General features: G+C 45.3%; 2 protein-coding genes and 1 long non-coding RNA gene across 7 annotated transcripts in view; all 3 read right to left on the reverse strand.

Annotated features, from left to right (window-relative positions):
* Nucleotides 1-16,097: 16,097 nt before the first annotated feature.
* Nucleotides 16,098-28,790, reverse strand: LOC119375647 (kunitz-type serine protease inhibitor A). 5 transcript variants are annotated; one of them, XM_037645873.1, is made up of 5 exons: nt 28,693-28,790; nt 24,818-24,911; nt 22,870-22,994; nt 19,849-20,028; nt 16,098-16,272 (listed from the first exon to the last, which is right to left on the reverse strand). In XM_037645873.1, the coding sequence occupies exons 1-5, from the start codon at nt 28,748-28,750 to the stop codon at nt 16,148-16,150; spliced, it is 582 nt and encodes a 193-aa protein (XP_037501801.1). In that variant the 5' UTR covers nt 28,751-28,790; the 3' UTR covers nt 16,098-16,147. The 5 variants fall into 5 exon arrangements, with proteins under 5 accessions (XP_037501801.1, XP_037501800.1, XP_037501803.1 ...); XM_037645872.1 differs by having other exon boundaries at nt 22,870-23,052; XM_037645875.1 differs by having other exon boundaries at nt 24,818-25,030.
* Nucleotides 28,791-39,929: 11,139 nt separating this feature from the next.
* On the reverse strand, nt 39,930-58,448 carry LOC119373885 (collagen alpha-2(IX) chain-like). Its single transcript, XM_037643943.2, has 6 exons — nt 58,289-58,448; nt 57,548-57,583; nt 55,463-55,648; nt 49,809-49,991; nt 47,508-47,687; nt 39,930-40,624 (listed from the first exon to the last, which is right to left on the reverse strand). The coding sequence occupies exons 1-6, from the start codon at nt 58,338-58,340 to the stop codon at nt 40,020-40,022; spliced, it is 1,242 nt and encodes a 413-aa protein (XP_037499871.1). The 5' UTR covers nt 58,341-58,448; the 3' UTR covers nt 39,930-40,019.
* A 7,234-nt stretch (nt 58,449-65,682) lies between these two features.
* The window catches only part of LOC119374106 (uncharacterized), a 9,576-nt gene continuing 3,169 nt past the window's right edge, over nt 65,683-72,089 (reverse strand). Inside the window, exons 2-4 of the long non-coding RNA XR_005180093.2 lie at nt 71,577-71,783; nt 68,637-68,819; nt 65,683-65,797 (exon numbers count right to left, since the gene is read on the reverse strand). This is a non-coding gene — a long non-coding RNA (uncharacterized LOC119374106). The remainder of the gene's footprint in view (nt 65,798-68,636; nt 68,820-71,576; nt 71,784-72,089) is intronic.

Here is a 72,089-nt window from a genome sequence, read left to right on the forward strand (position 1 = left end):
GAAAAAATGTAGGCTAAATGTTCTTTTTTAGTCATTCACTAAAGACGTGAAACTTCCTATGAGTCGATGCACTCAGGCTCTAGAAAGTCCAGACTTGCGCCTTAGTCTCAGTCACATGGGATCGTCTAAGTGGGATTTTGCAGGTCAGTGCGAGTCTACCACAGAGCTCACTGTAACAGAGCTCGCAGTGACTGCGAGCTTTGTTATTGGCTCATTTAAGTAGCTTCTTGCATTTACATTATATTATCTCCTATAGTCATTATTTTCGCCTAATTACCGCTTTACCGCCGGAAGTTCGTTGATATTGAGTCTGAGTCAAGCCTGCTAAACATATTCGTCGAGAGTGTGAGAATGCGTGAATCTTAAGCAGAGATTTATATTTACTGAATGAACCGCATTTATTCGTTTACTTGGTCGACCGGCAAGAAGCACAGCTCAGTTGCGGCGCCAGAATGATATATGACGAGCCGCAAGTGCACAAATGACGATGGAGTACGGAAACACATGGCAGCAATATAAATATTTATTTTGCATAATGCCGCATGCAAGATACTCACTTCCTAATTGCAAAGCAACTTTGTCCCCTAACTCGGAACATTGAAATGAATATTCCTGTTGAAAGCCATTGTGTTCTTGCACTATTTTTAATATTTAGTTTAAGTACAGATACTAGGCTCTGCTCGAGAGAAACGTACACCCTAAGGCAAAATTACCCGAAAGAGGAGTAACAGAGCCCAATAGGCGAGCGCGATTAACGAATAGACCGTTGAGGACCAATCGCAGAGAGATGCATGCCGTGTGCAAACCAATTAGTCTCCAAAGGGATCAACCGCACGGAAGATACAGGCCGAGTGCAGAGATACGTTCCGTGTGCAAACCGTCCTCCTCGCTCTTCGGTCTGTCTTCCCACTTGTTTTCGTCGTGGTATGTTGGCGGTTGTGTCGCACCCGGAGAGTTCGACGATATAGGAAGTGCGCCGCGATGCCTTCGATATACACATATGCGTGGAAGAGCATGTGGTTCATCTTTAAACGTTTCGCCGTACCCATGAAATCTGAAGCTGGTCTCGACACGTCGTGACGCCGCGCTGCATATCTCCGGCGACGTCCCGGCACTGCGTCGCCACCGGCTGGAAATGGCGACCGAGAAGACAGTAGGCCTATCGGATCCATGATTTCAATGTTACTCTGGGCACAAATTGGCGCTATATTCTTCCACAAGTAAGTGATCGCTCTTTATTCTGCCGTATCTACCGCGTGCGTGAAACTGATCGCGATTGCCGGTAACGGACTCGATCGTGTTGTATATCGCTCGCACGAAATGTACCGCGAGGGCCGACTTGGGCGTTAGCTCGCCTGTGCTTTGTGACCGCCTGGATATTGGCCGCCATTGTCGTGGACCGCCCGGACGCTCGCTCAAAGGGGATGAGCTGCGAGCTCGCGATATTGGGAAGAGAGCTCGCCGCTGTTCTGCGATTCGTCCGAAGCGAATTGCGGTCGCCGGCAACGATCTCAGTTGCATGTCGCGCGCTTGAAATGCACCGACGTGGGTTGGCGGGTGCTTCAGCTATAGCGGCCTTTAGCTGCGCTTCGGAACACTGTGGAAATTGGTCGCCATTACCGTTGACTTCCTTGACGCTCGCTCGCAAGCAGAACGGTGGCCCCGCGTTAGCTCGCTGTACTGTTGCTCGCTCGACGAACCCTGTGGAAATTGGTCGCCATTACCGTCTGCTTCCTCGCGGCTTTTCCCTCAAGCAGCTGGTGCCGTTCGTGGCGGCGGGCCCGCGTGTGCTCGCTCTTCTGCTCGAGATTCGCTGGCGGCAGCGGCGGCTGACGGGCTTGCTCTAGCTGTACGACGCCGCTAGCAGAAAAGTCGCCGACTCGTTGGCGGCGCCGCGGCGTGATGGCTGAGGCTGTCGCACTTGAGCTGTTGCGCTATGTGGCTCGGAATGCGTCCGTCTGTGATGATGTATGACATCATGGTGAAATTTTTTTACTTGCCATAATTTAGACGTGTGTTTTTATTTCACCTGGCACGTATTTACCATGTGCGTGCATCTTCATCCTCTCTTTCACATGCGACTAACTATTTGCAATCTTTTTTGTGCTTTGCAGGATGCAGCCTTATCCACAACATGCAGAATGATGTGTGCGCTGGCGCGTGCAACACCAGTCATCTATTGCTTCCGTTGGGTCAGCTTCACAAAAAGAACTGTACGAGATATGACAACGCGGCTGGACATTTTACAGTGAAATAAATGAAAGAAAGCAGAAACCTCAAATGTATAAAGAAAAATAAAACGTTTCAGTGTCTCACTTTTGTTGCTCGTTGTCGCATTGACTGCGAAAGCAGTGATACACGCATGAATAAATATTTTTTCGCGTGTTCTTTTCCGCCCTATTTGTTGCTGACCGCTGAAAAAGACACTCGAAAAAAGTATTAGGCCTTGCGGATAGTAACTGCAGGAAATTGTTCCTGGGGATTAACGTATCATTTGAACTGGGGATAAAAGTTCATCCAAATGGAGCATTTGAGTGGTCCGACCGTTCATCCGGCGAGGTCCAACTTCTGGGAGTAACGGCTGCCCGGTAAGATGTAAATGTGGGGATTAAATGTCAGTCCATTGAGGTTATCTGTGGGGAATAACAGTTGACCGGTAAGGCGTAAATGTGAGGGCTAAATGTTAGTCCATTGAGGTGACCTGTCTATGGGTACTAAGGCTTATACCCGGCGCCGTTAGTCCTTAAAGGGATTGATGATTGTGGCAGCCCCATTAGTACCCAAAGGGACGAACCACACACCCTCATAACATCCTTTTGCCTTAGAGTGCAGCTATCTATACTTAGGACAGTTCGCTAATGGTGAAGAAGGCGACTATTAGGCTAGGTAAAGTCATAATAGAAAGGTCATAGCATGACAGCGTTTTGTTCATTTGTCCTGGTATTGTAATGCAATCTTTTTTTGGAATGCAGACCGAGAAAGCTGATAAAGGTTGCTTACATTCTCAGGAAGAATATACTTTTGACGTGATGAACACTGTGGAGCTCTAAATATTACTGCAGACATAAAGAAAACTGAGGCAAATGAATATAAGAGAAATGTGTTGCTTGGTATTTTTAGTACCCAAAAGAATATCTGCTGCAATTCAGAACTTTCTTCTACACAAACATTTACTACAATTATACCTTTTGCCATCAGTCGTTGGAGAATGGATGTTTGCGATTAAATTAATGAAGATGTTCTATAGTTCAAGTTACGCATTTTGTAAGAACTCACATTCACAAATTTCCGAGCACTTCTTTAGGGAGGTGAACTTGTTGACTCCCTCTACACGGTATCCAGCACTTATCGGCAGGCAGGTTTTACGCTGAGGGTCATAGTACCACAGTGGCGTTAGGGGTATGCAGTTGCTATTAAATGGTAGGGTCATGCAGTACGTAGGTCGATAAACTGCTGGCTTCTTCGATGGGAAACCCAATTTCGGAAGAGCTGCAAAGAGGCATTTCATTGATAGGTATTGCGCATAATGACACACGGTTTCATAGCTTCTGCGGCAATTACAGAGTGTTGCAAAGCCTCAAAAATATTTTGCCATTTGATAGCACCTCATTCGTAAAAATGCTTTTTTTAACGAGCTTCGAGTAACGTGTAGCGCTAAGGAACACGTAAGTTGTACAGTCTGAGTCGCACTTGTCTAGAGCAGCCAGTCGGCTGCTTCGGAACGTAAGATAAAACGTTGCGTATACTGCCATCTTACGCAACGCTAACATTTAAAGCAGTGACTTGCAATTTTCTTGGGACATATCTCTTAGTTGTCGGAGCTCTTAGACCTATGGTGTTTGTTTCTCAAGAAAAATATGTGAGGCAGTAGTCTTGATTCACGAGAATGGGCACGTTGTCTCGGCTGACTAAACAAAGAAGAGATGGAGAGCAATTGTAAGAACACACTAATAAAAACCTCCAGTGAACCACAAGAATAAGCGGTGGCTGGGTTACCTTCCGCGACACTTTACGGCAAAGCCATTGTACATAATGCAAGTGTTAGACGCCCGGGCATCACCTTCATAGCATATGTACCTCAGACCCGCCGCAATTTACCGTTCAATAAATAGGATGTATGACATCATGGTCATCGACCTTAACTACGGGATGCAACAGACGTGTGTTTCTGTTTCAAACATACAGAAGAAGGGTCTGTTTTAAATGTGCTCATCGGTAATTACAGCGGGTAAAAGGGTAGACCAAGCGGTACTTGAATCCCTCTACTGCCTTAAGCATGGAACTGTTTGCATTTTGTAGATATGACTTGCGGTCCACGTTCCATAACGTTGGTTTATTTATTTATTTTTGTACAGATGTATCTCTCATAACGGCATGTCACTGCATTGTTACGTATAGTACCCACCCATGGATTGCAGTAGGACAATTTAAGGTTTAGTAACGAATATATATATATATATATATACTGTCGTCTCCACCGCATTCAGTTCGAGCCATCTCTTACAAAAATAGATTTAGACCGTTTATATTCTGTCTAAACCCAATTTCAGACAGTCTATAGACTGTGTACATATATTTTTGTAAGGGATATTGGCGTAATTTTGTCTAGAACGCACAGATGAGAGCCAGTATCAGCTTTAGAGACCAGATTCGTCGCGACGTGATTTGCTATATCGAGCTATTGGGAATACCAGTCGCTTTACTAAAAAAATTGATGAGTCATTTGAATCCGTGAGTACCGTACATTTCCAAAATGACGTTGCTGATAAATACCACATCCTGGCACATATTTTAGGCCCACACATCGGTATTTTGTGGTCATTTTGGTTGCTTGAAGAATACGTACCTCTTAATGTTCCTTGGGATTCAGGAGGAGCAGAGTTGATAGTCTTTATAGTCACCACGCTATTTAGTCATTTCTTATAATTGGCAGTAGAACTGAGTTACACATGATGCAGTTAGTTATGAACTTACTACACGAATTGGCGAGAAAATTTAGTTTGGTAGAGATTGGGGCACCAACTTTATTGGCTTTGTTCAAATGCCGCACTAATCATTTGGTAACATAGAAGAAATATTTGCCATTTATTCTTGATAAATTTGGATGCCGATATTTTCGTGATCAAATGAAGCACCACATTGATTGACTCATTCAAAGTATGGCAACTGCCATGGTCATATTAGTGCGCTCTCAACCGAAGTGAGTTAAAACGGCCGAACAGGTGCAATAATTATGCTACAATAATTGAACACGAAAGCTAAGAGGTGAGACGCTTAAATACTATTAAGATAATGCACTTATTTTGGGTTATCACGGTCGTCAACGTGCTTGCTATAGCTTTTTTAAGATTAAAAGTTTTGTAACTGTGGGTTTCGACGTCACCACTATCTTGGGTACTCCATGCTCTTTAGTCACACTGCTTAAAAAGTGCAAGGCCTGTAATTAGGATCATAATCTTGCAATTATAGTAAGTCAGTTTCTTGAAAAAATTCTCAAAGGCATGAATGATCCTGATTTGATAGAAGGCCAACGACTTATAATTGCGCGAATGATGACTTACCGTACACATGGGAGATGAACACCAGAAGAACAATACTGCTGTAGAGGGGTCTCATTGCTATGGGAGAATATTTCTGAGCCTAGCGTTGAGACGTTTGCAAAGAAAAGTATTTTAAAATGGTTCGTAGCATTCAAAGGGACATCGCTTCATACATTTTGTTTTTGCGTGATAGCCTTGCAGCTTCGCTTTCGTGAAAAAAGCGTGTCTGCATTCAGAACAATGACGTGTACAGTGTAAAAAAAAAAACACTATTGTGACTGCACTGTTGCTTAGGAAAGTGCTGCAAAGGGAAGGAGGTATTTTTGAAAACGCAATTCAAAAGAATAGAACGTGTTTTCCGCTTTGAAGTCCTTGAAATGTCATTCTATTTACCGCTACATTGTAGAATTCTCTCTATCCTGCCTATGAAAGGCGCGTGTTCACCCTTACAACGCAATGACTGAATTTGCATCGCTACAATGCTCACATAGCGAACGAAGCGTCAGATAATGCCCATAGGTGATCTCCTTCTCGGAAATCAGTTCTGATGATTCCAGCAATGTGAAGGAAAGGTCAAAGAAGGAAAAATTATCGTTTATCCGTTTGCAGTACAAGGCTACAAAGAGATATATACGGATTTCTCGGAAACAAAAGCTTCCCTAGTTGCCGAGAAATTTGTCCTGGTCTGGTGGCTCAAACAAAAGACCAGTGCCTTTCAGGATGGTCACTCTACCAATTCAGCTAACCGGGGTGCCAGTATTTTACAGCTTGAAGACGTTATGATCACCAACTTAAAGCATATGGGCACTTGATATGTCAATACCCTTTGATTTGTTATATTCTAATATTTTCCCACTTATTCATTAACCACTCATTCATTAAGCATATTTACAATTCTTGTAAGGATTTCAACTTGGCAATGACGGTGCGTCACTTTCTTATCTGTTTTGAGATAACTCGCAATTAACGCAACAAAGAACACCCACACGTAGGCACATGTGGACAGACATCTGTTGCCCATAGTCAGGAAGGGACGAACGTGCACTAAGAAAATTGTTTTTGAATAATGAACTCGCTTCGCACGAACTTTATAGCTTGTAATTTTTCAGTTGCCACTGGTTTAATTTATCAACAGGCATACCACTGAATAAGCTATCTACGCAAATACTTCTTTCAAAATTTTTCAGATATCTTTTTTTTTTAGTAAACTCGCTCAGCGCTGGAGAATATTGTCTTTCGCACGAGCAAGGGAGGTTATCGCTAGATTCTCGCAAATAATTGACCACAACGCCTCCACGTTTTTTTTTTTCACTCATCATAAAATCTTATTACCATGCAGAGCAATTCAAGAGGCAATGAAATATTTGTAGATTCAAATGATTGTGCATCCATAGCATGGACATGAATGAAAACTCGAATGTGGATGGACACTCCTGCTTTCGCTGTGTGTATCCGCGTTTGTGTTGCCTACCTGTCACTGTTTTTCTACCCTTTTTTCTTCGACGTGAACGTGCTGCTCCGTCTCAGCGTCCCAGCTTCCTCGATTTCGCGCAGGGGGTTAACGCAGAAGCAAAACCACGCTACGACGCGGAAATCCTCGCCAGCTGCGCCTTTTTGTTTTAGGGGCGAAGCTCCTTAAGGCGGCACCCGTTCGTCCCTCGTAGTCGTCGTGGTCGTAGTAGTGAGTAACAAGTCTTACGCTTTGACCTCCAAGGTGGTGCCGGTGGGAGATTTCTCCTGTGCGTTGTTGAACAATAAAAATTCGCAGCGTGCGCGTTAACTAAAAGCCGAATTCTTCTGTCTCTCATTCCCCATTAGCAGCCATTGGCATGTTCCAGTAGGAAACGTTAGTAGAAGTAGAAGTGTAAGTGTTAGCTAAAAGCCGACTTCTTCTGTCTCTCATTGCCATTAGCAGCCATTGTTTACCTCCAAGGTAGTGCCTGGTGAGATTTCTCCTGTGCGTGATTAAACAATAAAAATTTTGTTCAAACGCCGTTGATTGATGAAATAAACCAACGAAAGACGCCAGATGTTTTGTAAAAGCAGAACGAAAGAACGCCAGATGTTTTCTTAAAGTGTAGTAGTAGTACTTGTATGTAGCCACCTCGCCCGATCGTCAACGGGCGAGGTGGACCGGCAACGGCGCGAGGACCCTGCCGTACGAGAGTTAAATCACACTAAAAGACATACTTTGCGGGCGATACACTCTAGTGAGCTTTCAGCTTTTCGTCTTAATGTACATGATAAAGAAATTACTTCTACGAAAACGCAAGGCACACCTTGAGCAATATGTTTGGTTTTGGGACGCTAAATGGAACCATGAGGCGATGCGAAGCCGGAGCACTTGCACGATCGCGTTCCGTTGGCTTTCGTTGGGCATGCTACCGACCTCGCGTCGTGGAACGCGCGTCCTGTCTTCCCTCTAGCCTTGCCTTTAATTCGCACAGGGCGAGCGGGGAATGCGGTCGCTCTTGGCGCTCTTTCGCTCGGGAGCGGACTTCTTCCTTGCATTTCACCGATCACAAGTGATAATGAAGGGACCACGTAAGCCAACAGTACAATAAAAGTTTGATGTTTAATATATACACGATGTTTCACACTCTTTATATTATGTACTGGGCGCATTTCACGGAAGAGTTTCACGGTTTACAGATGATTCCCTCCGTAGCTTCGCCCCACTCATCATCATTCACCCCGTGGATATGCTGTGATTTTTTTTTAAATATTTTTGTTCATGTCGTCTGCGTACGGTGTCTACCTGCGGACGCGAACCGGGCAAAATCGACCGTCCCCTCCCATTCCGCGAAATGTATGGCGTACCGGTGAGCACATTCGCAATTAAAAACAAAAGATGTTCTTCTTACTTGGAATGAAACCAGCCCACTATCTGTGCCTGGTGTTTTCTCAGTGTCAAAACAGCGCTTATGCGAGAGAGTGAAGCGCAGCTTTTATAGTATCGTTTGCTGAGAGAAGCGCTAATGAATTAGTTTCGCCATCTATTGGCCGCGAGATCGACCTATAGGTGGCAGCACCATTGCCGCGTTAGTGTGGAGAGGCCTTCGGCGGCGCGTATACAAATGCACACAGCGGTGCTTCGTTGTCAGCGGTTTGAGCAGATTGCCGGCGAATAAAATGCGTTGATTGCAGCTTACTGGTAATATATACGCTCTTCATTGTTGAATCGATGCACAAAGATCATCCAACGTTACTATTACTAGTAAGAGAAGCGCAATCTGCCGATGAAAGGGATGCTCGCCCTGGATGACTGTCTGCGCTTACGCACTATGTGACGTTTTTGGTTGTTTTCTCTGTGCGTGTTTAGCTTGTGTTCTGCGTACTACGTACTGCTGTAGCACGACTGAACGTATACCAGCCAATATTCCTGTGCAATGAGTTCAATAGCACTGTTCGCGCGAATACGCATACGCATTTTTTGTGTTGTTCAGTTCATAAAATATAAAGCAGTTGATAAGTTTAGTCAGGAAAGCTACGTGATTGACAGCGCTTTAGCGCAACGGAGTCGGGCTTAACATGAAATTCTCTCCTGCGCAGCGCCCCGATGAGCGCCAGCGCATGCGCGTCCCCTCCCCCTCTCTCTCCTCTCCCACGCTGCCCCCCTCTCGCGCGTCTGTCTACCGCGTTCCCCGCTCGCCCTGTGAGAATTAACGACCAGGCTAGAGCGAAGACACGACGCGCGTAGTGTTCCTCTTTGTGTTCCACGACGCGAGCTCGGTAGCATGCCCAAGGAACGCCAACGGAACGCGATCGTGCAAGTGCTCCGGCTTCGCATCGCCTCATGGTCCTCTTTAGCGGGAGGTGGTGTAATTTTTTCGTTCGGCATTTTCTTCGCTCTATTTCTCTATTTCTCCTTCTTTCTGTGCTACGCCTTACCCCCGTATTCAGAAACGCTCCTTGACTTGAACTTGACTTGCCACCGCCTTCAACGCATTCAGAACGCGCTGTCTTTAGGCGGTGCCAAGGCAGCACAAACGCGTTTCAAACGCACTGCCCAAGGCGGTGGCAAGTCAAGTCCAAGTCTAGGAGCGTTTCTGAATACGGGGGCTACTCTCTCGTTCCTCCTCCTTTCCCCCTCCTCACCATCACATCTCTGCTCCTTATACCGGCTACTCTTTCCCATCCCCTTGCTACAACATTATACTGTGCAAGGCTATGCTATCAATTGCTAGCGCGCCTGAATATCCGAGTAGTAGGGCGCTCGATTTTGTATCGAGGGTACGCGGTTTCGAATCCAGCCTCATGAAGAATTCTTCCCTTTCTCTTTTTCATATATTTCCTTTCACCTCTATGTTTGTTCCTGTATATCTTCGCTGTATATCTCCGGCGTAGTCATGGCACTCCATCACCACCGGCTGGGAATGGCGGCCGAGAAGACAGTTGGCTTATCGGATCAATGATTTGCTATCACTTGCTTGATCAATGATCAAGCAAGTGATAGCTCTTTATCCTACCGAACCTATCGCGTGCGCGAAACTGATCGCGATTGCCGGTAACGGACACGATCGTGTTGTATATCGCGCGCACGAAATGTACCGCGAAGGCCGTCTTGGTTGTCAGCTCGCCTGTGCTTTGTGACCGCCTGGATATCGGTTGCTATTGTCGTCGGCTGCCTGAACACTCGGTCACCGAAGATACGGCGTGGTGATGAGATCTGAGCTCGCAATATTGGGTGGAGGACTCGCCGCTGTTCTGCGACTCCTACAAAACGCATTGCGGTCGCCGGCAACGAGCTCGATAGTATGTCGCGTGCTTGAAATGCACCGGCTTGGGTTGGCGGGTGCTTTAGCTAGCCGACTTTATCTGTGCTACGGAACTCTGTGAAAATTAGTCGTCATTACCGTCGGCTTCGTCGACGCTCGCTTGAAAGTAGCTCTGCGCCGATCGTGGCGACGGCCCCGCATTCGCTCGCTCTTCTGCTCGACTTTCACTGGCGGCAGCAGGGGCTGACGGGTTTGCTCGAGGTGCACGACACCGCTCGCAAAAAACTTGCCAATTCGTTGACGGCACGGTGGGTGGCAGCGCCTCGGCGTGATGGCTGCGGCTACCACACTCGAGCTTTTGCGCTTTGTGGCTCGAAATGCGTCTTTGATGACGTATGACACCACGGTGAAATTACTTGCATGCGATATTTTACACGTGTGTTTTTATTTGACCTTGCACGTATTCGCCATGCGCGTGCGTCTTCATCTTCTCTGTCACGTGGGACTAACTATTTGCGTATCTTTTGTTTGCTGAGGATGCAGCCTTGTCCCCAACGTGCAGAATGCTGTGTGTGCTCACGCGTACAATACCACTCATCTATCGCTTCCGTTGGAGCATCTTCATAGAAAGGGCTGTACGAGATACGACGACCCAGCTGGACCTGTACTGGACGTTTGACAGCGAATAAATGAAATAAAGCAGAAACTTCACATGTATGTGGAAAAAAGTCACAGTTTCGCCCCACGGGCGAAGCAATGAATGCGATAGCAAGAAACGTGAATGTCACGCGAAGAACGACAAGCAGCTCGATACTTGCAGCGCACCGCTGAAGAACAAAGAAGGACGCCCGAAATGAACGCGCAGGTATACACTGGACGAGCATGAACTGTCACAGTTGTTACGTCTTCGTGCTTCAGCAACACGGAACGTTTGTTTGTTTACTGAAAATTACGGCACATACCCACTCTGGGGGATTGGCCAAGACTGCGTGTCGACAATGGTGATTCAGACGCTCTTAGATATTTCTTTTTCTTTTAAGCCATGGCGCGTGGAGTGAACCCTCTGAGTCTCCTGCCACACGGGGTCCTCTGACGCAAGGGGTGGCCGGTGTTCTTTTTTTTTAATTCCACATCACGAGTGGGTACAGAAAGGGCCACTTTCTTGGGCGCGTCTCAAGGGCAGTTTTCAAATTGACAGGAAATGTGGGAGCGTTGCGCGATAGAAAACACGATCAAGCTCCTCCGAGATCTGCGTACCACCAGCGGTAAATGATGAACATAAATAGCTCGCCTTATTTCGCCGGCGCATACATGGCGTTTGGTTGAGTTGTCTAACTCAGCGCGCTGAGGAGCGAGGGGTCGCTGGATCGAATGCCCGATCGGGTACTAGAGAACTTTTTAGGGGCGAAGCTCCTGATGCCGTGGGTCTGTCCATTCTCCGTTTGTTTGTAGCGTTGTAGTAGCCACCTCTAGCTCGTGAGAAGCGCGTGTTCTGGTATGCAGTAGAAGACGACGACGTGGACGAGTGAGACTCTCATGCGTGTTCGCCTGTGTGGCATTCTTTCTTCTTTACTGCGCGCGTTCTGGCATGCAGTAGAAGAAGAAGACGACGTTTCAGAAGTAACGCGCCATGAGGCTCCCTCTTGGCACGCTTTCTCTTTAGCTCGGAGTCGCCAGATGAAAGACAAGGCTGCGGAACGGAGGGCACGGAAGGCGGCGGCAGCGCGCGCTCGCAGACAGAATCCTGAGGTGACAGCGCGCGAGGCCGAAGCTGCACGTCGACGCCGCGAAGCAGATTCCACCGTTCGAGCCCGCGAGGCCGAAGCTGCTCGACAAGCTGCACGGCTGCGGCGAGAAGACCCCGCCGTTCGAGCCCGCGAGGCCGAAGCTGCTCGACAAGCTGCACGGCTGCGGCGAGAAGACCCCGCCGTTCGAGCCCGCGAGGCCGAAGCTGCTCGACAAGCTGCACGGCTGCGGCGAGAAGACCCCGCCGTTCGAGCCCGCGAGGCTGAAGCTGCTTCACAAGCTGCACGGCTGCGCCGAGAAGACCCCGCCGTTCGAGCCCGCGAGGCTGAAGCTGCTCCACAAACTGCACGGCTGCGGCGCGAAGACTCCGCCGTTCGAGCCCGCGAGGCCGAAGCTGCACGGCTGCGGCGCGAATCGGAGCTTCAAAATGTGAAGGACCGTGAAGCGGCGAGAAAGCGCGCGTAGCGGCAGTGAGAGCCCGAGGCTGTGCGAGCACGTGAAGTGGCTGCAAAACGCATCAGGCGGGCTCTGCCCAAAGGCGGCGACGCGCGCTTCCAGCGGGACTTCCTTGATAACAGTTTCGGCCATAGTTTCGGTGTGTGCAACAGATTGTGGTTCTCAAGCAATCTAGTTACAATACCTTCAATCAAGAAGGACCACGCTCGCGCCAATGCCATCGCCGTGCTGCAGCGCGAGTTCGCTTCGCCGCACTCATCATTCACCACGTGGATATGCTGTGATTTTTTTCTTCTGCTTTCTTTTCTTTTATTCCTTATATATATATATATATATATATATATATATATATATATATATATAATATATAATATATATATATATATATATACCTATACACATCCGGGACATGACGGCAATGACGACGGCAAAAATCTGCCGAGAGTGTCCATATATTCTTATCGCAATAAAATGTTTGATTGTCTCACTTTTGTTTTTCGTTGTCGCATTGACTGCGAAAGCTTGATACACGCATGACTAAATATTTTTCGCGTGTTCTTTTCCGCGGCATTTTTGTTCACCGCGGAAATAACACGCGAAAAAAGTATTAAGCCTTGCGGATAGTAAATGCAGAAATTCGTCCCCCTTTCTCCGCTCCATAGACCCTGACTTAAATTTAAGGCTTCTGCATCACCCTCCTCGTCACCTCGACTCCTTTAGCCGCATTATCATCGACTTCGCCTCATCGCGGCATTCACCAGTAGCTACACGTGCCGCCTTGGTTTGACCACTGAACCATACTGTGATAACTGTGGTGCTTATTTATTAGCAATATTTAACATATTTTATTAGATTGCCAGGCATACAGAGAAGAAAGAACTTGCCTCCAAAGTATAATATGCTCAACTTTCCAGGCACCGCTAGATCTCGGGAAAATACTTGGACCTACGTCTTCTCCACGTAATACTGAAAGGCTGAATAAAGCTGAACATAGCCTTCTGATGATAGTAGCGCTGGTGTCGTTCCCTCTCTTTGTCCGTGTGTTAGTCTGCGCTAGAAACCTTATTAGAATGTCTTCTCCACCTCACAAAGATTTTAAAATTTCTATTCAGATTACTCGGGGACATTAGCCTGATTGATAAACTGCAAAGTGGCTTATATGACAACCACTACATTGTCACATGCACATAATACGATCATATTCATTCCTTTCCTTTTCCTGCCCTCCTCCTCCTAGGGCCTTTCTGTCCTCAATCCCCTCCCCTATACACAGTAGAATGTAGGCGCCTTTTTATTAAGGAGCTATCCCTCTCTCTCCATGAGGTTTAACGGATCATATGAACTGTTGATAAAAAGTGATCCGAATGGTGCATTTAAGTGGACCGGCCATTCGTCCGGCGAGGCGCAACTGCGGGGACTGTCGGTTGCCCGGTAAGGTGTAAATATGGGGAATGAATGTTAGTTCATTCAGGTGACCTTTGGGGACAAACAGTTGCCCGTTAAAGTGTAAATGCGAGTACTAAATGTTAGTCCATTGAGGTAATCTGTTGGTACTAACAGTTAGCTGCTTGGGGACAAACGGTTAGGCCCGGTGCCGGTAGTCCTTAAATGAATTAATGGTCGCGACAGCGCCATTACTCCCCAAATGGAGGAATCATACACCCTTTTAACACATATTTGCCTAAGATTGCACCATGCTGCAGAATAAAAGGAGAGATCGTATTCCCGGAACTGTGCGGGAAAAATTGGGGGACACTTAAGCTTCGCCTTTAAGAGTTGAACGCGATAGCGAAATCCGGCCCCTAGTGCGCACTTCAACGAGTAAGTGCATACTTTTTAATGTGTGTCGTTACACACAAAAGCACAGCACACAGACCCACGCGTGCGCACGCGCTTTGTATCTATAGTAATGGTACAGGTTTTCGATCTAAAGCACTTCCCTGTGCTAGAGTCGAGACATATTTCTCACACTGTTTCGCAGATGGCAGCACCTTATCTAATGTTTGCTGCTTCCTCGGTCAACGTCTCCTCTAGAAAGAAGGCGTTGGCTTGATATGTTTTCCGCTAGATGGACATAGCTGTCCATTTTTGGAGCTGTTTGAAATTTCGTGTGTGTTTTTAGGGGCGATGGCTTCACTATCCCGGCTTTTTTCGGAGCAGAGCGTCGCGCAAAAAACGTAGTTTGACGGCCTCGCCAATGCGCCTACAAATCGCCGAATGGGCTCATTTTGGTCGTGATTCTTGTCGAACATATCAGTTTTATTTGGTTCTTTAAGATATAGCAAATATATCTAAATGTGATCTCTGCAATCACAATAATCAATTTGCTTAAGTTATAAACTGTGAATAATATTGATTAAAGAACTGCATTGCTGCAAAAAATAGCACTGAATATAGTAGTACAAACGGTTGTTCGATGAAAAAAAAAGAGTTCTTTCCTCTGGAACAATGATCACTGAAATAATCAATGTCTACTTTATCGCGAAAGCTTAAAAAGCCTCGCAAAGTGACCCTTTAAACGAAAAACTGCGGGCGAATGGAGTGGTACAGAAACCCACGTGACCCATGTCACTGATGACATCATGTTGCGATTTAATCGCGTGACGTCTTAATGGCGTCACAGATCGCAGATTTCTTGTTACGGCATCGTAAGGTCAACTTTAAGTCACACGATCATGCCACCAGAAGCATCATCCCTTGGTCAAAAGTGCGCCTATACCAGAGCTCGTGCAGCACTACCTAAGGTGCAGAAAACATCGGGGTATGGGGGGGGGGGGAGGGGACAGTGCATTCGACTAAGTGCGTCAAGGTAATTCAATGTGTGTATATCACACATCGGCTCATTGTGTCTTGCAAGAGGTCTGGTCCCCGATTGTAATAACTGAATTCATTACCAAGTGTGCAGCTAGTTCTAGCCTTGAAGTGCTACAGAGCGTAATATGATACGGAACATTTTATTGATATTTTCGTACTGCATTGATAGACAAAACTTGCCTGTGTCGCGTTATACTAAGTTAAAATACCTGCGAAGATTATGTTGGCACGTTATTGAAAACTGTACGTTGGGCACTTATTAGATTCTGGTTGGTGGCGAAACGAATGTGACTTTAGTTCTTTGATTGATGCGCTGCACAGATTTTTGGCTCACAACCAACGACGTATGGATCCATCAAAACTGAGCACGAAAGGCACGCAGGAAGGGCGGCCATATTTTTGCATCCTACCAGAATTAACAAAAAAATCTCATTGCCGTATACTGTGAAGCCTTAGATATATTCTATTAGGCAAGGATCCTTATTTTCTAATTAAAAAGGAATTATTATTATCAATATAACTTTAGCAGCAGCAATGTATTTCCGCGTCGACGCAGAGTTTGGTGTGAAGGCGATTGGTGCGTGACAGTCACAGCATATTTATAAATATATATAAATAAGGTCTATTTATGCTATGTTATGCACAGCCGTACGCTGGGATTCTAATGTCGCAAAATATGAGAAGAAACTAAATAATGTGGCAATAAACTGATTTATCACTTTACAATATTCTATAGCTGAAAAGCACCGCTAATAATTAAAGAACGTGTGAGATGTCCCATATATATTACGATATGATATGCCCAAGAATCAGAATCGCTGCCTTTCAAATTTTTATTACACGATTTTTGATGATTGGTCTAGTTTAAGAATCTTAGCCTGGTGGTGAGTGTGAAACTAATGGCGCAGGAAGTCTTGGAGGTCCAGGTTTTCCATTTGGTGGCTGTACATGTTGCTGTTTTTGCTCGCAAGTTGGGCAGGGCATCGTAGATAGGTTATCTGAAATGAGAAAATTGAGCAAAATAGTTATTGAATGCGGCAAAACATATATCATGGTGAATACGAAAATCACGTAAAGTGATAATGCGCATAAAGTTTACCGCTTTGCGGCAAAACAAAGATCATTCTCTAAACTATTATCCACAGTGGAATGAAGAGGTTCGTTGTACACTATGTGCCGTGGCATCCATTCCGACATTTACATCAGTATTGTTTGCACTGCAAATAGTTAAGTTACGCTGGCCGTGTACTGCGTGGCAGGTCATTGTTCCTGGAGTTACTTCTTTAGCAATCCCATTTCTTGATTGCTGTTAATTCCTCAATACACTTCTCAGCTAGGGTTTATTTGAACAAAATGTATTTGCGGTTGTATTGCTGAAACTACAAGATGTTGGTAAAAAACGAAGCAATACAGGAGGTACTACTTTCTGAATTTATGAGGAACTTCAGTGCAATGTAAGACTAGTTATGTATTATTCAGGTTGCTCTTCACTAACGAAGTGGCACTTTTTTATAATAATTAGGGATAGCTCGCATTGCAGGTGCCAGGGTCCTCCCTACGGTGAGCGGCGGTGTAAATGCCATCCACCTCTCCACTTCACCGCCAACCGCTTCCGATAGACCTCCCACCACTTCGATTGACCACTTGGAAATCCACTCCTCAGGAACCAATAAATAGCAACTGAGCGCGCGTAACGCGGGCGACCCCTGCCCTCCGATACCTGGTTATATAAAAAGAGTGTGAGCAGGTGTCGGTACGGTTTCAAAATCGCCAACTCCAGTGCCAGCGATAGAACACAGGAGCCTTTGCTTCCGTTTTCTATGTGCGTCATAGATGCCAGAAATGCGCGACCAGAGACCATATGTGGCTGTATGTCGAAACTTGAAATTCATAAACCCATTTGAGAGCGAGTATAATTAAAACAGCGGGAAATGAAAGAGGACTAAAGAAGAGTGGACACAACTCGAGTACTGCCTTTCAACTGAGAATTTTATTGAAAGAACACCTTAAAATACTATTATCTGCGCATGCTCTTACGAGGCACAAAAACAAGGCAACTCGTGACGATCACTTTTGGTTAGGTAGACAAGGCTCATGACAATAACGCTGGGTCGTCAACAATTAAAGTATAATCTAAAAAAGGAAATTTATGTATCCTGGAGGGCGACTGTGGGCTGACTAACGCAGTTACGACCTGCGCACTGTATTCTGTAGGCCTCAAATATTCCACGCGTCCAATAACCGTGGTGGCGGAAAAAAAACCTTTGTCGGAAAAAATTTCGCGGTGCACCCGCAATCATGGCACCCGGCACCGCCAACTGCGTGGAGCGAGCATTGCCAACTGCGTAGAGCAAGCATTGCCGCCCAGAAAATTTTGGTGCTCCAGGAGACGCGTGATTGCACATCACCCAGATTGACCTATGTACTGTACGCACTTCCACACGTAAGGGGATGCTGTACACGACGTTAATGGCACATGACACAAATACATTAGCGTGCTTAACAGGACCTGATCCTTTACCAGTCGGGCCTTTTTCCACTCGCTTTGGCACCACTGAGCAGAAATTCCCTACTTTATTATAGGCTGAGAAAACCACATGAATGCCATGACGCGACCTCGTCTTTTTTAGCCTATGCGATTGTTGGTGAACGTATTACCCGGTAAAATGGCATTTTTCTCATTTTCTCTCGCTAGTGCCGCGCCTTTACCCTTAAAAGTACACCTCGGCTCTCACATAAGCTTCTCACAGGTTAACAATACCACACTACTAGGATATCTGGCTTCTTTTAGCCTCAAAATGTGAGATTTAACAATCTCTGGCATCTTATGGTCACACGACCTGGTTCTTGCAGACCTGAGGGTTGAAAAGGCAATACCATTTATTTATGGAATTAGGATGGGCGGAATCGAAGGAAAGCAGATGTTTCGAAGTATGATGGCGACACTTCCAACGCACTTATCACAAAAGGACAAGCTTAAATCTAAATACTGTAACAGGCCTTGCGACGGCATTTCGCAAGTGAATTTCAAGCCAAGGCTTTTCTCAAAGATTTTAACAGGTAAGGTGCTCTAGCTCCACGTAAAATGTCTGTCGTGACCTAAAACTATCATCATCGTGAACTGGCACGTGCTCTTTTGGTCCTCTTCTTCGTCTTCGTCATATTCTGTTTCGCTCCCAGAACACCAGCGCCGATTTCTCCGGCGAGGCCTGTAATAACCCTAATGGGTGAGAGAACGAATACAGAGAGAGAGAGAAAGAAGGAAACAGAGAGACAGAAAGAAATAAAGATTTAAAGAAAGAGAGAGAAAGAAATTCTTGCCAAAAGAATTTCCCCGATGCGGGATTTCAGCCCGCGTAGCCTCGATCCGCAGGCAAGCGTCTTAAACACTCGGCTATCCAAGCACGCTAGCCCACCATAGCATAGCCTTGTACACTATTGTGGAGCAAGGGGGGGGGGAGTGAAGTGAGCGTGAGGAGCGGAGTTGTGATTGTGAGGAAGAGGGAAAGGAGAAGAGGGGAGGGTAAAGCGTAGCAGAGAAAGAATGAGACAGACATAAATAGCGAGGGAGAAAGATAGAAAGAGAGAAGACCAACGAAAGAGAGCGAAGGAAATAGAGTAAGAAAGGGGTGAAAGAGGTAGAAATGTAGAAAGAGCAAGAAGGCGAAAGAAATAGAGGGCGAAAAAGGGAAATAGACAGAAATAAACAGAGAACAAAAGACATAGAAAAAAGAGAGAGAAGAGAGACGAAGAAATAAATAAATAAATAAATAAATAAATAAAGAAAATTAAGCAAAACTTAGAAAAACAGCGAAAGCCAGGACTACATAGGTGCCTATCAGCTCCGCTGCCTCTTTGTCAAGTCCAACTTGCCTGTCTTGGCTGTGTAGCATATGTCCAGCAGAAGCCATTTTCTCCTTTTACGTCCCCAGCGACGACCTTCAAGTTCAGGTCGTTGAGTAGTTCAAGGGCACGTTGGCTGGCTTCTTATGGCTAGCTTGTCTTTTACTAGAACAAAATGTTTCGCTTTGACACATTTCCCTTTATCCAGAAATGTTCCCTCAGAAATAAAAAAAAAAGCCTTCCTTGTCTGACACTAGGCACCGAGTTCAATTCTGTGTAACCTGACAGTCCATCACGACAATGAACGCGATCCGTAAGCATTATCTCGTTAAGCGTATATTATTATTATTTGGTTTGAGTACATAGAAAACACGAAGACACAGAGGAAATAGGGAGGGAACAGGCTGACAACTGCCACCTAAAGGGGCACAACGCCTGCCTGCTCATTTGGAAAAGGGGGAAACATTGGGGAAAGGAAGATGGGGGGAAAGAAAAAGGAAAGAAAATAGGTAAGAAAAAAAACAAATAACACAGACGTAAACAAGAATAAGTGGTCACAAGGAAAAATGTCTATACGCGCGAGGCCAAATCGGTATTTTTTAAGAAAGTAAGTAGGGCTCGATGGGCCTGGTCACGCCGAGCAGCACAACCCCTCGGGAACAGGCAATCATCAAGGTTCGTACGTATAGGCAATCACTCATAAAGCGTACATGCAAGAAATAAACACTTACAGCTGCATGTATTAAAGCACTGCTGAAACGAGGCGAAGCTGTTGTGGCCTTTTCCACAACGCTTTTTCGGGAACTCCAGACAGACATCACGCCTAAAGTCGAAGAACACGTATCTTCTTTTGAGCATACACTGGTCAGGTTCCGGATCCGCGCTACAGAGAGGTTTGGGCTTCATTCTCGCTGGAAATATCATGAAAGCAAAATTTACACAACGGGAAATAAGGTTGAATATCATATAAAAACGAGAAATGAAAGTTTATACTCTCGCCCATCACTACACCTTACAGCGAACCATTAGGGCATGTTTTTCAAGTTTATTTGTTTTATCAGAGCAATTTAGAGTTAGGAAATTATTTCGGTAATTATCTTCAAATTCGTCGGACTCTTTCCTTCCTCTCTTTTCAAAAATACTGGAATGTAAAAATAATAGGAAAGTAATTGCAAATGTAAATAATAGTGAAGTAATTGGAGGTTTTTAAATAAAACTATTTTTTGTTCAGAGCGAGCTACAGTCATCAGTGGGTAACTTTCCACTACTATCGACTTTGAGATTTCGCTTTTTGGTGGCATGATATGTCGCTGAGTAGCAGGTCAGGAAATTGATTCAGGCTGACCTCTCAGCTTTTCTGTCAAAATGAACCTCTCTCCGTCTTTCTCGTAATTTCACGGCGGGAACGAATGAGTGCCGAAGATGAAGCTTAATCTTCCGGAGAAGAAATATTGAATGGAAGATAGCCGCCGATATGGAGCCGAGAAATACACACTAACGTGTAAGCTCGAAGCAACGAGCGAGAAAATAAGGAGCAACGGAAGCGAAAATTGTTTCCAAAGACAAATATGTCTTTATAACGTGTTCCATAATAAGCATTGCCAGCAATACGCCTGTGTGCCGTTATCTGAACGCTCAGATGGGACCCTGTATTTAATGGCGGTCAGGTGGCGTCAATACTAAGTTTGTTTTTAGTATGAAAATATTAACCCTGTTTTCTCGCGAGAAGCTATCTCACAGTGCATTACCACTGTTGTGTTGGCTGCTGACGCTGCGCTTTGTCTTTATTTTGAGCTTCGAGTTTTCATAGTTTGTAGACATCACAGCTTATGAAGAATGGCAGTGCACGTAGCTGTAACCTCTGTGATGCACAACCATAAAAAAATTATGTGAGATGGCTACTTTAAGAGATAAAACCAGCAATGCTTGTGAGCATTGGTCGGGCTTGAAAATCGCTTCATAAACCGCTTCGCTAAAGGGTCGCTTTTACAATGTAGCATATGACTGGGATCTGCATTAGCGTTGTTCTTCAGTGCTCCTTCATTTGCTTGTTCAGTGCTTCAGCGCTTTTGACGCTTAGTGATGTTTATTGCTGTTTATTAGTGCTTCGAAAGGTGGCTTTGAAGTACCCTGAAAGTTGATTCATAACTTGTGTCCGAAGTGGCGATCAAAATAATAATAATAATATCTGGGGTTTAACGTCCCAAAACCACGATATGATTATGAGAGACGCCGTAGTGGAGGGCTCCGGAAATTTCGACCACCTGGGGTTCTTTAACGTGCACCTAAATCTAAGTGCACGGGCCTCAGACATTTTCGCCTCCATCGAAAATGCAGCCGCCGCAGCCGGGATTTGATCCCGCGACCTTCGGGTCAGCAGTCGAGCGCCATAACCACTAGACCACCGTGGCGGGGCGAAGTGGCGATCAAAAATGGGACATTTCGTACCAAATTGCAATACAAAATCATTTTGTTCGTCAGACTGTGTGGGTAAATGGAATTGTTTTAATATCAGTTCTGAATAAAGGGTAAGAAACCTGTGCTGACGCCATGGTTTTCAATTGTGCAAGGTATTTGCAATGGACTGACTGTATGTTTTCTTTTTGTAATACTAGGCCTCACACAAGCATTAGCTATAATTTGATGGTTTGAAACAGCCCAATGTAATGTTGTTACCAGAACATGGGCCTGGGTCTCCTAGAAATGGGATATTTGTACACTTTCTTTACAAATATTTTAATTACCTAGTAACTGAGTTACAAGGTTAGTGTGCGAAGTCACTTCTGTTAACAAGATGTAAAAAAAAAGTAGGAGCAGTAAACACTATCATATACCACTCATGTCTTGTCCTGTGGCTTGTTCTTTTATAGGGATATTTTAGGCAACTTGATATTATTCTCAAATCACAAGAATTTTCGGCAGGTAACAGTTCTTTGAACAGAGAAAAATGTAATTATATTATAGTTTTAGATCTAATCAACCCGCGATGCTATGAAAAAGGTTTAACGCGACTCGCGTGATTCACGAGAAGTTATGTGTGATGTACCGGCAGAACTACGTTGAAAACTTGCGCGATGTGACTTATGGGAGTATACGGATCCGAGCCAAAGCTTATGCAGGCCGATTACCGCACGTCTTTGAAAAAAAAAGAAGAAGTAGAAGTGCTGACAGCTCAAGTACGTCAATGGCAAGGTAAAGAAAGGTAACCAACAGCACAGATCACGACGCTGGTGTCGCCAAATGTTTAGTATAACAAATAAATCTACCTATGCTTCAAAAGGAAAGCGGGAATGTGCATGGAAGCATTTTTCATGATCGAGCGGTTTAGGGCATACGCGTGTGCGCACCTACAGTTCTAGATCGAGGAGCTATGAAAGCAATGCCTTGGGAAATAAGATGACCTTCCGCTTTGCCTCTTAGGCGCATGCTTTGTTTGTAATGTGCACATTCATCTGCTTCAAAGCTTGTTTCATTTTTACCATATATGCTTAGTTGGAGATTTGTGTATGCGAGCATATTTACTACCTTTTATGTGTGACGAGCATAACTGAACCGCCAAACTTCCTTAGTGCGTAAATTGTGGTCGTATTACGTTCTTCTTTGAGCTTGCTGGTGTTGTGCCAACTCAGCAGCACAACCATGATCATCGCAACTCCGTGATGGCAGATCGCATCTGTTCAAGGGCTTCTTTACTTGAAAAGCTTCACATACTTTCATTACCACGGATTCGTTAGAACCAATTTTATACTCACGATTACAGGTCCACTGACACTTGAGTTCGGTCAGAAAGACGTTGCAAGTAGCGCCGCAGTTCAAGTAGCTGAACATTTTACACGACCTCGATGAAAATTCATAGTACCAAGCGTGGCGTACCGCACTGCAGGGAACGAGAACCGCTGGTTTCAGACATTGGCCCAGCATCACCTTTGTAGGTGCTGGAAAAAAATGTCTCGCTTGAACGAATTTTTCTTGAATAGGATGGGATTCTAAAAGTATAGTATACGTCTAAATAAATGAGATAAATGAGTCGCATGCCAATGCTGACGACTGGGCTGGTCGTTATTGCGTGCAACACAACATGAATAGAAAGTCTGAATAACGCAGAAGCGTGGTGCTCGTGTTCCTGTGTTATAGAGTGTTTCTTGTTTCAATAATTGGCTCCTTTACCCTATAATGTCGTCTTATTGAGGCGAAAGCGTCAATGGACACTAAAGAGAAAAACGATTTTTCTCGTGTCAGCAGATCGCTCTTGCACAGCCTAATGTCATTACGCTTAACGCGAGAGGACACTAAAAAAGAAAATGCGGGTGGCAAGACTGGCGACGCCACCTTGAAGTTCCCGCACTAATCGCTATGGCCTCATCAATTTTAACGGCGTCTGCTGGGACCTATGTCGTTCCTAATGGGTAAAAATGAAGCACATTGACCTATGAGGGGGCGAGGGCCTTTACATACCAAGTTTCAGGAAATTTAGTAAAGTCTATGTCGCAAAAATGTGATAAGTAGACTTTGAAATCTATGACCTCACGCGCGGAGATTTCGGCACGAAGTTTAAAAATGAAATTTTGTCGTCGATTTTCTCGTCTGTTCACAAACCAATGATGGTGAAATTCACGCCATTCGAGTTATCAGAGTACAATTTATCAATCTAAACCAATTCACTGTGTCACATTAGTTTCCCTTGAGGTGGCGATCATGAGAAGCGGAATGTGATCATCCGGCGGCGCCCACTGTCGGTAACAACGCCTGTGGTACTAGAAATGTCACGTGACCCGAGTGTTATAAGCTGCACGTTAAACAACCCGCGGACAGGTACCGCCACCTCACTTCTGCTCGGCGAAACTCTCGCAATGCTCTTCGCTTCGTTTCATCGAGATGGCGCGCCGTTACAAGCTTCGTGAGAACCCCTTAGTGGTAGATTAAGATACTTGGAATACCGGCGCATAAACAGTACAGACGTTCCTTCTATCGATACGAAATATTAATGGCATTCGTTGGCGTATTCCGGCGCGGACGGGCAACGTTGAGTCATAGAAGTACATTTGCAAAGTTTATCATGTTTTTCTAGAACGGATAGTCAAAGTGCCACCAAAACTGACGTTACGCAACCATTTATATAATAGAATAATTCACAATTTCCCCTGCATGGTCGCTGGCTGGGTCACTGCAGCGTGTTTTTCAGCGTGTGCGTGCTACATGAATATCGCGAACTATAGCAAAATATATGTATTTCTGTTGTTTAACTCACGCAAAATGTCTCGTAAAATTTTTAATTTCAATTTTCTCTGTCATGGGTCGCGCTCCGACGGAGCGAAATAAAGTTTATTCATCCATCATCCATTGGTCGTTACAGACTGTGAATCACTTGTGGCGCATACGCGCACACCACACTGTGGTATGCGGGTATGGGCCACAGGTGGCTGTGGGAAAGAGTTTCATTATGTACGCGACAAGCTTGTCATATTGCTTATGTCACGACCTGCCAGTGATGTTCGTACACCCATACACTCATACCGACCTAAGGAAATTGTTGTTTATAAAAAATTAGGAAGCGACCACGAGAGCGCCTAGACGTAGGCGGCTAGGTAGGTAGATATTCAGAGGCATAAAAATGATTCAAATGCCTTTTCTTTTCAGAGAAGGGCTTATAATTTAAAAAAATGAAAGAAGTCCAGAGTATAGTATGGCAGGTACACTCACGCTTGCATGCCTCCATACACTTTACGTGCGATGCAAAGCTGTTGCTGCCTCGGTTGCACATTCCGGGACTTATCTGCCGGCAGACTCTGGCCTTCTGGTCAAAGTACCATGTAGACGTTATTGGTTGGCAGGCAGCATTAAATGGCGGTTTTAAACAGCACAGAGGAAATCTGCGCGGAGGCTTTCGGGTCAATTTACCCAGTACCTGAAAGCCTGTAAATATGCATTATCATCTTCACTACCCAACAAATATGTACGCAAAAAAATGCCGTTTACAAATTGTATTTTCCCGTGGTTCCACAAGTGCAGAGAAGGAAAAAAAAAGTTGCGACAAAATTTCCATTTTCAATTGGGGAAAATGGGTGTCCTCAAAACGGAAATTTAGTTGCAAATATGGCAAAAATGCCTCCTATAGGTGCGATTTCCGGCTTTCAGTGGTGCGAACATTTTTTTAAATGATTTCCAAACACCAATAGCATACCTATTGTTCACATTACTTTGTGGTGGTGACAACAATTTTATTGAAAACTCCGACAAATACGTGGCCTGGTCCTAGGCTCCCCTGAGGAGCCCCTTATACCCTGTCTCCCACGCTAACAAGATATTAATAGCAAAGTCTCTAAGCATCTAGTCCTAAGCAGCCGAGGGCTGCGCGATCTGTCCATCACCGTTTTGTTCTTTTGCACTCCCCTCTCTAATGTTGACTTCTGCTGCTCACCATTGCAAGAGATGTAAAGGATATCCCGGGCGATAAAGGCGTGGTGTTTTCAATGTCAATGAGTAGAAAATGATCATTGTCATGCTCAGTGTAATGAGCTTAACAAGTCATGTCCCCAAACGTAGACGTAGGTAGCGAAGATGTTATGCTCGTCATAGCTTTCTGCGGAACGATCTTCGAGGGCGCATGTGCCCTGTTTCGGCGCTTTTTCTTCAACAATATCAAACGAAAGTGCAGTTTGTGCCAATTGTGGTGATCCATATTGTGTTTTGAAAGAAAGTTTTACGGAGGCTTTTATATAAACAAATAGCCGTAAACAACAATTGTTATTCGTCTATTCCTCTTCTCTGTGCAGCCGATACACCACAAAGATAGGAACCTGGTTTGTGCTTGGTGCTAAGATGGACGGCACTGATTTGATTCTCAGCCACCGCAGCCGGATTTCGATGTAACCGAAACGCAGGCGTCATTTTCGGCGAGAAGTGTCGCTAACAGACGTAGTATTTGCGCAGAGGCCCAGAATCGCACCAGGCGCCAAACCACCTGAATCACGTAAAGAGTAAGTGGTGTAAAATTCCAACTCATTACAGATTGCTCAGCGTAAATCCACCATCATGATAATCAGCTAGAACGTCTACAAAGTGTGCCGATACGTAGGTGCGCGTGTTCCATTACAGATGCGTAATCGACATTTTTTAAAGACGGCACGACTTTAAAAAAGACATACAAAGAAAACAGTGCTCACATGAGGTGTTCAAAGATTCGATTTAATGCATATCATATGTTGCGGCTCATTTGTCTTACGTGAATGTAGCCAAGGTTTTGCCTACTTCTGTTACAAAAAAGCTACAGCTGCCAAATTTTGGTTGCGTTAAACTAGTTACAAAATAGCAAGTATACCGACGATGGTTCCAAAGTGAAAGAACTGTAGTGAGACCATCGGTTAAATTATACAACATTTATGGTAATATATGTCGCAGTAAATACGATATTATTAGTAAACTCAAACATTGGATACATTACGAACCGCTTCATCTGACATTTGAAAAGCTTGAGAAGCACGGCATAAAGTAAAGCCAAGTTAAAAGCGGGGGAAATGTCATGATACACCGCCAGGGTTGGAGCACGGTTGTCGCAGGTAACGATGACTAATGCATTTTTTAAGGATTTCAAGGAAAGCGTAAGGTTTAATAGATTAAGCTAACTCATTCGAAAGTAAAAGTTCATTGAATGTAGATGTTTTATTTTGTTGCAGTTGGCATGAAACATGGGTAAAAGGAAATTCTAATTAGGCGCGAACCTGCTTACATTTACACCTGTTTACAAAGTCTCAACTGCAGGGAATAGAAACGTAAAAGTATTAGGAAGCATCTTGTGGATTAAGACGAGTATGCTAATCTGGAACAAATCATTAACAGGTAGGATACTGTGCAAGTGAAGTAACACAGGTACATTGGATTACGTCGAACTAGTAGAGATAAAGTACATTCACTGACTTTGGATGTATTGAATCCATGACAAGCGACAAGCCTACGTGTCACCTAATGAAACAGTACCGTAATTAGCGTGACTGTGGATGAAAGCAAAATGCAGCGTTACCAAAGCGTCACGACAAAAAAGATAGACGAGCTTTGAATAATGCGTGGATACCAAATGCACATTTCTGGTTTAGATGATGGAAGTGACATCCCAACGTAAGGTTAGTAGATTGAAAAGTGGCTGAGCTAGAATTCATCTATTCTTGGGCAGTGCAAAAACTAGACAATACATGAGAAAGACAACGGTACAGGTCTGCTTTCTTTGTTGTCCTGTTTACTTTTTCGTATATTGTCTGTGCGCTGCCCAAAAATGGGAACGTCAAGGTGTATGCCAGGAAGAGTAACATCGTTGAAAACGGAAATAGAGTCCCATGTTTAATTTGAGGCATGAATATGAAGGACCCGTGAGCATTCTTAAACAGCATAAATTGTTTTTCTTGAAGGCTTATGAGCTACATAATTGTTGCTACACCGAATCATGATGTTATCCAATGCAGTATTAATATTTGAAGTAGGAACACTAAAATATTTATGAGATAAAGATACAGTTGTGAAATAGGCGTACAAAACATAATTGCCGTAATTGTAACACAGATTCAACCGGAAGGTCGTTATTAAGCGAAACCAGAAGGTCGTTATTATATAAAATAAAAGCAAAGGACTTAGAGCTGAGCCCTGTGGTGCACCCCAGTAAATGCATGTTGTTGCTGAGAAGGTATTTGAAAACGTGTACTGTGGAATGCCGGCCAAGTAACGTTTGCAAGAATGTGAGCGTAGGACAGGTTATACCATACTATTTAACTTATGAACAGGACTTGATGATTCAACGTGTCAAAAGCTTTAGGGATGGCTAAAACAGATCTGACTAAATTTCCTGAATCGATACATTTTTATTTTCGTGTTAACATTCAGGAACAGTGCGCCTAGATTAGTGATTGTGCTTTAGTAACGTCGACATTGTTAAGTATTTATTCAAATTTTTAGCAAATAATATTTTAAAAGGGTTATAAACCAGGAAAGAACTGCAACTAGTCGGTAATTAGTAAATGTCTGTCACCTTTAAAAAAACAGGAACATTCTGAGCGTATCTTTAAATGAAAAAAAGAGAGTCGTGGCTAAACTTAAGATACATAGCATTGCAAACCATGTCACCGAGTAAATGTGCAACAACTTTTCAGCGCCTCACAAAAATTTCAAGCAAGCCAGGCCCTGTATATTTAAGGTTAGCAATTCTGAAAAAAAAACTTCGCGGTGTAGCTGGTAACAGGGAGAATGATTGTGTGGCATGGCTAAAAGTCATATACAACAGCGCATGTAGGTTATTATTACAACCGGAAGGAAAGTAGCCTGAGAAAGCGTCAGCGATTTCGCTGGGCTTTCACCATGTCCTAGAAGACTATCAAGCACCGTTAAATAGTTTCAGAGGGATACTACTTTTGGTGTCGCCAAAATATCATTCATACGTGCAGAATTGCGCCATGGGAACTCCTCTTTTAACATCAGTTTCGAGGTCTTGATCATTCGGAATGAAGCAAGCATCCGCGAGTTAAATTTTAATTTAAAATATAATTGCTATCGCAATAAAAAACGCGCATGGATGTGAATTTTTTATCACCTACCATTAACGCCGCAAATGGACAAGACAAGGAGAAGGCAGCTGTTGTATAAAGACCGCATTGCTAGGTGACCGCTTCTAGCTTATCCTATAGCGAGTTCGTAGTTTTCCAAGGAAAGCGTGATAACAATGCTAGCAGCGTTCAAAGCAGCTATTTTTATTACCTATTGTTTGAAATCACGACCTCGCTAAGAAAGAGAATACGTTTTGCAATATTGTCGGACTCAATACTGCGATACGTACGGCTGCAGAAAAGACCAAAAGTAAATCGAAACGGCGCTTGCATGGTTCGTTTTGCTTTGATTGCGTTAGCGTACACCGATGGCAATTTTGCGCGATCATATATAAGCTTCGAGCGTTCGTCGCGTTTGAAGAGTTGACGTTCGTTCGGAAGCGAGGACGTACTGCATGATAACTACTCGTAAATATAATACAAATTTGTGAGTTACTATATCGCATGCAGCCTTTCAGAGGAGTTATTATTGGTTTGCAATGTGCAGTCACAAGATCTGTGAGAGTCAACTAGGGAGTGCGTGTCGTTTGGTACAAGCAGAGGATTCTAATGCACAGCCAGAGCGACATCACTCTGCGCGTTTTGTGGACGCAATTCCTGATAGCGCTCACGCGTCGTCTGATGAAGCACTCAGCGAAATTAGCTGGTGATGAGCCGCGGAGATAACCTAAAGGACACGGGTTCGATTTCCAGCCACCACGTCCCCATTTTCATGGGGCCGCGGTGCAAAAGAGCTCCCATTTACTAAGTTATATGTGTGCGTTAACCTCTTGAGGGACGAATATTTTCGCTAATTGTGACTCTTCGAGGGTCAACCTTTTTCGCAGATTGAAAATGATCAGAGTGTCTTATTTCGAAAAAAAGACATAAGATTCTTTAGACTGAACATAAATTGAGAAAAGAAATATTTGACATAAGTGGAGATGCGTTGTACATTCAGTGGCAATAAACTTGCGGGCAGTTTGCACTAAGTCGCGCAAATCTTGGCACAGCGAAGGACGGACCCATCGCCGCTCCTACTTCCCGTCGACCGACACGTCTAGCTTCGAGATGCACAGCTTCCTCCTCGAATCTACGCAGCCAGGCTATACAATATAGAGTGGATGTGGCGCGCGATGTCTTCGTCGGTGGGCGTGGTTTAGCTACTGTTCATCTGCGGCTTGGCCAGGCGGTGCGGTATCTGGTCGCTAGGCGACGCCATGCTCAATTCCTCTTTCTTTCTATATTTTTCTCTCTATACTACTTTTTCTCTTTTTCATTGATGTTCTGTCTGTCTGTCGTTCTTTTTCTTTCTGTATTTCTTTCTATTTCTCTCGTTCTCATTCTTTCTGCGCTAGGCTATATTATCTCCCCTCCTCCTTTCCCTCCTCCGCACAATCACATCTCTCCTTCTCACACTCACTTCTCTTCCCCACCCCCGTTCCTACACTATACTATACAAGGCTATGCTATGCTATGCTAGCGTGCCTGGATAGCCGAGTGCTTAAGACGGATCGAGGGTACGCGGTTTCAAATCCCGCCTTACGAACAATTTTTTTGGCAAGAATTTTTCTCTTTCTCTTTCTTTATGTCTTTCTTTCCGTCTCTCTGTCCGTTTCTCTTTCTCTCTATCTCTTTACCCGTTCTCATGTAGCCGCACAGTGGCACATACCCGTAAAGATGATGATAGCTTTCTGCGATCGACTCACAAGGAACGATTTGCTAAACAGTTTGGCTGTTGAAATAAAATTAAAAAATTAGCTTGTGTTATTAGTGAAGCGGAGGCTCACCAGTGTAAACATGTTTCACATGCCTACGAAAATTGCGCACAACAGAATGATGTCATATTTGTACCAGTCAGAATCGTAGTACCGCACCCGCTTCTGATAATATATTCCTCCGTCGGATTCGACTTTGGAACTGGTCAGCTATTCTTCGTCTCCTTAGCTGACATGAAGTGTATGGGATTCCAACTCGGTATTTCGGCAGCCTGAATCAAAAGAATCGTCGCTTGACACAATCGCAGCAGGGAAACCGGCGCGCATGCCCAGCTCATCATCGCTGTTTGTGTGAGCATATGCAAGGAAACTGTGCGGTTCTGCGCCCGTGCGAACTGCTTCCGATTCCGTTGCTTCCGATGACAATTCATGGTGTCGCCACAGAGAGGCTGTCAATTTTCGCGGTTCTCGAGAGGGAAAACGCGCAGGCACAGTTCCGTCGTTCGTATACAGCATCATCGTTCGTACATATCAGCGCCCATCCCTGAACGTCTGATATTGCACCCCTGTAGGCAGTAAACGAGCTAGGGCCAAGTGTTCACCTTTGGAGATATTTAAATCAGATAGATATCAGGTAACGTGGGCGTTGGCCGTAATTAAAACGTGTGTGCGGAATGGTATGGTTTATCAGAGATTCAAGAAAAAGCCTAGACGTCCATTTCCTTTTCTCTTTCTGTTATCTTTGCCTTGTCCCAGTCTATTTCATGGCCAGTGGCTTCTGCGTGTTCGGTCAGAGCGTTCGACGACATCTCCTTTTTTTATTTCTTTTTAAATGCGAAGCATTTCTTAGCGAACCTCTGGCACTTTGAGCGTTTCTATCTACGTATCTATCTATCTATCTATCTATCTAGCCGCCTACGTCTGGGTGCTCTCATGATCGCCTCCTTAACTTGGTGTAGACCAAAATTTGCATGGGAGGGTAAGAGGATTGGACGAATATGATCGCCGGGTCATGACATGAATAACGTTAAAATCCTGTCGCGTACGTCGTCAAACCCTTTCCACTAGACACGTGTGGCACATACCCGGTTACCATGGGCCGCGGTGTACGGGTATGCGCCACAGGTGATTGACAGTTTATATCTACCCAGGAACGGCGAGAACAGACATTGGTAACTTAAATGCTAGAGCGTTAAGGAAAACCAACATCGGCAGCGTTGACTCAACGAATGGAAAGAATGAAAATTAGGATCCCAGCAGGAATCGAACCCAAGCATTCTGTGTGGCAATCAGGTATTCTACCACTGTGCCACGCCAGGTCTATAAATTGGTTTGGAAAAACAGCCTACGCAGGCGTAATATCGGTGCAACGTCAATTGTGGTTATGGTGCTGGCTAACTAATTTTACAAGAAAGCATTAAACACTACATGATACTCCTACGATGTGTACTCCTACGATACAGGCGTCATATCAGATTAACGTCTGTAGTTCCGGTGTTGGCTCCGCTTTTATAGCAGTCTAATATACATTACCTTTGTATTCCTATGATTCAGCAAGATATATTGAAGCATTGTTCGACCCCGGAGGAATACATTAACGAAAGTTACATATGATATCCACATCACCGCACCGTAAAGTGCACTTCGTCCATTAGAACGACTCAGTGTCATCTTCATTTCTTACGAGGCTGGGCAATGGCCTAAAGCTGACAGAGGATGATGCCAGATTGATTGATAGGCGCTTTGTAGATTCGGCTACGTAGGCCACATACGCCCAGGTAGTCTACGAATACGACAAGCGCCATCCACTGATGTTGGTTTACGTTGCACTATCCAGGCCTAGCATCCTCGGCGGCTTATACTTCACCAACGCGAATGGTGGCTTCAGGTTCCGACATGTCACCGGCTCTGTCGACAGACAATTTGTCGACGAAATGACTGAGGCATCCACGAATTCCAACAGCTCTACTATACCACATACTTCACTACACATAGACCCCTCGACACCACGATCACGACTGGATCCTATAACAAGTCATGACCAGCTGCTGGTGCTCACTGATCACGGTGATGTTCAAGAACTGTCAAGAACTTCTTGCACACATGCACACGGGTTCGTGAAACGTGCGTGCGTTCTCGGGACACGTATAAGCACTGCTTACGGCTTCTGGTGTTAGTAATACGTACCCACGTTGCCATTGGCCGCGTTACCCAACCGTAAACAACTGGTTATATAACACATATACGGCTCTTCAACATATATAACTGTGCGTATAAAATTTATACAAATCTTTAGCGTCATCTTGTAGCGTGTCGCTCAGTAAAAAAAAAGCTACGCCACAGTCACCTACTTGCCGCATGCTTCGCATAACATCGACTCCCACGGTACGTGGGATCTGCCGATTTTTTTTACGTCTACCCACCACGGTGGTCAAGTGGTAACTGTGCTCGACTGCTGACCCGAAGGTCAGGGATCGAATCACGGTCGCGGCGACCTCATTTTGGATGAAGGCGAAAACGCTTGATGCCCGTGCACTTAGTTTTGTTTCGCTTTAAAGAACCTATTGGCGACGAGATCGAGCAGAGTCGGCACCTAGCGGCGAGCAGACGAAACCCCGCGGTGTGGATGGCTCCTTGCGTCGTCTGCTAGCCAAACCGTGTTCGCGTGTGTGCGTACGTCATGCGCGTCCTCAGATACAGCTTATTCCGTTGTGCTAGCACAGTATCAAGTGCTTGTACGTATGTCTACACGATATACATAAGCATTTCGCCTTACGAGAGTTGTATGCACTCTAATAAGGGAGTACACGCACGTGTCGGTATGGCGCTAGGTCTAACCATAGGCCTCCCAAGCTCGGCCAGGGGGCGCTGCGTCGCACGCGTTTCGCCGCCTTTCTTGCGAAAACCGGTCGCTCCTGTCCCCACACCAGCCTTTTGACTGCGCTGTCTCCGCACGTTCCCGCACCCTGCACGCACTGTTCTCTGCTCGCCGTGCACGTGCAGCTTCACGTGTCGCTTCCTCTGAAGGTTTAGAAAGATCCCAGAGATGGAAAAAAACGTTTTAACGGTGGGAATCTTACCAGAGGAGGACGGTTGGTCGACCACCTTTTCGGGACCGAGCAGGTCGTCAAGGGCGATGCTGTTTGTGCGAGCGCTACGTGCGTGCAGATGCTGAACGGGCACATTTCTTTGACATGAGTAGGGAGGTGACTGCGCGAGTTCTGTAATTATGTTACCGGTAAAACGCACATTCGTTGCGGCAGTCGTGTATACTCGGAGCTGTCAGCAACCATCCAGCACGCTTTCGCGTGCGTTTTCTATTGATAACTTTTCAAATGCTTGGATGCCAAGTTTGTCGTGTGGCTTTAAATTTATTATGAGCTCAGTGTGAAGAGCATAAATTTACATCTGCCCTGTTGAGTCACTGGCTGCATCGCAATGCGCAGTGTTCAGTTTCGTGGGAGTTTCACTTTTGCCGAGGTTTGCATCGAATGATAACAACGTCGGAACGCAAGTTTAATGTCGCCTTGGATTTTTTTAGAGCTCCCTTTGACAGCGTAATGATATACGTAAACAAAAAAAAAAACATGGCTGATCCCTCCGTCATAGGAATCGGTATAACACGAAAGTGAAACGTGTCTTCACAGAAGTAGTGCTTATGATATATGAGAGCTTGTACAATGTCTATTCGTGTTTGGCAGCTATAGAACCGTTTGACGTAGATGCACCCATGTTGACAGCATGTCTCTATCGCGACGACTAACGCCCATGATCATGATTAAACCACTGTGGTAGCTGACGGTGCGAACATATATTTGGACACAGCGAATCGTGAATCCCGCGTAAGGATGATATCAACAAGCTCATAATCAACATTGGTACCCGGTATGCACTTCTTCAAAGCGTCGTCAATTAAGGAGAGAAACGGCACGGTGTGCGCTTTCTAGCAATGGGTAGCCGACGCCTGTGCTCATGCATACACTAACACACACTGCGCTTCAGCAACGCGGGAGGTAGAGGTTCGTAGCCTGAGCCGCAAACGCGTGCGTCCCGCTGGCCTCTGTCTCGCAGGCGCTGCTCTCGCTCCACCAAGGCACGACATTCGCCCGTCGAAATCGCGTCCTTTCTGCAACGCATATTGCAGCAGTTTTGTTAGTCGGTGCTCTCGCAATTGAAGCAGTCGGCGGCAGAGAAATCCCGTTCGTGCACGTGGAAGCTGCACTACTCCGATGAGCCGACGCACGCTAACACGAATCCAAAGGCAAAGAACGTAAGTGCGTCAAGGGTGCCTCGGCGACGCCAGCGCGGCCAGTCTACCTCTCTGGTATTGAGACGCTTTAACCATGACCTCCGATATCACGTGCAATCTCGGAGTAAGCGCTAGTAAGTGTCGATCGTGAAGCATTACTTCTTTTCACCTCTCACAGACGGCGGCACCGCCCCGCTCCGCCCGCCGCGAAAGAGAAGGTGTGAAAGATATAAGGCGCGTTCGCGCCGTGCCTCGCATCTCCCGAGTTGGCTTAGTCGGTAGAGCGTCGGGCGCTTGCCGTCGCGGCCGCAACGTCGTGGGTTCGATTCCCAGCGGGGTATCTTTTTCTTCGTTTTTTTCTTTCTCACCCGTTGGCGTCCATTTTATCAACGTCATATCCGTGACGGATGTACTTGGTGGACCCCGGCATAAAACACTTTCGTGTTAAAATTCGGCAGATCCCACGCACTGTGGGCATCGATGTAATCGAAGCAGCCAGCAAACAGCTACATCGCCTTGTTTGTCTTTGAGCCAAATGAAATCATTCATGCCATGGCATCAAGTCCACCATATATCGCATGTTTGCTATGCACGCATGCATGTACAATCTAGTGTACACCATGCCAATGAAACGCATATTCTGGTATTAAATGCATGACCTGTCGCTTATATTCATCACGCACTCGTGTCATGCAATACCAATTTTGGTATATATCACGTTAACAAAACGGCCGGAAGCGCACCATGAAAATGGCATGTAAATCATACCGTACATGACATGCATAACATGATTCGCAAGTTAAGACCTCTCATTTATGTTCGTCATACAGTCACATCGCGCAATACCAATTTTGGTGTATATCAAAGGAGCGAAATGGCCGCGAGTGTACCATGAGTAGAGCATGTAAATCATGCCATACATGACATGGATAGTATGGTTTTTCATGTTACCACCTGTCACTAATGTTCATCATACAGTCACATCGCGCAATACCAGTTTTGGTGTATATCAAGCTATCGAAACTTGAAACTGCCGCGAATGCATCATGAGCGTGGCATGTAAGTCATGACATACATGGCATGTATATCATAGTTTTCATGTTACCACCTGTCATTCATGTTCTTCATACAGTCACATCGCGCAATACCAATTTTGGTGCATATAAATCTAGCGAAACGGCCAGGAATGCACCATGAGCGCGGCTGTAAATCATGACATACATAACCTGCATGTCATGATTTCCATGTTACCACCTCTCATTTACGTTCGTCATGCAGTCGCGTCGCGCAATACCAATTTTGGTGTATGTCAAGCAAGCGAAACGGCGCGAGTGCGTCATGAGCATGACATGTAAATCATGTCGTGCATGTCATGCATGTCATGATTTTCATGTTACCACGTGTCATTTACCTTCGTCATACAGTCGCTTCGCGCAATACCAATTTTGGTTACATCAAGCTAGCGAAGTGGCCGCGAATGCATCATGAGCGTGGCAATTAAATCATGACATACATGACATGCATGTCATGGTTTTCATCTTACCACCTGTTATTCATGTTCTTCATACAGTCACATCGCGCGATACCAATTTTGGTGTATATCAATCTAGTGAAACGGCCGCTAGCGCATCATGAGCGTGGCATGTAAATCAGGTCGTACATGACTTGCATGTCATGACTATCATGTTACCACGTCTCACTTACGTTCGTCATACAGTCTTGTCGCGTAACACCAATTTTGGTGTATATCACGCAAGCGAAACGGACGCGAATGCACCACGAGCGTGGCATGTAAATCATGACATACATGTCATGGATGTCATGGTTTTCATACTACCACCTGTTATTCATGTTCTTCATAAAGTCACATTGCACAATACCAATTCTGGTGTATATCAATCTAGCGAATCGGCCGCGAGTGCGCCATGAGCGTGGCATGTAAATCATGTCATACATGACATGCATATCATGATTTTCATGTTACCACGTGTCAGTTATGTTCGTCATACAGAAATATCTCGTCATACCAGTTTTCGTATGTATCCCTTCATTTAAACGGCCGCGAGCGCCCCGAGACCATGTCATGTAAATCATGCTGCACATGACATGCGCGTGAAGATTTGCATGTTAGGACCTGTCATTATGGTCGTCATGAACTGTTGTCACGCCGCACCAATTTTGGTATATATGAAATTAACGGAACGGCCGCAAGAGCCCAAAGGCCGTGGAATGTAAATCATGCTGTTCATGACATGCGTGTCATGATTTTCATGATATGACCTGTCATTTATGTTCGTGATGAGGCCATGTTATGACACACCAATTTTGGTATACATCCGATTAACGTAACGGCCAGGGAGCCCAGAGGCCGTGGAATGTAAATCATGCTTTTCATGACATGCGTGTCATGATTTTCATGATATGACCTCTCATTAATGTTCGTAATAAGGCCATGTTATGACACACCAAGTTTGGTATACATCCGATTAACGAAACGGCCAGGAGAGCACAAAGTCGTAGGCGGCTAGATAGATAGATAGATAGATAGATAGATACGCTCAAAGTCGCAGAAGTTCGCTAAGAAATGCTTCGCATTTAATCAATAAATATTTCATGCCCACTTCGACGATGCATGTTTCTTGCAGAGGCGTGTTTCATTTCGAATAATATCGACGCCTGATCACGCACCGTGTTCGCTTATTCGAATGTCGCTTTGGTTGTTTCGACAGCTCGCTTGGTCAGCATCATACTATACAGGGGCGTAGCCAAGGGGGGGTTCAAACCCTCCCCGAAAATTTTCAATTTTGCTTGCGTATATGTACACGCACACATACAAACGCACGCACAAACATACATAAAGTATGGTTGGACCCCCCCCCCCCGAAAAAATTTATGGCTACGCCCCTGATACTATACAATGCCCACTGGGATTGCGCATGTTTATGATTATGCCGAGATTTGTGCCCAATAATAAGCGCATCTGAATTCGCGAAGCCATCGAAAATTTAATTGCCATCTTGGTTCTTTTTTCAGCTCGTTTCCAAAGCGGCATGCAAGGCTTTTTATTACGTGCCGAACGCATGACATTAATACGAGGCACGCCGTGGTGGATTAATTCGGATTAATTTCGGCCACCTGGGTTTCTTTAACGTGTGCGTAAATCTAAGTACGCCGGTGTTAGTGCATTTCGCTCCCATCGAAATGCAGCTGCTGTATGCGTGAATCGAACCCATGACCACGATTTTAGCAGCGCAACACTTCAGCCTTCTAAGCAATCACGGCGTGTCGCATGCAAGGCCAATATAAACGCTCAGTGCAAACATACAGCTTAATTCTGTTTACAGGGAGCCGCGACGGGAAATGTACCGCAATCAGCTGAATTAAACACTTGGTACTCACTGTACGTTATTTAAACTGTGGTGTAATAAGCCCAAATACTCCGCTGCTGTAACATTACAAATGGTTGACTCGGAAAGCCAGCGCGCAATCTCGAAACGTACAGCGGCTGTCTATTTGTTGTAACTTCGGTTCATAAACGCACTTCCCTTTCAAATGAGCACGATCATCGCGTTTCTCCCCGTCAATAGTTCGTAATTCTGTGTACGACAAAAACTGCTTCAAGGTGACAAGACCGCGAAAGCATCGCGGCGAACTGCTATAATCCACTCTTGACGCCTCTGCTCCTCGGACTGCTTGCATTGGAAACGGTAGAACATGACAGGAAGTTTTCGGCTGTTCGACATTTTTAAACTTTTGTGACAGTTCACAATGCAGCAGGACTGCGTGCCTGCTTTCGAGTAGGACGAAGGAACGGCACCCATAGCGTGAAAAATGCGAGATAAAAGCCCCGGGGAGCACGTTCTCCGCGCGCGCGATGGGAAAACCAAGCAAGAGCGACCCGTCCCAGCTACCGGAGTTTTCCCCTCTCTCCGCTGGGGCGGCGGACGGCGCTGAGCAAACTTGAGCGTTGGAGGCCTATCGCACCGTCCATTCGCCAAAATCATTTCAATGTGGGTACCGCTTTCTCGTTCAAGCACGTCACATGCGCCCGTCCTGTCCACTTACCTTCGTCCTTGTTCTTTCGCGCAACCCTACACTATGTGTTCACCTGTGCACCAACTAGCCCAAATGAGAGCTATACGTCACATAGTTCATTCGGCGTCGTCCTAAACGAAAAAAAAAGTACTAAATGTCGACGTGTGAATGTAGAATTTTAGCAACACCATGTCGTGAAGTGTCGGCGATTTGGAAAATCTTTTTGATACCGCAAAGCATGAACTGGCGTCTGCAGAGGATGGTTAGCGGTAAAAAAGACCTGAGGCCACGTACTTCAACAGCAGTACGCGTATTCATGCAAACAGAAAAGCAAAGTGCACAATGTTCTACTTCATCCACTTACGCAAAAATACAGGCTCTCTTTCTATTGTAGGCGCTAGAGCAAGAAGTAGATACTTTGTTGGCTTAGTCGCACAACACTATTTATATCGTGGTATAGGAAACACACAATTAAAACACGTGCAGTTAAAGCAAGGAAAAACGTCCAGAACAGGGCAAAACACGAATGTGACCAAAGGCCAGTACCCCATTGATTGGCAGATTGCACTTCTCTCACAATTAATAGATACGTTAGGACGGTTGCGTGCATTAGTGTGGCAATGGAGGGCACATACATCACCATTAGGCTGCGGTCAACGCGCTTTACTCGCCAACAATCGACTCAAACCGCATACGGCGAAGCGCCGCAGCGTAGATTTGTATACGCGCCGCCGACCGCCTATCCACACAAACGCGGCGACGGTGCTGCCACCTATAGCCAAATCTCGCGGCGAATAGGTGGTCGAAATTTACGGAGGCCTCGACTACGACGTCCCTCATAATCATACCGTGGTTTTGGGATGTTAAACCTCAACAATTATTAGTATTATTATCTTCTTTACGTACGGCGCATTGGATTGACGGAACCGGGCATTTTCTGGGTTTGTATCGGGAGGACCAGAGCTACCCCTCTAAACATCATGGAAGAGCCAGACAACAAAGGGGGCAGTCTGCGCTTACTGTCTCGCTCGTCCTTGCTCTGCGAGTTTGCGCTTCCAGAAAAGTATGCAAAGTACCTACGTTGGTGAAAATTGTTTGAGTCTGCGAGATTGCCGCCGAAAGCAAAAAAAAAAAGAAACGCCATCAAGTATACGCAGCTCCATAGTATTTCTTAACATGTAGATTTTGATTTGGTAATAAAACACTACAAACGTGCTACAAAATTCGTAATAAAACACCATTTTAAGCATTAATTATTGCTTTTATTTTGAACATTTGAGGCAATTTTTGAGAGGATAGAAGAGTTAGTCGCCCTCTCGTTGACCCGCTTGGTTAGATCAGCGGAGTCTCTTGTTTTGCCTGGGTAGTCCATCGCTCAGATCGAAAGGTTTCGGAGATAACCCGGCTGGGGAAGGGATTCTGGAATGTGGAGGCGGTACATTTTGTAAGGGAGGCTGAGTTGGTCCTAGATGGATGTTAGGGCTTCCTTGTGCAGGGGTTTGTCCGTGTAAACCAGATGCGCCAGTCTTCATTACTTGGCCAGGCATGCTGGGATGAGCAGATACGCCTGGATTAAGAGGCGCGTTGGGAAAACCAGGCGCACCGGTTTGACCTGGAATAGCTGGGTGGCCAGGTGTGTTCAACTGGCCTGTCACGGTGGGTTGTCCAGGGATAGTAGGTTGACCAAGCATGTTTGGAGGTGCGGAGTGGCCGGGTATGGGAGGCGGGCCGGGTGGAACCTGGCCTTGATGAATAGGCTGATTTGGTTGTCCTGGTAGGGTAGGAGAGCTTGGTGAACCGATAGTGTTGGGCAGAGCAGGTTGACCCTGTGGCAAGGGGTAACCAGGTTGGCCGAATGGTCCGAGATTGGAGGGTGTAATGGCCTGACCAGGCACACCACCGGTAGGCAGCTGATTACTTATTTGGCTTGCAGCTTTGTTATCTGAGAAAGAACAAAGGTCATAGACAGATAAGTGTTTTTCAGATGGTATTGTGGCGGGGTACATCAGATATACTCTTCATGTAAAGAACTCCGCGTTGATTATAAGTGTGTGCAAGCGCTGATACCCCATATGCGTGTCGACCAACTAAATGTAAGAGTACGGGAGTTTCACGTTTCACGTAATCTGTAATCATTGCGAATGCACTAGCATAAGCAGAACCACGAATAAATGAGCACTACATTAAAGCTCGGGGCTTCAATATTGCACCTGCGTCTTCGTGAGCGTTCTGTACAAGGTGTTATACCTGACCAATACAATCTATTATTCACGAAGAGTCTAAAAAGCGTAACATTGTACGAGGTTGGACCTTAGTGCATGCATTTGGGTTTGAGCCGTTGAAGTGTGACGTATTTCTAGTGTTATTTCAAATAATTAGGCATTCCAACAAACATTCTGATCTTATATTTGGAACGGATATTTTGCTATTACATGTTCACACAGATTCGAAAACAGAACACATTCTAAGTCAAATCCTGCGTAAACTGTCAGCTACAGACAGGAAACGAGAACATTTGGTATATTTTTCTGGCTACTGCTGCCACTTCAAGCGGGAACTTATGAAGGGTGTACCTGTCGTGTGACTTTTACTTATGACTTTTAACAGCAAGCGCGAGGATTTGAAATGTTATAAATATCCAAGAACAAAAAAATACTAGATGCAACGAAACGGCCGCGCGTACTGCGCAAGGTCGAAGACATCGGACGCAAAAGTGCTGCGGTGATCAAGTGGATTCCGGCCCACGTGGGCAGTGATGTGTCGGAACGCGGGAACGCGAACCACAACGAGACGGCCAATGTGGCCGCGCGAGGACTAACCAACCGCGCGGCTGCAAACACGGCCGACTCGGAGTGTTGGTCGCGGTACAGTGCTAAGCACAGGATGACCACCTTCAGGAAAATAGTCAAATGGTACAGACTGAACAGGCAGACTATGCCGCCACCTCACCTGGGGCTTACCCGGAAGGAGGCAGTGTTATACAGACAATTACAGACGGGGTCCCTGCTCACCCCGGTGCTAGCTAAGCACGTGTGTCCGAGTGTGTACGCCAGTGACGTGTTTAGAGTGTGCGTGAAGGAGAGAGCTACCGCGGCTCACATCCTTTGGGACTGTAGCGTAAATCCGAGAGAAGCCAGTGAGAAGACGACGATCCCGCCGCAGCTAGAGGCTGCAACGAGGATCTACGATCAAGACACACAACTCAAGGCCGTCCAGCAGGTCACGGCAGCTCTAGAGAGACAGCGACCGAGCGAAACCGAGGAGAAGGAGGGCGGCGCGCCAGGAAGGGGGCCGCGGCCCTCTCGGACCCGCGGAAGTAGCTCGGGAGCAAAGCCTCGAAGAGCACAACGCACGAGACTGACGTAATGGCCGCGCCGCGATGAACGCTCGTCCTCCCTGCGTGGAGGGAGCCTCATCATCTCTGCAGGCATTTCATAAAGTTGTTCTCTCTCTCTCTGCAACGGAACGCCGCTACGAAGTCAATAATTAAGTTGTATAAGATATTTAGCTTTGTTAACGTGTTTTGGCAATAGCAACCACATTCTTACCCAGACCAATGTGTGACATGGTCACTGTCAAGATGTTACTGATGTGTTAAGATGGTCACTGATTACGGTGTCCCCGAACTAACCTCGCTTTCTGTAAGGACGTATCATTAAACCGCAACATTTACCATTTCAAAACGCTAGGATTAGTCGCAATGCCAATTGGAAGCCGACCGAACAGGTATAATATTCTTCTTGGTAGAAGAAACAGATACCTTTACTTTATTAGGAATTATTCTCTTAAAAGAGCAGTGACATAAAATTTCAAGCTCCAGATCTGGCCTTCACTCGATAGCTTGGTATGCAAAAGTATTTTGAGCGAAGTGTGAATTGCGTCCGTTGCGTAGAAGTTAGTTTATTTCGAGGGCGAACAGCGTACGAAAGCTCAACGGTGCCTTCGGCAGCCTGCGGCATGGACAGTATTATGACGTGTTTAGCAGGCCCCCACGCCACGCCCGAGGCGCTGATTGACCATGCGCTATTGACGATAACGTCAACGATCTCACTGCTGTCATCTTGGTGCCGACTAACAGCGCCGCGTGGCAGCGGCTTCCCTTCGATTGTCTGGACTGGTTGCCTCAATTCCTGCGTTTTCGCCGCGCCGCTTCGAATGATTTGTCGTGTGCTCGTCAGCGTGTGATAACTGGGAACGACGATCTCCACTGCATTGCGTGCCAGCATATCGTGAAACAGTTGTGCGCGAATTACACCAGTGGCGTTTGAACTACGGCAAGAAGGAATGTCTTTGTCGCAGACAGCTGCAAAGTTCGTTTACAAAAGCTTCCAGGTAGGTCTGCGCATGCAATTTGCGTCTCTTCACGCGTCTCCGTGATGCATTGAACGTTGGCCTTATCAGCGCCTCTTTAGCCGCTGGCCTTACACACCAAAAAATGTGCTGTTTATTGGAGCTTGACGGTGACAAAAGCAAAATGCGCCAGCACGGACGCCTGGCTGGGGAGGAGACGCGCAGAGTGTCGGCAGCGCGCGCGCGCGCGCGCGTGTTTTTGTGTGTGTGTGTGTGTGTGTGTGTGTGTGTGTGTGTGTGTGTGTGTGTGTGTGTGTGTGTGTGTGTGTGTGTGTGTGTGTGTGTGTTAGCGGAGAGGGGAGAGGGAAACAAGGCGAGTCCGGCGTAATGGAAGTATCGGCAGACGAGAATACTGTTCTGGGCAATGCGCACTTATTTCGCTTTAAATAAATCGTTGAATAAATCGTTTGTCGTTGTTAGTCACCGGACTCCTTACGTTTGTGCACAGGATGAGAGCGCCTGTCCTGTCCACAACGTTTCGTTCTGTTCTGTGTTCTGGCCAGCCAGCATGACCCAAGCATGCGTCTCCAGATGCCTACTCTTCGCTGCTCGGAGTGGCGTCGATTTCAGAATCGCTTTCTTTTTTTTTCTTTTTTTTTTTGCAAAGGATCAAAGGGAGAATGATTCGCGACGTTGCGAATTGCAGCTATTTCGAATACGTCAGTATTTTCTTCATCACTTGTAGACACTGATGACGGCGACGACGACGATGGTGGTGACCAAGAGATGACTACGCTTGCTCGCCTAGCGGAAGAAATGAAAAACTCGCGTCACCGTTTTGTGTGGCCACGCGATCAGAAGGGGCCGTTTCGGAGCGTGACCGCGGAGGGTGACCGCGCGGCAGCACTTAGGCGCAGCAAAGTGGCGGGCTTTGCACCCGTTTTGAACCTGGCTCGTTGCTGGTCATATTAATCAAATTACGGATATTTATTCATCGCCCCGTAGCATTATCAGTGGTGAATCGTTATTAGGGGGTCGATAACTAGACGTGGACGCAAAAAAAAAAAAAAAACGCGACATGCGTAAAGCTGATGTCAATGCTCCTTTAAAGGAGGATTTTTTGAAGTCGCCGTGCAAGCAAATTAGCGATGGAAGTGCCACCAGTCCTCGAACTCATTGTCAAACCAGCCGGAGCAGTTGTCACATTATGGCGGCTTTAGCTACAGAGCTTCTATCCTAGTAATGAGGAGCTGGTGCACATACGCGTTGTGGCTTTAAGAACTGCAAACAATTATACTAGCTTTCTGAATTTTAAGAAAAATAAGTTTCGTGGTTTTCCGTGCCACAGTCACAGTATGAATAGGACATCCTTAGCAAAGAAAAAAATGCTCAAATCTTGTACTAAGCCGCGCAATGCTCGATACACAGCGAAGATCGTCAGACTCATGCTTATTTATTGCTGTATCTAGGTAGAACTTTTGTTTGAACTTTTTCTTTAACTTGGCCTGAACTTTCCAGCAGCGATGTTCAACTTTTGCTTCAACTTGGCTTGAACTTATCTGTAACGATGTTGAACTTTTGCTTGAACTTGGCTTGAACTTGGCTTTAGCGATGTTGAAATTTTGCCGGTAGGCTGGATCTTGCCGTAGAGCACGCGTACGAGCAGCATCGGACTGGAGTTTGCGCGTTCTGTATTGGAGATCTTCGTGCGACCGCAGCCTCTTCTGTTCCGTTTCTTCGTCATGATATTCCGGATTCAATCGACACTGCCTTCGCCGTTATTGCGCAGCGGCAAGCCTCGCTTGTCGGATCGCGACTCCTACCTCGGGAGGGCGATTTATCTGCAGGCGACCCATGGCTGCGTCAGGGGGATGAAACTTCGCGGTTTTTCTGTCCCGTGACCGCAGCGATCCTAACGTTTGGGGGCTGTACTACCTACGAGCATAAATGAACGCTGCTGTTCCATTTTATATTTATTACCAGATTACTTATTAACTCTGGAGTTTTTAATACACAAGTGAACCTAAAGGTTGCAGTTCGAGATTGCGAAAATACGAGCGCCACCCGGAGTGGAAAACGGGAACTGCGCAGTCCTATCTCTCACGGCGAAAAGGGGGCGTTTCTTGTCGCACGCCCATGTATGCTACGGCCTACGATGTCCCGAAGGCCGCTTATACCACCATAAAGTTTGTTTCGGCGAAACTGTCGAAATCCTTGCAAGCTTCAGCGAAACAGACGCATGAATGGATTCACGCCGTCATCAGAAATCGTGCTGTGCTGAGTGGTGTCGAAATTCCTCACGCCACACGGGCATAAAATTATTTCGGATCCCGGCGGACGAAAGGTACGATCTGCATTCTGCTCGCTTTTTCTACGCTTGCACGGCATATCAGGATGCGGTTGCAGCAGTAGCTGTGTAATTTATTCGAGCATACACGTGCATGATTTATTTATTATATTGTGAGTGTCTGCTTTGCGGCTTGAATTGTACTGTGTACTTGAATTTACTGTATGAATGGTACTTTTAGGCAATAAAACATTCAAACCAACTCTGCTCTTTATTCTTATCAAATTTATGTGTACACGTAAACAAAACCAGTCTTACTTAGAATAAGTGGTGCAAAAATAGGTGGATGGGCAAACCTTCATCGATCGCCGTTTCGATCATGTGGCGGGTTGCGCAACAGGAAGAATGTCGCGCGCTCGCCTTCTGAATACCTTTCACTCACTCGATATGGCTTGCTGGTGCATCCCAATTGAATATGGCGCTAAATCACCCCCCCCCCCCCCGCCATTCGCATCTTCAGTCCTCATTAAGATGGCGTCCCCCAGCGCGTGTCTGCAATTCGCCGTCATGTTATAGTACCGCCCCCAAACACCAGGTGTTCTTCCGGCGCTGAGAGCGAATATCGCGTACCATGGATGGTATAGGAAGTTTCACTCCCCTGGCTGCGTATGGTTAGGCGCAAGCTGTGCACTAGCTCTTATAACCACAAAGTGTCACGTGACAGTGGTGTGGCTATGGTAACGCGAACGCCCGTGGTTGGGCTAACTGCTCACATTGTCATTAAGTAAAACATGTTATAATACAACATCTACCTGTTTTCAGCACGAACCTAAAACGAAGTGCAAGGGTGAATGAAAAAGTTTCTCTTTAGCATTTCTTCTTGTTGCAACCTGCCTCATAACATTTTCCACGGTAGAACAACATCTACAAATATACCGTGCTCACGGAGAGAAACGCAACAACAAAACAATATCATGAAAACTGCGCGAAAAACGTGCACGGAGGGAGACAAGAAACAAAACATTAGGCACAAACCTGTGGCATGAGCACTCGCTAAAGATAAGCACGCCATGTCGCTGAGACTCAGGCTACTAAACGCGACGACGGTACTGGCTTAAGTTTACGAGGCAGTATTACGCCGATGTCACACGAACTGAATACGGGGTAATCAATAAGTATAGTCGAGCGCAATTTCAAGGTTATCTCGCGAGCGTCGACCAAGAACTACAACAGTGCCACGTCCCACAATACTCTTTCGAGGAGAGGGGGGTATCACGCAAGCTTCACTTACTCTTTTTGCTGTTCCTTAAGCTGCGATCACTTCCCTCTAAGGATGGCACATCTTCATTTGTTTTTTCTTTTTACGGCAACGCGTTATATTTTGTTCCACTGAGCAAGCCGTTCAAACGCAGCAGTGCCAAAAACCAGCTTCACCAGGTCTTTCCCAGCAATTTTGTTATCGTCCTCGGAGATAAGAGCCAACAAAGTTTGATCTCAATGAGTAAAAGCTAAAAATAGAGAGAAAGGGTGTAGAGTTCGTCGTAGGGGTGATTGTTGTAGCATGGAACAGCCAACGAGGGCGAGAAGAATGCGTAATCTTGATCTTCACTGTTCCGAAACGTGCTGCTAGGCCGGTCGACACTGGCGCGATTACCTTCATATCGCGCGCGACTGTACGTGAATAATTTATCGCTAAAATGGCGTGCTCGCGGGTTCAAACGCGACACTTTAGGGTTAAGTAATGCACATACTTTCGTCTCCCCCGTCTTGAGTGCGTGTCATATCGGCGTAATTTTGTCTTGAACGCTTACGTCAGAGCTAAAATTACCTTGAACGGCCTAATTCGTATAGCGATATGACGCGGTTATCACCAGCAATTTCGCATACGAGCAGTTATGCTAAATATTTTGGTGTTCCATTTTAATCGGTGAGTGCTCTCCTAGATGAATGGAAAATTTCCGTGTCACGTATTTTCAAAGAACATATCATCAAAAGGTGGCCCCAATACAACCAGGAAATATTTTCGCTGTTATCATCACATTCACTGTGACCAAGCCTATTGCATGCGGTTGAATTGATGACGATGTTGTAGTCGTCATATCTTGCCCGTGGAAGTCTTATCGCAAAATTTGAACCCAATTTTGTGGACGTCAAAGGTACTAAGGTATGATAAAATTTTGTTATCGTAGATATCATTGTTCCGTTACGTCGACATGAATGGGAGAGTCACTACAAAGTCACAACTTACAGCTGCATCTTGCCTTGCATCTCTTGAGAGTTCTGAAGGCGTTTCTGTTCTTGCCACATTTATTGTTTGGGAATGGAACACACTCGTTAGTTTTGTCGTTAAAGAAGTAGCGCTTTTGTGCGATAAAGCACCTTCCAGGTTCCGGCGGTTGGCTGCATCTGGCCTCTGGCTTTACGGATGCTGTAAATAAAACGTTTTCCTCGCATGAGCAAAGTGAGAGATAAAAGCAAATTCTCTGGAGAAGGTGGCATAGCGCATTATATGTGGTGAATTTTGCTTATATCTGCTTACGACTGCATCATAAGATCCGTTGCCGAATTGCAGTTTTCATTCTTAAAGGAGAAAAGTAAACATCGCTTTGTTCCTTGTGGTCTATGTTGATGCGAGGGGTGGTGGCCATTGACAGGTACGACGGCACATCCAAGATGCTTTTGATGAATTTATTCAATGAGCCTGTTATGACACCAAACAACCCATATGAGCCGATGTTGGCTCTTACAATAATTTTGCCTACACAAGCCAACGAAATCAATATTTTTGCCATATTCAAAGGCTATTGACCATCAATAAATTGTGAAGCACGAAAAAAAAAAAAAAACTTGGAGGATGCTTGAGCTTCGCCTTCGAGAGTAAAACGCGATAGCGTAATCGGGCCCCGTGAGCATCGCCTTCAACCGTGCCGCAAAGGAAAAAAAAATGGTTTGTGCGCGTAACATTAGCCGTTTCAAACTTTCCTAAAATACGTACTGCAAATGGATTTGCGATGTGCCCGCTACGCCATAATTCTTCCTTTTGCAATTGACGAAGTACCCATTACGCGTCCCTAAGGGGCCACGCCTACCTGCACAGATGCACATTTCGTAATGGGTGGGGAGCTTTAAACCACTCACTCGTTTCGGAATTGGCATGTTTTGACACAAGATGCGATTCTACGATTCTGCCACGCAATACTGCACGCGTTAAAGAGCCAGTAAGCAGGCTGCCACTTTCTTTTTTTTTTTTTTTGCATTTCCCAAACGAGCTGGCTGATTCGTGCAGACAGTAGCGGCGATCACATTGATGAATTGCACAGCGCTGCGCGTCGCGCAGGCGCTGTATTTCGAAAAACGATTCCCGCGTTCCTCTCCAGCGCTTGTCCAATACTCCCAGTACGCGCGGTGACGCAATCTTTCCCATGGGCAACATTACATTGTACCGGCTTCGTCGATTGGTCCTCTGCACTACGAAATGGCGCGCCTTGCCCTGTGGTGATGTGGTTTCGGCCGCATATTTACAGCGCTTCTTCACCGCACCGCTAGATTAAACCTAGCGCCGCTCTGACAAGTGCGACGCGTGGAGGGAGCCTTGCTCGGTCGTTGCCTGCGTGCCAGTGACGTATTTTCTGGCGTCATGTCTTGCTTGTTTTTTGCTTGTTTGTTTTTTCTCTTTCTGTAATGCCCCTCCTGCTCGGGTCAAAGTATTGGCCTGCAGTATTTCTAAATAAAATAAAAATAAAAATGTTACGATGCCGAAGTGGGCGTAGCCACGACAACGGGTTACACGTACCCCTTCTGGCTGCTTAGTAGAGTGGGAAGGCCTAGCGAGAAATCGCAACCAGTCGAAGCGGGTTGCTCTGTATCCTGTAACTTCCTTCTTTACCTATTTTCAAAATTCTTGCTGCCGCGTGGTCACATCGTACAAGTGCGCAGTTATCGCTTCGTCATGCATTTTGTGCCGCGGGGTTGATTACTCGCCTCTAAGGAACTCCTTCCACTACATGACATTCCTATAGTGGTTTTATACGAAGCGGTTTCAAGCCTTGGCGTGACGTCGTTGTAGGACACCTGCTTGCCACGCAGAAAGCTTGGGTTCGATTCTCACTAGGACCGAATGTTTGTTATTATTTATTTACATCTATCTAGAACTTTAACTCACGGAACACGCTGATTTTTCTCTCACAACATAAGATGCCGACGCCAACACCGGAATTTCTGCGAAACGAGCTCTTTAACGCTATCGCGTTAATACCTGCCACTTAGTCAACCTTAGCATAGTAAGAAATTAGATATCACATAGCCAACGCCAGTAAACAGTGCCCACTGTTGGCATCTTGCTGGCAGTGTACGAGAAAATGTGCTAGGATGAGTAAGCACGGTAAGACAGGACAAAATATTTCATTTAAAAGGTGACTTTTTAAACATGTGCTTGCAAAACCTAAATGACGAAGCATACATATATTTTTAGTAGTTTGGGTTTTTGGACGTAAAGTTAGCACATCAAATTTCTCACTGCGCGCATGCTCTCAGGAAGTGTTCTACTTACGTCTGCAGTCGAATTGACACTTCAACTCAGTCACGTAACAGTTTCCTCCACCGCCGCAAATAGTGCGATTAAACGCTTTGCAGCGATCGATTCCAGCATCGTAGTACCAGGACACAACAACTGGTCCACAGGGTCCGACGGTTGGTGGCCAAAGACACACTTTTGACTTCTTTTGGGTTAGGACTGTAACAGTGCGAATTTTTGTCAGTGATGACACGAGCATATAAAAAAATGAGCACGAAAGCATTGAGCAAGCACATTTATTAATTGTATATTGTCATCAAGAAAACAAGAACGAGAAACTGCTGACGAGCTGTGATCTGTCATCGGTTTTTTTTTTCCAGCAACCATGTTGTGATGCTGTGTTTGTTAAGTGGACGCTGGGCATGCGAAATACAATTACGCCTCGTGGGCTAATGTGATTATGAGGAGAACCATTTCACCTTCCAAGGATAACTCTTCCCGTTATACCTCCAGCGCTAAAAGAGAAGCGCGACTCCTTACATCACAGTATACCAGTTTACACCCATAAGGGGGCTTTGCAAGGGTGTCTATAACTAACACCCTTACACCCTACGAAAAGGGTGTTTTTCACATATCAAAACACCCATGCCATAGGGTGTTGCCACTGGCGTAACACCCACATCATGGAGTGTTTCCAATCGCCTTAACACCCTTGTCACTGAAAGAAACGTGAAAAAAAAATTGGCCGCGCATCTGCCCGCTGCGCTGGAAACGTCGTCGAAAGACGGTAGTCTTCGGTCGGCCATACTACATGAGTCCTGGTCTCATCCGCGGCCACCCGTGATGCTGTTCCCAGGGCCACTGCCAGGTGGCAGCACCACATCGTCGGTAGAGGGCTTTTTCGTGCATAGCGTCGCATTTTCAGCGCAGTGTAAGAAAAACTAGGGTCTATAGAATTACGTATCTATGTATTTTCTAGTGAAGGAACACACCACTTAATACTTACGTATTGATGTTGCGCCTCTGATATGCGTAATATTTCCTTTTTGATGGACAATGTTCACAAGTATGAACACAGCTACCAGATCAAAATGGCTGGGCGTTCAGCAAGTGCTTAAACTTTGACCGGGTGACTGAATCGTATGACAGACAGACAAGCAGACCACAATTTCTGCGTTTAAGTATCCCAAGAAAGGCTATCGTCTTTAATAAAATCTACCGGTTAGGCGAGCTAACTGTTCATCCATCTCTTTCTTTCTCTTCTTCTTTCTTCTCTACCCTTTCCTTTCTATTATTCCCCCTTCCCGCACCCCCAGTGTAGGGTAGCCAACCGAGCCAAAGCTTGGTTAACCTCCCTGCTTTTTCTCTTCGTATCTCTTTCTCTCTCTCTACCGGTAAGGGAACATGCAATTACAGATGACATCAACCTGGAAGGTGCGCGCAAGCGCCAAACCGTACACGCAACTTAGTGTATTGTGAAATACCCCATGGACGAAGCGCTTGCGCTACACACCCTCATACTGACCATATGGTATATATATATATACAGGGTGTTTCAAGAAATGTGTCCAGTATTTTTTAAAAATCACAGAAAGGAGGTATCTGCGTGCTGCCTGCGGCGTTACCTTTACTGTGGGAGAGGGCATTTTGAGATGCGTACAAACATTAATTACGGCAGTAATTATAGAAATTAAGAAAATTAACTTTTCAACCAGTGGAACTAAGTGGTCGAGTCAAATGGGCGAATGGAAGCCCTTCCGGAGAATAGCCCATAGCCGCTTTGAAATTTCTGAAAGGCGGCCACTGGTAATCACCGCGGAGCGATGAAATCTGGCTCATTTTGCTGGCGATACCGAAACCTATGCACCAAAAAGCGCGCCTGCCATTCACTGCGGAAACGCCCTCCGCGACGACAGTGTTTCCCTCGCACGGGGAGGGGGGAGGAGGGTAAGCTAGCGCCGTTATCATCCGTTCGTTTCGTGGCAACGCTTATCCTGCTCCCTCCCCCCCCCCCTCCCCGTGCGAGGGAAACAGTGTCGTCACTGCGGGCGCTTCCGCAGTGAATGGCAGACGCGCTTTTTGGTGCGTAGGTTTCGGTATCGCCAGCAAAATTAGCCAGATTTCATCGCTCCGCGGTAATTACCAGTGGACGTCTTTCAAAAATTTCAAAGCGGCTATAGGCTATTCTCAGGAAGGACTTCCATTCGCCCATTTGACTCGACCACTTATTTCCATTGGTTAAAAAGTTAATTTCCTTAATTTCTATAATTACTGCCGCAATTAATGTTTGTACGCATCCCAAAATGCCCTCTCCCACAGTAAAGGTAACGCTGGAGGTAGCACGCAGGTACCTCCTTTCTGTGATTTTTTAAAAAATACTGGACACATTTCTTGAAACACCCTGTATATAGCCATAGTGTCTTCAGCCGCCGTTCAGTGCCGGTGGGAATATTCCTGTTCCGTTTAAATGAACAATAAACATTAAAATAATAGGCGTCAATGTATGGTATCCTTGTAGATAGCCCTAAAAGCGGCATATATTTTAATCTAAACTCGCCCACGATCCAACGACATTTTAATCAGCGAGTCTCATTTATCATTAGTCAGGCTGAGGTATGGGCCATGGGCGTTTCGATAACCCATCACGCGAGGCACGTGGCCAGGACTTTTTTTCGGGGGGGGGGGGGGGGGGCAAGGCCTAATTGTTTGAATGAACGTCTTTCCATGGCAAAAAGAAAAACAGCTGCCCGGGAATATAGAAGGCTGGACGAATTCCGCACGGGGGAGGGGGGGGGGGGCTGGCCTGCCGGGCCCCCCCACTTGCATACGTGCCTCCATAACGCCCTTAACTCTTAAATTGTGTTTTAGTTAGAACATCACCCTTTAAAGGCTATTTCGGGAAGGAAAACACCCTTACATCCTAAATATTGCATTAGGCAAAAGAGTGTTTTGCTTGCTTGAAACTGCCTTCAGTGTGCAAAGTGGTTAACAGTGTACTTATGAAAATAGATTACGACGGAGTAAGGCTTAGAAAAAGTATATGAAAAAAGGAAGCTGTCTTTCAAAAGCATTTCATCGTGGCATGGATTGGTATCTTGTAATATGCGGAGGTTTTCAAACGCTGGGAAACATAAAATTTTAACCAGACTCTTGCTATTGCTCAATATCTTTTACGTGCGAAATGTTTTGTCTAATACTACCTTATAAAGTAGAAAAAGTCTAGACTACTGTGGCACCCTTATGTGGGTATCTGTGCAATATTAAATGATGCCCCGCCACGGTGGTCTAGTGGTTACGGCGCTCGACTGCTGACCCGAAGGTCGCGGGATCGAATCCCGGCCGCGGCGGCTGCATTTTCGATGGAGGCGAAAATGTTTGAGGCCCGTGTACTTAGATTTAGGTGCACGTTAAAGAACCCCAGGTGGTCGAAATTTCCGGAGCCCTCCACTACGGCGTCTCTCATAATCATATCGTGGTTTTGGGACGTTAAACCCCAGATATTATTATTAATATTAAATGATCATGTTTAACGATATGTTTAGGAGGCACGCCGTAGCATCAGTGTCTCATCATTCGCGCGTTGACCTTAATTCCCGACCCGATAAAGTTCCACTTCGTGGGGCAGTGAAACGCAGACGTAATAACGTACAAGGGTGCTCATGCATTTTGCCTACATCACGCGGCCGGTATTTCAACCCACGCCTTCGACTGGGAAGGCTTCACCGCAGAAACGAAAATAAAAATAAATAAAAATGAAAAACGAGAAACAGAAAGCAGTAAAAACATAATGAATAAAAAACTGTTGTAGTGGCTTAGCTAGGTTATGCCAGGATAACGTAGCGTTAGCAAAGGTTCAGCTAATTATTCTTAGCTTTCCTGATTGTCTAGGATTAGCTTGCTTATCATGCTTACTGCTGCTCCAATGACACACACACACACACGGTATAGGTATTATGTCGCACATGTATATTTATTTTGCCAGCGCAACTACTTCGGGATCCGATGAGTTAAGCTTCTCCGCTCTTCTGCGCCGTTGAGCAGCATTTGCGCTCTCCTTCCCCATGGCTATACCACACTGGCAAACGCCAGTCAAAGGCGCTATCAAGCGGCTCCAGCACAGTGTCAGACGGCGACTGCACAGCGAAGGCGAAGAGCTGCGCGCGCCGGCGCCAATACGTCTGCCAAGGCTACGACGTCACTCCTTTCAAAAGCGCAGACCGGCGGCTGCGAGTCGCGCGCGGCGGCGGCGGAGTGAGCGGGTGGTGCCGGCTCCGGTGCGTGACATCACTGATCCTCGCGCATACGCAGCACGGCTCTTGAGTATCCACGCGAAACTGGCTCGTCTAGGCTAGTGTAGCTAACGCTACAATAATTGAAGCATCAAAATAGACCGTTGCATGTAAATGCACTTCGCACTCTGGAGCAGCAAATAAAAAGTAATGAAAGAATAACAAAAGATGACACAGTAAAATAAATAGAAAGAAAATGAAATATCTATAACACCAATAGTAAAGAGGAGTACTCTACGGACGTACATATCCCTCAAATTATTCGCATCAGTACAACGCCAAAAGAAAGGACGCGTACAGAGTAGCTCACATTTTGCATTAGTGAGTATCGTAAGCGTCGGTTATTTTAGCTTTTTATATAATGTTGATTTTTTGTTATGTGAATGGCCTACCTTTGCATAAATATGCTCTACGATGTGTAAATTCTTTCAGCCAATTTCACTGTCTTGTGTGTGTGTGTGTGTGTGTGTGTGTGTGTGTGTGTGTGTGTGTGTGTGTGTGTGTGTGTGTGTGTGTGTGTGTGCTTGAGTGTGTGTGTGTGAAAGTGGGCGCTAACTACACAAGGTACATACTCTATAAATTGAAAAGCAATGCACTCTCACTCTGTAGACTACATAGGCAATCGACGCATACTATTAGCGCATGACGCTTCACGAATCACACGCCGTAAAAAATTTTAGAATCCGTCAAGTACGAGCGGACTTACAGAAATTTGTCTCACGCTTCGATTGCTTTGTCTCTACTTTCGTGTCAGCGAGCGCACTGAAAGCTACCCAGGGAGGGGGATGACAAGGGGGCAAAAGGATGCGTCCCCTAAGCAGCGCGCGTCATGCGCTTGAGCACTTTCTTTTCTTTTACTTTCTGCAAACGCGCTGCTAACTTTCAGTGTGATCGCGAGCGCGCGCGCGGGCACGTGGCGGCATCCCGCAGCGACCAAGCTAACTATCCAGCTCACCATGCTCAATTCAGCCAATGGCGGTAACTGTGTTTATCGCGCAGTATTTTGGGTAGCCTATATGACATCATTTGTAACCAGAAGAAGGAGCAATTTTTAGCTGAATTTGAGAATGAATTGTAAATTCTAGGCCGCGTGCAGCGCTATAATATTTGGCTCACGTGTTCTAGGGAGCCTGCACTACCGATCGGCAGCGTTTTCTGACCATGCTTCGAAATTTTTGGAGGGCCGCTTTAAGATTACACAATAGTCGTCTTACAGGTGTTCGTGCGGTGCCTTCTCCAGATAAACATCTGTTCTGTTTACAATGCAGCGGTTCATGAATAGTTAACATCTGAGCTAGAGCCAAAGCTAGCGCGCGTGTTGCGAGATCATTCATTTTCTCAACAGGCTGCAATGTGCTAGTGATATGGGTAGCTCAAACGACTCAAGGAAAGTTAACTCACGTTGACATTCTTCCATGCATTTTTGGAACGTGGGAAAGAGGTTGTTGCCTCCAGCGCAAACTCCAGGTGGCAGTGAAACGCAGGTGTGACGCTGAGTATCGAAATACCAGGCGGTCGTCATCAATGGGCGGCAGACCCCAATAAAAGGGTCCTTCAAGCATTGTTTCGGCAGTCTCTCATAAATACCTGAAAAACCGTGATTATTTCAGTGGTACGTAAGGAATGAATAATCAAGAAGCCTTAAGCGTACACAAGCGAATGTTTAAAACATTCAGCCGAAAATCTAACACTACATATGCCTCGCAAGAAAAGCCATGGTAGGGTCTGCTCGGTTGTACAGGGGTGGTCAAAAGTTCCAAGGCCGCAACGCCCGGCCGAGGATGCTGCTATCGGGGCGCAGCCATCGCAATAACGTCTTGGCACACGCTGGCGTCGAGCCTGTGCGTAAAAGGGGGGGGGGGTGCATCCTTCTCCATTTCTTGCTCTCATTGATAAGAAAGCGAAGTATAAGCACGTTGCGTCATGTTCCCTCACTGTCCGCTCTTCGATTTTTAATACTGTGCAGCCTGTAGTGAGGTAGCAGTCTTCCGGAAAACTTAAGGGACGTTCACACCAAGCGCGGATCCGGAAAGCGGAGAGGCGTATCCGGAAAGCGGACGCGGATTATCCGCAAAAGCGGAAAACACGCGGCCGCTTGCCCGGATCGCTCCTGGACCAATTTTCTCTGCGCGGAAAAGTTAGCCGCTTTGGCCGCAGCTAATCAGGGCCCGAGAAGCGCGCGCGCAGTATTGCGTAGTGCCGCAAGATGGTGGTATGTCCGCCGTGGATTGGTGGATTGCTCCATCACTCCATCACCGCGGCGGAGCATGCAGACGGCAACGTGGTCGGTCTGAACAGTCGCGTGGCCTCGCTGCCTCTCCGCTTTGGAAATCCGCTTGCCCGCTTGCGTGCTCAGCTTTCGGTGTGAACGTGCCTTTACGCATCATCGTTGAGGCCACATTTAGCTAGGCACCGTATACATACGGTAACCGTAGTTTTCGGCTTCCTGGAGAACAATACCGTGCGTTTACCTTTCCATTGGCACTGCGATGGCTCCATCAGCCGTCTTCGCAGGCCAATTCCCTATTCGCTGCAGGCGAAGATGATCGCAGACCGAAACCTATTGAGAAGCACTTGTGTTGGGGCTAGTTGGAACGTCTTAGTGGAATAAGCAGCGCCGCACAGAAGTATACAATTCAAAAAGCAAACACTGAGGGAACATGACACACTATGTTTATTCCTCGATTTCGTATGAACGATAGCAAGGAAGGCAGAGGGAGGCCACCGCCTTCCACGCACACGTTCGACACCAGCGTGCGCCAAGGCGCGCTAGCGATAACAACGCGCCGATAGCAGTGAGCTGCTACTGCTCGGCCGGGCGTTGCGGCCTGGGAAATATTGACCAACCCTGTACATATATTTGAAATTTGCAGCGCGCTTCTCTGACACACACAAAATACGGCGCAGGGTGAAGCACATGTGGACAGGTCACGCGCAAACTAACAAGTGTTTATTTATGAAATCGTGAAGAATATATATACAGAGAAAGGTAGAAGAAGAAACATAATAAATGGAGAAGATTTTTTTGTGTGTTAGTAGCGCGCTCAAAACTTCGAATATGCGTTGCAGCCAACGCTGTTCTGTAAAAAATAAAGATGAAACGGATAACGGACGTGCACACTTTGCTGGATAACAAACGAAAATGTGCTGTCTTATTACTCTGTTGCGCAAACCTTTCATGACAGCAAATGCCTATTCATTTGTAGTGCTGTTCATATGTTCAAAACGTATCTTGCCTATATGCAAGGCTTGGAAAGCGGCGAGCAAAAGTAACTACAAAAAGCTTATTTTCAGTTATTCAAGCTCCGCTATAATGGCACCTAAACGTTGTCCAGCATGCCTACCTGGAATTCGGGGAGTTTCAGGAACACCAGTGATAACTACTTTCATTTGTTATGTGGCACACATTACAAGTAATTAAACATTGATTTTACCTAGCCACCGGGGTGTTAGGAGTAGAGCAAATATTACAAGATATCACATTACCTTTGTTGCTCTGTGCGTTGACACGTAGTAGGAGGACTGGAACACACCAGTAACATCAATAAAACACAATGTTAAAAAAATCACATCGATAAAACAACGCCAATAAACACGTTTAGTGTCTCAGAATTTCACCTGGAGATGATATAGACTTCACTCAACATGTGTACGAAAGGCTTTACCTTTAAGGTTGTGAAAAGCATAAAAAGTGTGTGTTTTTTTTTCCTCAAGCATCAATTGCATTTCTTTGTGCGTGCGGCATAGGGATTTCACACGTGTCGTTTACGCAGACATGAGTCGTGTAGAGTGAGGGAGGAATTATATAAAGATAAGCTACAGCCGATGCTTATAAATGGCCTGAGCACACCTAGTATATATTTGACGACTTGTAATGGTTTTCTCATAACGTATAGCTGACAATCATCACTGTCCTCGGCAATCAATCTGTTCTCATTCTTAAGTATGCTTTGAGGCATTTATCACACGCCTATTTGAAGCTTTCGAGCTATCTTAGTATTTACTACGTTGACAAAGCTGCCAAAAATAATTCCTTTAACGGGTAGAATATCACACTACGAGATAATAAAAATTGTTGGGGTTTAACGTCCCAAAACCGTAATAAGATTATGAGAGACGCCGTAGTGGTGGGCTGTCGAAATTTCGGCCACCTGGGGTTCTTTAACGCGCACCTAGATGTAAGCTCACGAGCCTCAGGTATGTCACACTAAGAAAGTAACAACTTACATTGCGTGAATGACACGCAGAGGAGAACGAGCTTGCCAGTTAGGAGCTTCATTCCTTGTCATCCGATTCTGTGATCAAGTGAGCTCAGCGACAGATAAATAGAGCTCTGTGACCTTCTCTTCGCATTCGGAAACATTATTTCGTAACAATCCCCTCCTGTTGTGAACCTACAGCCTTTGTTATCCTACGACGCATATCTTTGTGGCAGGTACGGCAGTGCTGACCGCGGAAGTGAGCATTCTTTCCCCGAAGGCCTCGCAAAATGCCCTTTTCATTGTGCTCTGCAGCTCACTGGGTTTTAGGCTTCTGAGAAACGAGAATTTCCTTCCTACCAGTTTTGCTGAATTCGACTACTCTCTGGATTGTGGTTTGGTGATTAATGTATATGGGCAAAACATTTTGGGTTCTGCTTGCGCAGCCTTGCAGCGTGGAATTTCTTAATCGCACTTACCTGTATAATTCACAACCGTACATGAGAACATGAGTCATATTTTTTACGCAAGCACTATAAGCTTGCTTTGAAACGATATATGTGTACGTCTACCAGCGGATAACATACGTTATTTGTGGTTTCGGCGAAAAAATATGCGTTAGTGAGCCTCCTTGTTTGTTACGCACAATTCAGATTGCTTAGGTTTTTCGAGAGTTCGCGTATGTGGGCCGAGTGTCTCTCACCTGTATCTAACAACCAACAACATTTAAAAGACATCTAACCAACCACATAAAAAATTCCTACGCAGTCGATCTTCAATATAATGAAGTAGCAATGGGACCACAACACAGTTAGCTATATTTGATATTCGTTTTAACAGCATAGATAGAAAGCGGCACTATCAAATCGGAAATCTGGCTCGCGCGAGAATATTGGATACACGAATTATTCTAGGCTTCAAACTCACTATAAAAAAGGTAAGACTTACACGTACCGTTTCTGGCATTTTCAAACATTACGGACCAAAATATAAGAGGCAAACTGCAACAGAGCAAAGTTCGCTTGACAAAACACGTCTGCGTTGAAATTTATTTCAAGAAGGATGTGATCACGCTTTATCCAAATTTTAAATGTGGCAACCACATAAAAAAAGTGTTGGTTGCAAATTGTCTTTGAATAATTATTTTGCTTTTTGTCCTACCTTTTCGCTTTTGAGCCTCTAAGAAACAAAATATTTCTTCGTTATAGCCGATATCGCGGCGGCGTCGCCTTTTTGTTTTATTATAAAAGTAATAAAGAGTATTGGATGGAATCGTGGCTAATCAAAGTTCGTATTCAGTTCATTATAACCTATAATTCGCTCTATCTGGGATTGTTATAGCGAGGTTCAACACTATATTAAGTTTGTAAGAAACTCGACCTTCAACACGTACAAAACGTTTTGTTCAGTAGTTTACTATTGCCGAAGAGGAAGACAGGACCAACGAACACTGACATCTGAAAAGCTTCCTCTTCGATGTGCCAGAGCTGATGTTTTATTTTAAGCGCGCTTATTGGTCTGTTTCAAGTGCAAGCTGTTCAGATGTCACTAACCGCTCGTCTTGCATAGCGCTGTCGTCGTTTCTTGCCTTCACAATCTCCGACAACGAACGCTCACTAGCTCGCCCCAGTTTACTATTTTAATATCGAGGGAAATCGGTGTGTTTTTGAGGGTTTGAGCACTTCAGTGTCTGAAAGCATAACTGTCACATGTCATCATCACCAACTTCACTACAAAGACTGTTACTAAATGCGACATGTTTTTGTGCTAGCTACGAACACAAACGACGAACCTTTCCGTTTCTGTTGTCATATTGAATTCGAGACAGTGTCGTAAGGACGACAGTCTACACTGCTTTCTTTGCTACACCTGTTTAGGCAATCGATCTCTAATCGTACCATTGTTTCCTGGAAATCACCTTGTCTCGGAAGCCAAGGGGGAGCTGTGGTAACCTCTACGTGCCTACAAAGAAGTGAAACATGAACTGCCCCCGCATAAAACATGTGGCAGAACGTTTACAGAGACGGTATAGCACCTGTTTCGTCTAAAATTTGAAGAGGCTTTTAAATGACTTTAGCTTTTAAATGATTTAGCTGTGGCGCATACTATCGCTCATCTGGCCAATTCTTGCCGTTAAAAGACGCTGACAGTCGACCTACTATGGACAGTAATAAAACTGCGGCAGCTACGCACCTGTGGTGCAAACACTGATGAAACAGCTGAGCTGTTGGCGTGCCCCTTCTCCTTCCATCTTCCTCACGCATACTTCCCTTTCCCACCTCTTGGTATACTATGCTTCACCCTTTCCCCTGCTCGTTTCTCTGCTCCTCGCGCTCACATCCCTCCTCCCTTCGTATACTATACTTATACATGGCTATACTGTGTTTCACACTCTCACCTCCTTCTCTCCCTGCTCCTAACACCACTTCTCTCTTTTTTTTCTCTCTCTCTCTCCCTCTCTCTATTTCTTTCTATCTCTTTCCTTGATTCTTTCTCTTTCTGTCTTGTTCTCTGTTTTTCTGTCTCTTTTTTTTGTCTGTTTCTCTATCTCCCTTTGCCTATTTGTTTGTCTACCTTAGTATTTTTGCTCATGTTCTTCCCTTAATTTGTGATTCTTTCTTCCTATCTCTTAATCTCTCTTTCTTTCTTTCTTTTTTTTTATTTCTCTCTGCTCGTTCTCTCCCCACCGAGTAATTGCATCCCATGCCGGAGAAATTGGCACACATGTTCTGGGACTGAAGCAGAACATGAAGAATTGGATGAAGAGAGCGCATGCAGTTCATCATGATGATAGTTTTTGTTCGCGACTAACGGTGTTTCTCGGAGCATAAACAGCTATGCTGTTAAAATATCTGGGTTTTTAAGTGTAGAAACCACAATATTCTCGACAATAAGCGACCGGATGTTTGGTGAAGAGTAATAGACAGGCACAGCGCGCAATCAGTGTATCCGTGCCAATTACCTTATATTCAGGTGAAGTGAGCATTGCGTAGTAGAACTCGTTGGGGGGCTACTTGGTGCATTGCATGAAGGAAAGAAAGTCACAGTTTCACCGCAAGGGCGAAGCAATTATTGCGATAGCAAGAAATTCGAATGTCACACGAAGAACGACAAGCAGCTCGATACTTGCAGCGTGCCGCCGAAGCACAAAGGAGAACGCCCGAAAAAGAACACACGGGTATACTATACAGGACCAGCGTCAACTAACAACTGTCACAGTTGTTACGTCTTTTTGCTTGAGCAACGCGCTGTAAGTGTCGACAATAGAGAATCAGGCGCTCTTAGATATTTATTTTTCTTTTAAACTGCAGCGCGTGGAGTGACCCCTCATCGTCTTCTGCCACACGGGGGCGTCCGACGCAAGGCGTGTCCCGTGTTGTTTATTATTTTTTTTCGTTCCACATCGCGAGTGGGTACATAGAGGGGCCACTTTGTCGTGCGGGTGTCAGCGGCAGTTTTCAAACGGAAAGATCATGTTGGAGCGTTGCATAATGGAAAACACGCTTAATCTCCTCCGAGATTCGCGTACCAGCAGCGGTAAATGGTGAATACAAACAGCTTGCCGGCGCATACACGGCGCATGGTTGTGTCGTCTAACGTAGCGCGCTGGGGAGCGAGGGTCGCTGGTTGTAATCCCTGGTGGGGTGCTTCGGAATTTTTTCTTCTGGTTTACTTTTCTTTGTGCCTTCTTTATATATGTATATACATATATATATATATATATATATATATATATATATATATATATATATATATATATATATATATATATAATATGCATGCATATACATATCCGGGAGATGACGGCGATGGCAAAAATCCGCCGAGAGTGTCCATTTAATTGCAATCGCAATAATATATCCAGCCAAAAACGGATGAACACATGAAATGGTGAAGGAGACAAGAAAGCCATGAGTTGGTAGTCTAGCCGCTTTCCTGTCTCCTTCACCGTTTCCTGTGTTCGTCCGTTTTTGGCTGAATTTATTTCCTTGATGCATTGCATAGCCTACAAATTATCATTATTATGCACGGCCACTCATTTTTCAGCTATTCTCCCTGAGATTCTTTGCAAAAGCCCTAGAGAGAATTCAAGCTTGCCGAGATGTTATCGAGATAAGAAATGGCCGCGGAGAGTCCCTGAAAAGGGTAGGTGATTGCTAATGTTTGCAGACCTCCGATTTCAACAAAACGATGTTAAACACAAGCTATAGAACAAAGTTCATCTATGGATGATATGTGATCCGGAATGGTATGTCATGCTGAGAGTGTATATGTATAAATAAATGCGAAAACGCTTGCTGAATATTCTCAGGTTTCTCCCAAGCAAAATTTGGAGCGCGTGCGGAGGAACTTATAAAAAGTTCCTTTTTTAAATTGTCATTCGTTTCGTTGAAGCATTACGGATGTAGTCATTATCACTTTTTAGGGTATACGTGCTGTGCATTCAGACAGTTAGGCTGCGACAGTTTGTAAAACGGATTTATTTTCAAGGAATATTTCACAAGGCTTCTCTGTTACATTGGTCATATCTACAAATCTACTGAAATAATATTATTTCATCACCACTACCCGCTTGACGTTCCTTGCAAAATTTTATTGCGACGATTGCATGCAGTGGCGCACCCCTGTGCCTTTCCTCACGATGACACGATATATATATGGGAAAATATACCGAGTAGCAAAAAGCAAGTGTGGGCTTCTTCGAAGACGATTCCATACAGACAATGTGGAATACTCTATACATCTTTTTCTCTTTACTGAAGCCTTGAATTGTTTGCCTAATACAAAAGCAGTGTATATGTAAGTTCTTCTAAACCAGGTTATGTTTTTTGCGAACCTAAAATTTGAATGGTAGTCGTTATTATTACAAGCAATATTACCTTCAGCAATCAGAGCTGAACATTCTCATGCGTCTCGTTTTACTTTTGTTGCAGTCATAAGTTACTTGAAACTGCGCCTTTTCACTACGAAGAAGGTGCAATATTTTTTATAACTCTTCCTTGGAGATGATAGCACTGCCTAGATATATCCGATCGCAATGACGCGCACGATCGAAGCAAAATAGCACGGAAAGATCCAACCCAAGTTTGACAGCTTGTAATATTCGCCAAATTGTTGCCTAAGTAGGCATGTCTTGTGCCATAGATTTATAACGCTCTTCTCTCTTCTGTCTCTGTCTCTCTCCGTCTATATACAGGGTGATTTAAAAAAAGAGGAACGGCGTTACGCGAATCAAACCTACAGCATATTGCTCCTAGTACACTAGAGTAGCCACTGCTATTTTTTTCGTCAATGAGGTTTAATTAATTAGTCATAATTATATTTCTAACTCGACAAGTACTCGCCTAATTGTCGAAATGTCAATGAGGCGTATGTAGGCATGTTCAAATGGCATCTAACTGCGCTACTTTCAACAACGTGCTAATTGCGCGCTCATTTTTTCCGCTTGATCAAGAAAGCCCGCGAAATATGAAAAGTGACACGTGACTAGAGTGCTGCGCGCGTCGGGAACCAGCGCCCTCAAACAGGCTCCCTATGAGGCAGACAGTATCAAGGAAAAAATGCAGAAAGAAACAAAAAACGCATCGCCCTATCTGCCACTCCTTGGCCTAGAAACGCACCGCTTGGTTTTACAGAGTCCGGCCGTAATCAGAACACCTGCCGCGTTATCAATGAGAACAGTCGGCCGTGAGATATGAATGATTGCGGCGTACTATCGAACGGATTGAATCCCAGTGAAATTGCACGCATATCGCTGGCGCCCGACCTGTACAGTCGCAATCTTTTTGAGGGTGAACATAGGAGCGCGTGGCTTTCTGCACAACCAGCGCCGTCAGGCGACACGTACATTATCGGCGCGCATGCGCAAGGAGGGTAGCTTCCCTTCGCGCGTATCACGTCACCGAAGCGCTCGTGTGTCGTCTGCTTGCTGTTTTCCGGCCTCGGTGGTGATCGTATTAAGAAAACTAAAATTTTGATGCTTTCAGTTCAACCCAATGTGCTTCTAATGCCTGGCGTTCCACCTTTTCGTTTTTTTTTTTCTTTTCTAGTGTTCTTGTAGTCGTACAACGAAAAGGCAAAGAAACACAAACATCCGAACTACTATTTGGCGCACGTTTCACAAAAAATAATACAATTAGGAAGTAGTATAAGTAAAGCGCTATATAGTGGGTGGTGGTGACGAGTACAGAGCTAGCACAAAGTTATGATGCGCTCGAAGATTCCCCCACTCTTCGCGAACGGTTACATGGAGGTCGTCCGCACTCGCCATGTTAACAGGGGTCGCACCATGGCTGCTTTTACGTATATTCGAACATATTTTCACGAATGTTCATGCCGGCCAGAAGAGCACAGTGATCCTATATGTGCTCTTTCACACCTCTTGCAGTGTGTACCGGTGCCAGGTCATGTTGGAACACAAAATGTGCGTCAGGGAAAGCGCCCAGCGACAAATCAACAATGTTGTTGAGAACACCAGCAAACGAGATCATATTTTCAAGTTTATTCGTGAATCGTGTGGAACGTAATTGCAAGTACAACAATGTCACCACTTTGAAGCACACGGCCGGCTTTCTTTCTGCAGTCCGAGTGCAGCAGACGACACGCGCTTCCTTGCCTGACGCAATGCGCGCGACGGCACAATTTTCGCAAGCCGGACGCACTGCGCATGAGCAATGCTTCTCGCTGCCGCCGCTTAGCTGCGCTGGGAGCTCGTAAAGCCACGCGATCTCGTGTTCACTCTCAAAAAGATTGCGACTGTACCCTTGCCAAAATACGGAACGCTGTCTTTCGCAACAGGCAACAGGCAAAGCGGTTGTTTGCAGTAAGCTTATTTGAGGGCGCTGGTTTCCTTTGCGGGTGGGAGCGTAGTCACGTGTTATTTTTCATATTTAGCGGGCTTTCTTTATCAGCCGGAAAAAATGAGCGCGCAATTAGCACGTTGTTGAAAGTAGCGCAGTTAGATGCCATTTGAACATGCCTACATACGCTTCATTGACATTTTGACAATTAGGCGAGTACTTGTCGAGTTAAAAATATAATTATGACTAATTAATTAAACCTCATTAACGAAAAAAATAGCAGTGGCTACTCTAGCGTACTAGGAACAACATGCTGTAGGTTTGATTCGCGTAACGCCGTTCCTCTTTTTTTAAATATTTGGAAGCCTTAGAGCCACTAAATTATAATTTTTCAAAGAAATGGCAGTACGTGTCCAAACGGTAAATTTCAAAAGCACACGATACCCTTCGCGCTTCTTATTCGCGCGTAGTTATTAAAACAGGTCCGGCAAAACTAATATGGGAACATCTTACACATACAAAAGTCATAAACAGTCGCAGAAAGCATGTAGACTTACAGCTGCATCTCTTCATACAAGATGAGTATGTTTTAAATCGATTATTTGTTTTTCCACAGCGGTGTTTCAGATAAGCCAGGCAGATGTTTCCCTGTTCCTTAAAGTACCAATGATATCTCTGGTGTACGCAAAACGCTGACACTGGTGGCAGGCTGCAAAGGGGCTTTGGAGTTTTTTGGGCTGCAAGTAAATGTAAGGTTGTAATTATATTAATGAAATATAAATTAGCTGAAACAATAACAATAGCAATAGCAATAGCAATAAAGTTCTTAGTTGTACGCTGCTTCCTCGTTTCCTGTCAGGTTACTGAGCATGCATTTTTTTCTGTTTTTTACTGCCTTATGAAACTAACAATCATTTCCCTATTCGGTATCAATTTTGGGTCGAACAGTATGCATGACAAAAAAAAAACAAAAAAAAAAAACAAGCAAGTGTGGAAAGCACGAGGGTAGCGACGCGGGCTTGTTGGTCTGTCATGAAAGACACACACACTGTCAGCGCTAGTGTCTTTCTTCCCTTCGTCCTTGCCTTTTCGCGCCCACATCCAAGAAGCATGATGGAAAGCACGAAAAGCGGAAAAGGAAATTGACAACACTCCCGTTCTCACGTACAGTCCAGCGCAGTCTAAAAGCTATATCTAGTGACGTGATTTATACAAACGGAATCAGCGATTTTCATCAGCTATCCACCGCATAGCTTTCTATTAACATCTCGCCTGTTGAAAATTTCGGCCGGAAGTATCTGAAAATTTCGGCCGGAAGACTCTGTATCACGGTAATGAATTCCGCAAGCACAAAAGTTCGATAATTACAAGGACTGTTACGCGTAATGCTTATTCATTCCTAAAATTCAATGTCTCGACTTTATGCTTTGCTTTATTTTCTCGTTTTCCTTACATTCCACACTTTATTAGCAGAGCTCAACAATAGCCGTTGCTCCACCAGATATGACTACATTACAAATGAAACTCAGCGAATACGCGGTCAACTTCACTATATCAAAGGTCTTGCCCTTTTTCCTGAGAAGATTCCGCTGCGCCGAACCTTTATTCAAGGTTCTTCACGTGAAGTTCCGGTTAGACGTGACGCAGCGGCGGTAATTCCTGCGCGCCCGGTTTGCTTAGTTTCAATATCGCCTCGATCGGTGCCTTGAATTTCTAAGATCAATATTTCAAACTACGAGTGTGTTTTGAGATTTCTAAAAAATGACTTTGCCTTAATTTGCCACGTTCTACAAATTTTCTATATAGAAAGAGCGCTCATGTTATTAATTAAAAATTTAATTACCGATATCTCATTAAATATTTCAACGTAACGTTAGCTGCGGCAAAATATTTCTGCATCGACATAGAGTTCGTGTGCGAAAATGACAGGTGTCTTGACTGTCATAGCGCAAGAAATGAATGCTGGGGAAGTGCAATGCACGCCCTGTCTCTGGGTTTCTTTTGTGTTTATATTTGCTGGCTTAGCCCTGACGGCAGGATCCGCTTTTTCTCGGTACTGCCGTTCGTGGGCGAGCACGCACTGTCATTTTCAGCGAGCCCCCTCAGCGACACTCATGGCGGTAAGGACCTTCCGCCAGCTGGCGCCTTCATATTGGCTGCAGATTTAATCAATGTAGACAAGGTATTAGGCCAGCATGAAACAAGGAAGTTTTTTTTTTTTCTTCGAGCATGGTGGCAGACATGTCACCGCCCCGTTATAAAGGCGACGCTCATAGCATCCATCCATCCATCCATGCATGGGAACGGCGCCCCTAGCGGGGAAGCCCTCATAAACTTTCCGATGACGATGACATGGTGGCGCCCTCTCTCAGCCTAGCGGCGCAGCACAGCGGCTGTTTCACCTGGAACTGCGTGAACACGAATGGCCGCCGTTCGCCTTAAAGCTATAAGTGATTTCCTCCTAAACATGTATGCAGTCGCACTCAGCGTGAAGTCTGTAAGAAGTGCGGCGCAGCGATTTACCTCACTTTCGGCGAGGCTGGCTTTCACGGGCGAGCGCGCGCTGGCGTTCCAAAAGTGCAGCTTCCTCAGCGTCACATGACGGGAAATGAAACCTTCAATTCAGATACAGTGGTGCCCTCTTCCCTCCTTCTTTCTTTCTCCCTGTTTCCCTCCCCCTTACTCTCGCATCCCCTCTCTTCACCATCACTTCCCTTCCCCCCTTACTATACTGTACCATACGATATGTTGTGCTTTACCTTCCCCCTGTTCCTCTCTCTCTTTCTCACCATCACTTTCCTTTTCGACGCCCTTATACTGTACAAGGCTAGCCTATGCTTTACCCTCCCCTCCTCTTTTTCTCCTCCTCGCCCTCACATCAGTCATAATCAACCTCACTTCACTTCCCCACCACGTGGTTATATACTATACTACACAAGACTATATTATACTATATGTGGCTATGCTTCGCTTTCTCCCTTCTTTCCGTCCTCCTCACGCTCGCATCGCTCTCATTTCCCTTTATTCTAAACTATACATAGCTATACTATACATGGTCTTGCCTGCGTAATGCCATACACGGCTTTGCTATGCTTTACCCTATCTCCTCCTCCTTTCTTTCCTCCTCAGCTTCACTTGCATTTCCTGCCCCCTTGCTAAACTATACTTTATATGGCTATGCTATACACGGTTTCGCCTGCGTGTGGCCGAGACACGCCATGAGGTGACACGAGACGACGGCCCGGGCTCCCAAAGTGCTCCGCGCCTAAAACTCTATAATGTATAAAAAGATGACCCTGTATAGCTGTCTTCGAGTATTTAATATACCCAATAGGCGATCGACGAGCTTGAAATTAGTGTATTCAATAATACACCGAAAGCCGACACAGCGTAAAATAATATTACATATGCTATGAATTCTAGCACCACGGAGGTTGCCCGCTCTTGGCTCGTGACGTCTATTCACAAGTGGTATTTAGGTTTGCACGGTAATCTGGTGCGAGTCATTTCATTTGAAAATTATGTCAATAGGGGATAAGCATTTCATGAGGTTACTTTCGCTAAAGTTGTACTCACGTAAGCACACGGCCTGACACTTCATTTCTGAGCTGAAGAAGTTTATGTGCTTTTTGCAGTAAACATAGCTGAACACTTTGCATTCCAGGCTGCGCACGTCGATGTACCAGGCGTGATATATATTAGAGCACGCTCGCGATTCAGGTTTGTGCAGACATAAGGATGACGGTCGTCCAGAAGGCGCTGAAAATGTTTGAAGCAACTCAAGTATATACACATCAGATCATTTGCGCACATTATTAAAAAATAAGTGTGAACTTTTATGTATTGCTGTTTCAAAATAGATCTGTTTTCGCATACATTTTCGAATTTCATAGAGGAGGTTCACAACCACTGCAAATTCTGTTTTTTTTTACTTTGCTATTTAACAGCAATATATGGTATTTGGCCAGAAGCAACCCCCCAAAATGGTCTAGGACTTTAAAACACGTGTCATTCATTGTGAACTGCGAATGAACTTAATCATTTGAAAATGCGATTGAAATCTTGCAACACTACTTGGGCACACCTGTCGTCATCTAGTGTATCACGTTTGTACGAATAGTGAAGCCGGGTTTTAGTTCAACATGTCATTTTGTTCTGTTTATCCTCAAATAGAATATTTGAGGGTATTAGCGCATAACGCACATGAGGTGGCGCTGATTCTCATGCAGAAATAAGCAAGAACCTAAATTTTCGTAAGGTGCCTTTATTTCAAGTAAAAAAAAAATGAAGTTCGATTATGTAGGGGTCGACGGAACGACCTGTCGTTTTTGTACATAAAACAAATATTTCTTTGGATCTTATCAGTGAAAATAGTATCGACAAGAAAGAGCGAGTGCGATTCATGAATATATAGAAAAAATACTTGCGCATACATGGAAATAATTCTGCCAAATACTCCTAGACAGGTTGCCATTGTATCACGCCGAATATTACAAGCAAAAAAATATATCTCATCAACCGATGGAACATGAAACTTGATTTGCAAAACCACGATAACTGAATACCGCTTCAAGTACTAGAGGAGCAGAACCGAGTTAAACACGACATTTGAAGCAAAATAGCCACTAACAATTTTGTTCGTATGATAATGGTTTCTGATGTCCTGAGTGCTATCGTCCGAAATACAACAAATTTATCTTAATTAAGACAATATTCATCCTTTACAAAAGTACTAATAGAGTGAACACGCCCTCTTTTTTATCGGGAATTTTTTATAGACAAAGTGTATTGACGCAGCGCTTCTTCGCAGTGTATTGAGGAGATACCCGCTCATCACATGTGTGCTTCTTGTTGGTCAGGTGATCTGCACCAAGTTGCGGCGGCGTCCTCCTTCACACGATTTGCCATTCCCACCTCTCTGTTCCTGCGTTCCTTTTTTAAGGCGAGAGCATAGATGCCTCATCAAACGCGAAAAGTGACCATCGACATCAACATGAGTGGTGCAAGAAAATGATCATATGAAAATGTCACCCTGTGACGTTATCATGACGTCACAGTTTGCCAAAATGTAGATGGGAGTCACACACAGGCGTCGACACAAAGCGCTACGGTACATTACAAACATACACGTTGCTGTGTCTGCACATGCACAGGTTTCCCAAGTCCTAGGAAAAAAGGAATAATACATAATAAAAGCACGAATTCGTGTTCGGATCCACTATAGCATTAAACAACAAGCATAGAAAGTGATTTTTTTACTCCTAATCAGACGCAGTTGATGTGTACAGCTAGCACGTGATGTCCTCGCACATGTTGCTGTAAGCAGCCCTATTGGCCCGCCTTCGCGACAGGTCCCTGCAGGGACAGACAATATTAGAATACCTACCTAAACTCTCGTTGCAGCGGGAATCTGTTCAAACTTTGTTGAATTTTTTGCGTCACAGTGGCCTGTTGGACAGATTACACTACTTCCACTCCTCACCTTTCCTTTTTGTTCTATATATTGGGTTGGATTGGATTGGAATAAACTGTATTTGTCCAATCGTTATTGCTACTGGTACCCGGGGCCACGCTGCCAGGGATCAATCGCTCGAGGAACTTCTCTCGAGGTACGCTGCAATGGCCCTGGCCCGCTGGGCGCCCCACTCCTGGTCTTTGAGGGCCTGGATGAGGAGGGCAGCTTGCCATCGGTCGGCAAGGCATCCCGCTTCAAAGTCTTTTATGTTTTGTTTTTTGGGCCCCGGCGATGCTCTTCTCTTTCGACTTCTTTCCATTTTAATTTCACCTTCTCCCTAGTGTAGATATGAAACCGGACGTTTAAATTCTGGTTCACCTCATTGACATTGCCTCAATAGACCTTTTTATAATTGTTAAGCTACCTTTCTTGCGAAGCAGTTTGCCCAACTAATAGCCGCTAGTCACTCCTGCAAACAGTGTGTTCAAGCGCAGTTTGCTTGCGTTATGATGCGGAAAATGTAGACTAAGCTCTCTTCATATAAACACGCATAATAGCCCCAGCACGTGCAACCAGGACATCGCCGCCTCCCCTTGAATCACGGCAGGTGTTGCCGCTAGTTGGGCAAATATGCAGCTCAGTGAAGCGCACTTCTGCATTAAGAAAAGGGTCTATTGCATCTGTATCTTCTGTCACGAAGTTGCACCTCTGTAATATAATACGTGCGCGAGCAAGAAAAAAAAAAGACAGGAAAGGGAGGCAGTCGAAAATGTAAGTCGCTCGCAGCTCCAACAATGTTGAAATATCCCGCAACGCAGAGCGCCGCACGCGCGTAGCGATCGCCTTCTCAAACGCACTGCGAAAAAGCTATCACCCATATTTAGATACGCAGGAAACTAATTATCATGTTACTAGTGTTGCGGAAACACAAAGACCCAAACGCCATCATTTCGGCTAGGCTAGAATTAACTTCGTAAACGATAGCGGTGTCAAGCGCAGTTCGGTAGAAATTGCGACATAGTGCTCAGCGAGGCAAAGCAAATACTATACCACATACTCACCATGGCATTTTTGCTTGCATATGCTTTCGTTCTTGAAGCTGTTGCTGCTAGAGGTGCACAACCCAGACGTGAGCATTTCGCAGGAGCGGAGGTCAGTGTCGTAATACCAGTGTTCGGCTGGTGGCTGACATTCATTGCCAAGATAAGGCGAAACGAGACATGCGGTTGGAATGGTGACGTTTCTCAAAGGATACTTCCTGGCAAACGCTGGAAATAGCGGATAAAGAGGCGACCTCAAGTTGGCTTGAATACTGAAAGTTAGTCGTCATGGCAACAGTCTGCTTATTATTGGTTGCGTTCCTGCAGCAAAATGTTGCAAATATCAATTTCAGGCGTGAATTATGATGGTTTGCTGACAAATGTATCAGATATCAGTAATAGTAATTTATTACAAGGGGCTGGGTATTCCGCTTCTCTCACAGTACAAATACGATGGTATTTCGAATAACCGCTCAGATGTAAAGCGACTATATAACGTAAAAGGACTATATATATCATTTAGGGGTATTATAA

The sequence above is a fragment of the Rhipicephalus sanguineus genome, chromosome 11, assembly GCF_013339695.2.
Source record: "Rhipicephalus sanguineus isolate Rsan-2018 chromosome 11, BIME_Rsan_1.4, whole genome shotgun sequence".
Taxonomy (NCBI): domain Eukaryota; kingdom Metazoa; phylum Arthropoda; class Arachnida; order Ixodida; family Ixodidae; genus Rhipicephalus; species Rhipicephalus sanguineus.

What these genes read in the sequence shown, in the direction of transcription:
- LOC119375647 (XM_037645871.1), bottom strand. Translation starts at nt 28,750, where the DNA reads ATGCGGTCTTTATACAACAGCTGCCTTCTCCTTGTCTTGTCCATTTGC. An exon ending in GTCCATTTGCGGCGTTAATG is followed by an intron (nt 25,031 to 28,692) that starts GTAGGTGATAAA and finishes GCATATTTACAG; the next exon opens with GCTTTCAGGTACTGGGTAAA. An exon ending in GTGTCAGTGGACCTGTAATC is followed by an intron (nt 20,029 to 22,869) that starts GTGAGTATAAAA and finishes TGATATTTCCAG; the next exon opens with CGAGAATGAAGCCCAAACCT.
- LOC119373885 (XM_037643943.2), bottom strand. Translation starts at nt 58,340, where the DNA reads ATGAAGCTCCTAACTGGCAAGCTCGTTCTCCTCTGCGTGTCATTCACG. An exon ending in CTGCGTGTCATTCACGCAAT is followed by an intron (nt 57,584 to 58,288) that starts GTAAGTTGTTAC and finishes GGTGTGTTCCAG; the next exon opens with TCCTCCTACTACGTGTCAAC. An exon ending in CAACGCACAGAGCAACAAAG is followed by an intron (nt 55,649 to 57,547) that starts GTAATGTGATAT and finishes ACGGTTTTTCAG; the next exon opens with GTATTTATGAGAGACTGCCG.